We start from the raw sequence: 62878 nt of genomic DNA, 5'->3' as shown, positions 1-62878 counted from the left end.
CATGGGGTTGGTCCTCCCAGCCGCTGCCCCTGGCCAAAATAAGTTTATCTCAGGTAAGAACTATAAAATTTAACTGTATGCCACTTTCTATAGCATATAAAATTTCATAAAGGTTAATCCAACAAGAGGTCAATAAACTCACTGATAGTCAGTCTCAGTGATCTCAGGATTCACGATGCCCATGTTTCCCGGATTAATACTTTGATTTAAGAACAGAAAACTGTTTTCCCAAACTAAATTAATAAGCCAGTTCATTAACTCAAAGAGAATAATTTTCAAAGGGTTATTTATTAGAAAGGCAATCATCAAGATGATCACTATATGTACAAAAAGAAATTTAAAAAAATAAATTCCCCTAAGAATCAAAACTGAAATTTCCCCAAAATTTCCTGATAACCAAAATGAAATTTGCTTTTGTTTGTTTAGTTTGGCCTAGTGTTTGTTGTTGATGGTCATATTTTTAGAAATTGGAGAATTTTAAAAAACAAATAGTTGCTTAAATCTGGCCCATATCTCAAGATATGCTCTCCAATTAGCCAGGTCATTTCAAGTGATCAAACTGAGGAGTCATTAGAGTGATTTTGTTGTACAAGTGCATAGGAATAATTGGTTTCCACTATTTTAATATCTTATTCTTCTCTTTTATGAACAGAATTCTCCAAAATGAATTCACTAACTTTTTTTCTCCTTCTTCCTTCCTTTTCCTCTTTTCTCCCATCTTCTCTCTCTCCCCTCACCTTCATTCATCAGTTATTAAATACACAGCAGGCACTGTACTAAGTTTGAGGATTTGAAGAAAACATGTCTTGCCTTTAAAGAGGTAAGAAGCTAGAGAGGGTGACATTCACTGTGAATGAACAAGTAATTTTGTAGGGTGGTGCATGGTCTAAGAGAGAGGAACAGAATACCCTTAGAATATACAGGAAAGTTTCTTCTGTAGACAGGGAGTGGTGAGGAGTAAGCTGAATGTCACCTTTTACTGTTGACTCTTCCATCAGGAGAGAACTGCAGGGTGTTCTCTGAATAATTTGATAGATTAGAAAAGAACATGTGAGAGTTAACAAGGTGAAAGAAATGTCATGTCCAATTACATCTTTGAAAATGAGAAACTGAAGAACGGAACTAGAGGTGATGTTGAAGGCAAAGGTAAGTGAAAGATAGTGGGGGTAAAAAGGAGAGAAAAATTTAAAGGAGTTACACAGACTCCAGTGTTCTGGAGTACAAATTCCAGTGTTCTGCTGTACAACAAAGTCTGGACATGTAACAATACTATATCATACACTTGAAAATTTGTTAAGTGGAAAACTCAAGGGTTTTACTACAATATATTTGAAAAACAACAATATTCCCACAGTACAAATCCTTGTGTTGACCAGGTTGAACCTTAGTGGAGAGTGAAGCCTGGTTCTCTGTTTCAGCCAGATCCCAGAATCTACTTGACATTTCTGTTTTGTAATTTCTGTCTTGTTGCCTTCATCATTTTGAGAAAAAGGTGATTTATTTTGGAAATAAGACAATTTATGATGTTATTTTGGAAATAAGACAATTTATGATGTTTTTAAATCTTCTCTAATTAGATCAACTAGAGTTATTTTAAAGGCATTGTTTGTTGTGATGAGCTTTGGAATAAGAGAACTACCACTTACTTTACATTTGACATCCAGATACTTTTCTGCCTATTTCCTTTATATTTGTCTTTCTTTTCATTTTCCCAGGGCCTTCACTGATATGCATTCATTGAATGTTCCAATACATCTCTAACCCTCTAAAGGTTCCAGTTGTTCAAGATATGTAAGACTTTTAAGACATCTTGGGGACTTTGCGCACACCTATAAATTCCTGTCATGGCAATAGCTTGATAAGTTTAGTCCATTTCAAGCAAATATTTATTGAGCACCTGCTGCTGCTAAGTCACTTCAGTCGTGTCTGACTCTGTGCGACCCCATAGATGGCAGCCCACCAGACACCGCCTTCCCTGGGATTCTCCAGGCAAGAACACTGGAGTGGGTTGCCATTTCCTTCTCCAATGCATGAAAGTGAAAAGTGAAAATGAAGTCGCTCAGTCATGTCCGACTCTTAGTGACCCCATGGACTGCAGCCTACCAGGCTCCTCCATCCATGGGATTTTCCAGGCAAGAGTACTGGAGTGGGGTGCCATTGCCTTCTACACCTAAATGCTGAGAACAGATAGTTGAATACCACAATCATGGCCATTGAGAAATTTATAGTCCAATGGAGGAGACAAGCGTATACTACCTAACAAATTCTTTTCCATCTCTCGTGTTGTATATTATCTCTATGTAACTCCCCACCCCCACCCACCACCTCTGTGTCCCAAGTTGGCCTTGTCTCTAGTTCAAGGATGTCTGGTTCTTCTCTGCTGGCCTTTGATCCCCTTTCATGTGAATATTTTGCAGTAGCTTGTGACATTTCAAACTGCTGACTAGAAACGCTGTGTTCTCCCCAGCTTGTCTGCACTGGAGAGAAGGAATGCATAAATCTCACATCAGTTTCAGAGGATTTGAAGTTAAGCTCTCCTCACTCCCAAGGAGAGCAAAGCTGTCAAGTTTTAAAGAGGAAATTACCTTCTAAACTATCAAGGTCTATCGTGTAAGCGCCCCTGGAAAAGAAAGCAACATGAAGGGAAATAATGCTTCTGAGAAAAAAGGGAAGTAGGTGAGGAGGGATTTTCCAACAAGAGGGGATTACCAGAAAGCCCCTTGAGAGGCTGGGGGTTGATCCTGGAGAAGCAGTCTAGAAGGCTTTAGGCCACTGCTCAAGAGAAGCAGGGTGAGCACAAGGAACATTGTCTGAAGGCCCAGTAATGGTAAATCTCAGAGCCCCTGATTTCACTGGAGAAGCCACTTGTCTAAGAACAGGGACCAAACTAGGCTTTCTCTGTGTCCACACTCAGTATTGCCCAGCAGAGCGGAGCCCACTCGGGCTTGCTCCATGTATCATTGCCCAAGTGGACCCGCCTCCAGTCTTGTCAAGACCTCGAATAGCCATACTTCTGAGAGAAAAGGGCAAAAGCTCTACTCTTAGTTGGCGAGAGGCGGGAAGGGGAAATCCCCCCATATTTAATTAAGGGCAGAACCAGCAAAGTTAACAATATGATAATAACTGACCTCACTGTTACCTGTCTGCTCTCCTCTAGGTGGTCTAACCTGTGTGCACCCACCCACTCATTTGCCACCGACACTTTTTCAGTCCTCATGGCAAGCCATTACATGAAACCTATCCATGTCACTGGGGCTTCCCCAATGGCTCAACATTAAAAAATCCACCTGCCAAAGCAGGAGTCTCAGGAGACACGGGTTCGATCCCTGAGTCAGGAAGATCCCATGGAGGAGGAAATGACAACCCACTCATGGACAGGGGAGCCTGATGGGCTACAGTCCATGGAGGTCGCAAAGAGTCGGACATGACTGAAGTGACTGAGCACACACACATGCATATCCATGTCAACTAATATTCTAGAAAAAATTTCAGGAAAAAACCATTCATTTCTTTCCTATTATCCAACTCCATACTACATTTGATTCCACTTTGCTTATATTCTGCCTTTCTTTTTGAACTTGACCTTTATATTAGACCCTAGACTTGGTGCTACTAATACTTCTGGTTCTTTGGAATTTGGTTATTGTGCATGGCTTTGACTTCCTTCCAGGAGAGCTCAGTCTTCCTGCTCCTGCTTCCTGCTCCTTCCTCCTGCTCAGTCTCCTGGCTTACGTGGACCCTAGTCAACTCCTGCCCCTTGGCTGGTGCCCTGATCAGGCTATGTTCTTCCCTCATCTCACCAAACAGAAGGGGGAGAGCCAGACCCTGTCCCTGAGCCTTAGAACAAAATCCAGGCTATTGTTACCACGGCCCTGTTTCCAGCTAAACTTACCTGTAAGGTCCTCCTGTCAAGTTCCTTTGACTTACCACATGAATGTGCTTCCTGAACCATAGCAACTTTCTGGCAATTTCAGAAAAGAGCTTGTACTCTGCTCTAAAGGTGGAAAGAACTTGAAACCAGGCCCTGGATAAAGTGCTGTGTCAGGTGACTGTAAGAGCTCAGACATGTGAGCAGAAGACACATCCGTACTTGTCCTCTTTGAGCACCTGCTGCTGCTGCTAAGTCGCTTCAGTCGTGTCCAACTCTGTGAAACCCCATAGACAGCAGCCCAACAGGCACCCCTGTCCCTGGGATTCTCCAGGCAAGAACACTGGAGTGGGTTGCCATTTCCTAACAGGGCTTAAAAGGAACCCTTTGCATGTCCTGAAACGTCTTAACCAACTGATAGGAAGTAGACCCAGGGGGTTCCCATCACCCACACAAGGTTAAATTGCAGATTAACTTGTTTATAGCTAGATAGAAAATTAAGTTACCATATCTGAGCAAGATCAGAAGTTCCCGCTGGTACTGCCTGGCAGTTTCCTTCAGCTTCCTGGGTCTCTACGAAATGCAAGTCAGCAAAAGGGACATGGCACCCACTCTGTTATCTGGAAGCTAGGCTGTAATACAAACATTCTACTCATCAATTATAGAAGAGACTGGCTGACTTCACCCTAGACAAGGTTCCTCCCACAGCCTGGAAAGATAAGCTCCATCATTTAATCCCACTGTATCTAGGGATAATAATTACCATTCATTGAATGATTGCTTTGGGCTAGGTAAACCTCATAATTATTCTATAAAGAAAGGTTATTATTCCCATTTTATGTATGAAGGATGGAAGTCCTAGAGAGGTGGAACTCAAGCACACTCATGAAGTAATAGAGGTGGGATTCCAGCCACAGCTTGTTGAGCACCAAAGTGTGTTCTTTCATGTTTTAATGACTATTGAATGAGTGCACCAACTTCAGTGAACCCATTTTTTTTCCAGAAAAAAAGACTTTTATTTTTTGGCTGCACCATGCAGGATCTTAGCTCCTGGACCAGGGATTGAACCTGTGCTCCCTTCAATGGAAGCACAGAATCCTAACCACTGGACCACCAGGGAATTCCCCAAAACAACTTTTTTTATTAAAAAAAAATTGGAGAGAATAAAAAAGCTACAATAAACATCTAGCTTGAAACATTTAGTGGCACAGTGGTAAAGAATCTGCCTACCAATGCAGGAGATGCAGGAGACACAAGTTCTCCTGGGTGGGGAAGATCCCCTAGAGTAGGAAATGGCAACCCAGTATAATATTCTTGCCTGGAAAATTCCATGGACAGAGGAGCCTGGCAAGTTCACTGGATACCATACAGTCCATGAGGTCAGAAAAGAGTCAGATGCGACTGGGCACTCAGAGCTTCAACTGAAGGAATAAAGACAGGTATATAATTTATATATCCTAAAACAATAGTATATAAATTATAAAATAATGCAGTAAATTACTACACTTGGCAAGTGTAATGAAAGTTTTAAAATAGTGTAGATTCACTGGGTGCATGGAGTGTAGTGAAAGTCACTCAGTCCTGTCTGACTCTTTGTGACTCCATGGACTGTAGCCCGCCAGGCTCCTCTGTCCATGGAATTCTCCAGGCCAGAATACTGGAGTGGGTAGCTGTTCCCTTCTCCAGGGGATCTTCCCAACCCAGTGACTGAACCCAGGTCTCCTGCATTGCAGGTGGATTCTTTACCAGCTGGGCTACCATATAATGAATTAAATGTTACCATACAGCAAACTTGGGATATTTTGAGAAGTACATGTCATTTAGCAGTAGGCTTATTAGAAAATTATTAGCCTGAAATAAAGTTGATGCAAATATATAATGATACATATTAATAATGATGTATATAATTAAAAGTCACTCATCATAAACATACTTAACAATACATTTATGATAATTAAGAAGCAGACTAACAGTAACTGAAAACAAGAATCATCACAAGCCAATTGTTGATGCCTTACAGTTAAGCAAGTGGCCTTTCTGATACCGCCAAATTGCAGTGTTTTACCTGTGCAAATACAAGTAGGAGCTTTGAAACATAGTTTTGTGACCATTATTATTATTTTTTAAAATATTTATTTATTTGGCTGTGCTGGGTCTTCATTGTGGCATGTGGGATCTTTAGTTGCAGCATATCAACTCTTACTTGTGGCATGTGGGATCTTGTTCCCTAATCAGGAAATGAACCTGGGCCCCCTGCATTGGGAGCATGGAGTCTTAGCCACTGGACCACCAGGAAAGTCCCTCTGACCATTATTCTTAATGGTAGGTCTTTCTCACCTCTTATTTTCTCAGTGATGGCTGCTTACCCCATGTAAAGTCTCTCTACCTTGAATTAGTTTGAAAATAATAATTGGATTAATAGTTGAATTGATAGTTGAAGATAAAGGCTGAATTTAGCAAGTTATCAGAACCTGTCTACTTATGGGGGGACAGAAAAACAACTACAAATAGAAGCTTTCGATCGTTGCCAAGTACTGAAAACAGAGTGTTCGATAAGGGACTTACAAAATCTCAGCTGAGGTATTGTATTGCAGGTATTTCCCCAACAGAAGAAATGATTCTAGATATCAGATCAAAAAGCTCTGTTAGGGTAAAGAGCAGCCTATTAATTCATTGTGGTGGTTGAGTCGCTAAGTGGTGACAGACTCTTTGCGACCCCAGGGACTGCAGCATGCCAGGCTATTACATACTTGGTTGCTATTAACCATTCTTCTGGATTTTGTCATAGCTGGAGAAGCACCTGAAGTCCCCTAACTATTTAAAAGAGAAACCCATGTAGAAACATCTGGATGTTTGAATTCTTAAATTAAAATCTAAATATTTGAATGACATTACCTATCAAACTCAGACTTCGTAAGCCCACAGAGCTAATTAGCTATTTTAAGGAAATTTGTGGCAATAAAAACCATGTACTGAGTTCCTTATAAATCAATGAAATGATTGGAATTAATTCTAGAAAAAAATGCCATTTATCAAAGAATGCTTATGACTTATTTAGAACATTCCATTTAATTTTAATCAATACTGCTAAGACCAAGAAAGAAAAAAAATACAGTACATGTGCTTTCCCTACAATTTTTTATTATTTTATCTCCTAATTAAACATATAGAACAATTGCCAAAAAGACTTTAAAGATTTACTCTTATAGATATATCTTTTCAATTTATGTTGACTGAACATCAAACTACATTTCTCCTCTCTTTCTCTGAGGAGTTAAAAATATGTATTATGAATAGTAATAACTGATGGCTAACAGATAGTTATTATAAATAATTTTATATGCTATTAATAACACTTAAAATTCACATCATGTTAGCCAAGATGTCAAGGCAACCTAAGTGTCCATCAATAGATGAATGGATAAAGAAGATGTAGTATATCTACACAATGGAATATTACTCAGCCAAAAAAAGCATGAAATTCTGCCATTTGCAACCTGGATGGACCTAAAGGGTATTATTCTCAGTGAAATAAGTCAAACAGAGAAAGACAGATACTCTACGTTATGACTTATATGTTGAATGCAAAAAGTAAATCCAACTAAAATATATGCTGCTGCTGCTGCTAAGTCGCTTCAGTCGTGTCCGACTCTATGTGACCCCATAGACAGCAGCCCACCAGGCTCCCCCGTCCCTGGGATTCTCCAGGCAAGAACACTGGAGTGGGTTGCCATTTCCTTCTCCAGTGCATGAAAGTGAAAAGTGAAAGTGAAGTTGCTCAGTCATGTTCAACTCTTCACAACCCCATGGACTACCAAAGGCAATGGGTTGCCATTGCCTTCTCCGAATTAAAATATATAACAAACCAGAAACAAGTTCACAGATATAGAGAACAAATTAGTGGTTACCAGTTGGGAGAGGGAAGGGAAGAGGGACAAGAGAGGTTTAGGTTAGGGTAAAGAAACTCTTTACCCTAACAGAGTTTGATAGGTAATGTCATTCAAATATTGCCAAGAATACTGGCAACCCACTCCAGTATTCTTGCCTGGAGAATCCCATGGACAGAGGAGCCTGGCAGACTACAGTCTGTGAGGTCACAAGAGCTGGTCACGACTTAGCAACTAAACTACTACACAATGAAATATTACTCAGCCAAAAAAAGCATGAAATTCTGCCATTTGCAACCTGGATGGACCTAAAGGGTATTATTCTCAGTGAAATAAGTCAAACAGAGAAAGACAGATACTCTACTATGTATAAATAAATAAGCAATAAGGGTATACTGTGCTGCACAGGGAAACAGCCCATCATTTTGTAATAACTTAAAGCAGAATATAATATATAAAATACTGAATCACTATGTTGTACACCTGAAACTAATATAAATCAACTATACTACAATAAAAATAATTTTAAAAGCTCACATCATGTTATAAGTGACAATATCAGTGAAATTTTCATTACTGTGATTGCTTGCACTTTATCTCATTAAAAATGCATTCACAGAACTCTGCTCAGTGTTATGTGGCAGCGTGGATGGGAGAAGGGTTTAGGGGAGAATGGATGCATGTATATGTATGGCTGAGTCCCTTCGCTGTTCACCTGTTATGAAACTATCACAACATTGTTAATCGGCTATACCCCAATATAAAATGAGAACCTAAAAAATGCATTCAATTAATTTTTGCATGCTTTTGTAGCTTATTTCAATTGAATATGGTCCAGATGAATTGGTACTGAGGGCAGAGGTATGTTAATCTCACATTAAAAGTGCCATTTCCTTCTTTGATGCAGAAGGAAATGGCAACCCACTTCAGTATTCTTGCCTGGAGAATCCCATGGACAGAGGGGCCTGGCAGGCTACAGTCTGTGAGGTCACAAGAGTTGGTCACGACTTAGCAACTAAACTACTACTGCTGTGAACATTAATGCATAAGTATCTGTTTAAATACCTATTTTCACTTCTTTTGGGTATGTACCTAGGAACAGAATTGCTGTTTTGGGTTTTTTTTTTTTAATGCATAGCAATATTTTCCCTGCCCTTCCAGTAGTAGTAGAACAAGGAAAATTGGAAATATTTTATATTTGAAAGGGGCCTAAATGAATCTGGAGTCTTTAAACTTTGGTTTCCCTTAAACTTTCTGTAGGACTAACCTAAGTGAAATATTTTGTCATTAATCATAGTAATGTATTCATTTTGTAAGTAATGACTACTACTCAATTTAAAATTAATCTTCCTTTCAGAGTGGCCAGATTTGCAGTGCCTAGCAAGACACTGTCTAGTCAGGGCCATGTGACTTTTGGTAGGTTACTTAATCTTTTTGAGCCTCATTTTTCTCTTCTGTTGAGTGGGAGCGACCCACCACATAGGATTACTGTGCATTGCCCTCTCTTTGTTAACAAAGAAAGATGTTTTACATTGGAGCTAATCTACCATTTAACAATTTTTTCAAGGGCCATATGATATATTTTGCTTCACAAATTTGGTATCAATCTAGGAGAATAATTTGAAAAATGAATACTTTGAAAAGTCTATATAACTATAGTTATTAAATGACTTGTAAACTATGTTTATATCTATATATTGCTATATTTAATCTTCTGGTTTTTTAGCCCTCTTGGGAGGTCTCAGACTGCAATAACTAACGCTAGGGTAGCTGTTTGACATCTTTGGGTCAAGCTAATATTTTAATGAAAAGAATACCTGCATTTGTCAAATAACTGGGGCTACCACAGAAATAAATTCCGATGATCAAGTCTCCAACTTGGCTGTTTAAGGAAATATAATTTGAAACAAACAAACAAAAAGTGCAGTGGAAATAGAACATAAATGCTGATAATTATACTAATTTTTTTGGTATTACCTCTTCCCTAGAAACTTGTTTAAATTTTGGTGAGGGTGAAAAAGATTTAGTCTACAGTGACTAAGGTAATGGGTGGACACATCTACTCTTTCATTTTAATAGTTCTGAGAGAAGTACAAGATGTTAGAAAGGCAACTTTCAAGCCTATTCAACTAAACACTTGCTGAGTAACCACTCCCTTCCTGGCATGGTGCTAAGCACTGCAAAGGATACAAAATCAACAAGACACTGTCCACCCCGAAGAATTTTACAGCCTCTAAGAGGAAATGACTATAGCACAAGTTCCATATAAATTTACATAAATGTATTATTCAGAACGGTAGACCGGAGCAACTTTGCCTTCCTGAGAGTTGTTGTTATCACTGAGAAAATAAATGGCTGTAGACTTAGAAATTGGCTGATAGATTAGAAAGTGTGGAGAGGGACCAAGAAAAAGGCAAATTCTAAAGTTTCTGCTAGGTCTTCTAAGCCTCTCAAGGGTCAGAGAGGAAGGCTCCTTTTTCAGCAGAGCACATTAATGAGACTTCGGAGTTTGGACCGGAAAGCTAAACTGCTTTGCACAATAAAGAAGGTAACTGCAGGTTCTGAAGACTGAGAAGCAGGGCCTTAGGAAGCAGATGGGAAGATGTGAGGACAGAGCCTGGCAGCAGATGGGGAGGCTGCAGCTGTGAGGAGGGGGGCCGGGGAGCAACTCCGGAGGCAGGGCAGTGGGGAGACTTGTAAAGAGGATGAGCTTCCCTCATAGTTCCGTCGGTAAATCATCTGCCTTCAATGCAGGAGGCCCCGGGGTTCGATCATTGAGCCAGGAAGATCCCTTGGAGAAGGAAATGGCAACCTGCTCCACTATTCTTGCCTGAGAATCCCACAGACAGAGGAGCCGGTCGGGCTACAGTCCATGGGGTCACAAGAATTGGACACGACTTAGCAACTAAACCACCACCACCACAGACTTCTTGCTTCTTGAATATAGCTTGCCTTCATCCTTAAAACTTTGATAAAGCCTGATATTCATCACAAATTTTAGTTTCAGGAAGGAAGGGGGAAGGAGTCAGTGTGAAGGGTGGGTAGAGAAATGGAGCTTTTCCATGTCTGTTTTGGGTGGAATATCTGAAAATTGACAATATATGAGATGTACTTAGGATTGGAGAACTCAGAACCAGTGGAAAGCAGAAGATACATCCTGAGAATTGCAAAAATAAAAGGAAGAGCATTGGACTTCCTAGAGGATCAGAGTAGTAAACTTGAATTAATTTTATTAAATTTCAAAGATGATGGTGAGATTTGCATTTCATAAGATGGCATGATATTACTGTCCTGGAAGATGTCCAAAGTGCTGGAGGACTCCCAAGAGAGGGATATGACATATTGGTGACAGAGGAGAATGGAGTGAAGGAAAAGATGCAGGGCCAGGCACAGTTACTGTATCAATTCATTTCCCAAGTTTTTTTTTTGCAAAGAGGTAAGATGCTTCAAAAAGAGATGCAATTTAGTTTAATCATTACAATAACCCAGTAGGTAGGTTTTAGTATCACTAATTTTTAGGTTAGAAAATTAAGACTTGTAGAGGTTAGTACCTTTCAAAGGACATATACAGATAGGACTAGAGACACATTAGGGGCCTGGGTAGCCTCTAACCTTGTGTTGTCCTGTAGGTAACACAGGGGACTTTGTGAAAGAGCTGGCATTTGACTTCAGCCTTGAATTTCAGTAGCCAAAGATACAGCAGGAAAGAAGGACTCATCAGGCAGAGGAAAAATCTGAGCAAAGGCCAGACAGTGGGGATTTGGTGGTTTCAGGCTCTGGAGAGAAGAAGGTACAGGTTGCATGCTGAGCACACAGAAAGTGTTAACTAAACATTTACAGAATAAAACTGATTTCCTCCTCATCCCCGTACCCTGAACCAGATGCAGAAACAGGATGGAGTTCAACTTGACTGACTCATGGTTTTCACAAATGGTTTGCGGGGGAGGGGTGCTCAGGAATCTGGAAGGTAGTAGGGGCCAAGTTGTAGAAGATTTTAAAAGGCATGGCTAAAAATATATATATATATACACACACACACACACTTTTTATTTAATAACCCATGAGGAAACCCTGAAGATTTTTAGCAGGGGTGTGTGGGAAAAACAACAACAATAACAAAATCAACTAAGTTTTAAAGATCTAACTGGCTTCATCGAATGATTTATTGAGTGATTCATGAATCAGGCAGCATCCTATCTAGCAAGCAGAAAGAACCTCCGTGGAGTCATTTAAAACAGAAAGCTTTTATAGGCAGAAGGGGAAAAAGTAAGGGTTGTTTCAGGCTTAGGTAATCTACCTACAGAGATAGAAGGAGGTAGATTACCTCACTGGAGCTGACCAGAAAATTCCAGACTGACCAGTTAAGACTATATACTTGGGGGAGGTTGTAACTGCAATTAATTTAAGTATTAAGTCTTGGTTTGCTGATATGGGGCTTAGCACAGATTACTTCATTTGGGACCTATTTCTTTTTAACAGGTATGATGAGATTAAAGCTATCAGTTCAGTTCAGTTGAGTTACTCAGTCAGGTCCAACTCTTTGCGACCCCATGGACTGCAGCACGCCAGGTCTCCCCGTCCATCACCAACTCCCAGAGTTTACTCAAACTCATGTCCATTGAGTTTGAGTAAAGGGGATGTCCTCTGTCATCCCTTTCTCCTCCTGCCTTCAATCTTTCCCAGCATCAGGGTCTTTTCAAATGAGTCAGTTCTTCGCATCAGGTGGCCAAAGTATTGGAGTTTCAGCTTCAGCTTCAGTCCTTCCAATGAATATTCAGGACTGATTTCGTTTAGGATGGACTGGTTGGATTTCCTTGCAGTCCAAGGGACTCGCAAGAGTCTTCTCCAACACCACAGCTCAAAAGCATCAATTCTTCAACACTCAACTTGATTAAAGCTATACTCTCAGAAAATTAACTTGACCATTAGGTGAAGGATAGCCCAGAGCAGGGCATCTCAGACTTGAATGTAATGGCAACTCTGTTTCAACAACTCTGTGATTTTGTATTTCTAACAAGTTCCCTGCCTTAGAGATCCTGACTCAGGAATCTGAAAATTCCATATAGAGAAACCCTGGCAGGATGGACCCAAGCGAAAGTGAGAAGTTTCAAGCTGAGGGGACTTCCTTTGTTTAGAGCCTCAGGACAGGAAGAGGAATTAGAAAAGGAAGAAATGGTGATGCAAGAAGCCTGGAGGTAGCTTTTTATCCACCCCTTGATACAGGAAAGGGTCCAGGAAAGGGTGAACTATTCTGTCCTTCCCCAGCCTTTCTATGCACACACATGAGAGTTTTCTGGTCATCTTACTCCTCTCCCACAGTAGATTAAAGGAACTTGAGGCTGTCGACTCCAGTTTCTCCCAGAGTCCCCTCCCCAGGAGAGGGCGCCTGCAAAGCAGTATTCACCAACATTTCTGGTGAGAGCTTTAGGGAGTGCATGTTGAGGGGTCTGACCCCTGATTTCCTCTGCATGAGCCCTGCTTCTGGCTGTAAAATTTCCCCTCCATCCCCAGTCTTGGATCCAATGGCAAGATATGCTTTTGTTCCTGCATTAGGTCCAGAATAAAATGGGATGGGGTGAAGGTCAGTTCTGCTCTGTGTCGGGTTATTTGGTGCTTTCTGTGTTAGGCGTACAAGCTTATGTCTTCTCTCTTGGACTCGAAACTTCCAGATCAGAACTTAAACTCTAAACTGCTCTATCTGTGCTTCTTTTGAACTCAGCCTTAGAATATCACTTTTTTCCCAGGAGACTGTAGTTGACCCTGTTGTCTGAATTCCCCTGTCTTCTGTTTGCACTCTCAACTCCACTCTGAAGAGCTCACTTTTTGCTGATCTCCAGCAACCTAGAGCCACTTACTCTCCCTTACTGGGATTGGCATCAATGCCAAGTGCTATGGAGAGCTGCAGGACAATGAGAACTGGGGACAGGTAATTGTGTCTGCCAACTGAGAGTCATTAGTGACCTTAGACTCAAGAGGCACAATCAGCCAAAAGGTAAAGGCAAAAGCCATATAATTGGTACTAAAATAAATAGTTAGTGGTGAGGGCTAGATGCGGCAAATCTAAAGTGTTCTTTGAAAAAAATGTCTCCTGAAAAAGAGAAAACAGAAGTTCAAGCAAGCAGTAGGTTTGAGGGAGGCAGTTGTGAATAAAGCAGAGGATTTACCAGGACTGTAGAAAGACACAAATGCTTCAACAGAGATCTGAGAAAAATGAAATCCTCTGTTGCTACTTCTAGGGACATTTACATTTTGGGAAGGGACTTTCCATCTTGCAGACAAGTTTCATTTTGCCTGATCAGTGTGCTAAAAGCATTTAAATGAAGTGCCTTATTTCTGAAAAATGGGAACTTTATAAATTTTTAAAAATCCAGGTTTCTATCTTCTCTTAAAAAATGGTAGTAAGAGTTAGCAACATTGGGTGAATATTCTCCCAGCTGTCATTTATATTATTTATATTCTTTGTCTTTCACTAAAGACATTTGAACTTGCAGTGTCTATGTTAAAGTTGTCTATATTGATTGGAGGGCTTCCCAGGTGGAGAGCTAATGGTAAAGAACCTGTCGGCCAATGCAGGAAACGTAAGAGATGTGGGTTCGATCCCTGGGTTCAGAAGATCCCCTGGAGGAGGGCATGGCAACCCACTCCAGTATTCTTTGCCTGGAGAATTCCCTTGGACAGAGAAGCCTGGCTGGCTAGGGTCCATAGGGCTGTATAGAGTCAGAGGCAACTGACTTAGCACGCACGCACATTAAGAAGGGCACTGCTTCTTAAAGGGGCAGCAGGTGATTCTAATGTGTAGCCTGCTGCTGCTGCTAAGTCACTTCAGTCGTGTTCGACTCTGTGCGACCCCATAGACGGCAGGCCACCAGGCTTCCCGTCCCTGGGATTCTCCAGGCAAGAACACTGGAGTGGGTTGCCATGTCCTTCTCCAATGCATGAAAGTGAAAAGTGAAAGTGAAGTCGCTCAGTCGTGTCTGACCCTCAGCGACCCCATGGACTGCAGCCTTCCAGGCTCCTCCGTCCATGGGATTTTCCAGGCAAGAGTACTGGAGTGGGGTGCCATTGCCTTCTTAGATGTGTAGCCTGAGTAACTCCTTTGTCAAGCTTTGTGGCATTAACCCCTTCCACTCCAGGCCTTGTGTCACCCCTGGACAAGAGCTGGATATTTGGACTAGAAATTGTATTTCTTAGTGCCTACTTTGATACCTGACTCCTCTGTGATCATCACAGCTGCCTGCCTGGCTGTTCTTTGCATGTAGCCTTTAGCTCCCCGTGACTGAGTTCAATGATCTTGAATTTTAACTCTCAGTTGCAATGCTAACCACTTGATCCAGGCTCACTAGAGGATAACACAGCCTTCCTTTACTGGAACTGCAACAAAGACTCAGGAAAAGCAAAGTGGAAAAATTGAAAACCAAATGAAACAAATCTACAAAGGCTAAAAATGAAATATGGGTAGAGTGACTCGCTATCCTAAATTGACTGGACAGTCCCAGGTTTAATTTTTTTGGTGAATCATTTTGGGTAAGAATTTAGATTTCTTGCCAGAAAAGTAGGGGCCTAGAAACAGGTGGTTTGTAAATTTTTCAGTTTGTGAGTTGGAAGGGGAGAAATGCAAAAACTAAATAGTAGCTATTATCTTATTAAAATTCTTAATAATTTCCAGATTTTGTTGATACTTTCTTAACCTCCTCTAACAACTCTGTTCAAAAGAACTTTGTGGGAAAATAGAAATGTTCTGTGCTCTATCCAAAAGAGTAGTCATTAACCATTTGCGGCGGTTGAGCATTTGAATTGAGGCTACCTTGACTAAGGATCTGAAGTTTTAATGTTATTTCATTTCAATTAACTTAAATGTAAATGAAAATATCTGTAGAAGTTCAGTAGCTAGTTACTGTACAAGGCTTTATTTTTATTGTACTGCAGAGTTGCTATTATTTATGATAGATATATCATGAGGTGATTCATCTCCTATACTTCCTTTGTAGAGAAAGAACAACCCTATATATTGGATTTAGCAGATTTAACTGGGTTGGGGGGACGTGGGGCGGTGGGGAGAGGAGGGCCATTGGGAAGAGGATAGGGGCAAAGAAATAGCAATTGATCCAAACTGGGCCAATTAGATTTTTACTTTCAAGAGTCTGAAATTGAGATATTGAAAGTCTGTATCCATTTGGTAATGGTAAGCTGAACAACAGGGTTGGCACAGACACTGTGCCATGGAGTCTATATTCCATGTTAGGACTAACCCTAACCTAACATGTGCAATCATAAGTTATGCTTGGGTGGAGACTAGAAACTCTGTAATGCAGGTGGGGTTGAGGGAGGAAAAGAGGCGGGGTGGGGGGCGATGGAGAAAGGAAAGAGGGAAGAAATCCCTTCAAATGAGTGATGGATGGACATAATACCTGAGCTTTGTTGTACTCCATTGTTTTTAATTTGGATGTTAGAGAATGGGGGGGGGGGAATAAAGATATGGAGGAAGGGGGAATAAAAAATAACAAAAATATCTTAATGTAAGTTCTAGAAATAATGGTGACATATACTTTCTAATAAACCAGTTTATAAAAGTCCTGTTCTTCAACTGACAATGATTCTCTTTCACATGGAAGTTTGTTCTCTTTGATGACTCTTTGAGAAAGAGACATATATCTTAGCCCATAATGGTTTTCAATAAATATTTGTTTAATGAATGAATAAATGAATGAGCAATGGGAAATGCATTATCTTCCCAGTCATATCAACACTTTTGTGCAACAGTTGTTTTTTTTTTTTTTTTGCCAAAGCATCTTCATTTGTTCTCTGGTTTGTTTGTTTTTTTAATTTATTTATTTTTATTTTTTGCTGTGCTGGGTCTTCGTTGCTTTGCAAGGGTTTTTCTTTAGTTGCAGAGAGTGGGGGCTTCTCTCTAGTTGTGGTGGGCAGGCTTTCCGTCACGGTGGCGTCTCTTGTGGAGCTCAGGCTCTAGGGCACAGGCTCAGTAGCCGTGGTGCATGGGCTTAGTTGTTTCAAGGCATGTGGGATCTTCCCAGAGCAGGGATCCAACCTGTATCTCCTACACTGGCAGGCAGATTCTTAACCACTGAACCACCAGGGAAGCCCCAGTTTGTTTTTTATATTATTGTTTATTAGTCTTGTCCTTCCATTGTTTCTTTTTTAAAAAACTTGAAATATAATTCACCATAAAATTAGTCCTTTCAAAGGGTACAATTCAGTAGGTTTTGGTGTATTCAAATGATCATGTGATCTTCATTAGTATCTAATTCCAGAGTATTTTTCATTGCTAAAAAGGAAACCCATAACCATTAGCCTTATTTTCTTCTTTCCAAAATAACTTTCTTGAATTGTAATTCTTTACAGATTAACATGAGGTTTATGTTACACTTAGTATAACATATATACAAAGTATTTTTTAAAGAGTGAATCCATTTTTATAGTAACAGGGATTTTATTTGCTTAAAGTAATCTATTTCCGGAGAAGGCAATGGCACCCCACTCCAGTACACTTGCCTGGAAAATCCCATGGATGGAGGAGCCTGGTGGGCTGCAGTCCATGGGGTCGCTAGGAGTCGGACACGACTGAGCGACTTCACTTTCTCTTTTCACTTTCATGCATTGGAGAAGGAAATGGCAACCCACTCCAGTGTTCTTGCCTGGAGAATCCCAGGGATGGGGAGCCTGGTGTGCTGCCATCTTTGGGGTCACACAGAGTCGGACACGAGTGAAGTGACTTAGCATAGCATAGCGTAGCAATCTATTTCTCTTTTTTTCCCCCCATTGGCAGAGTATTATGAAACGCTGCTGCTGCTAAGTCGCTTCAGTCGGGTCCGACTCTGTGCGGACCCAGTAGACAGCAGCCCACCAGGCTTCCCCATCCCTGGGATTCTCCAGGCAAGAACACTGGAGTGGGTTGCCATTTCCTTCTCCAATGCATGAAAGTGAAAAGTGAAAGGGAAGTCGCTCAGTCGTGTCCGACTCTTAGCGACCCCATGGACTGCAGCCCACCAGGCTCCTCCATCCATGGGATTTTCCAGGCAAAAGTACTGGAGTGGGTTGCCATTGCCTTCTCTGGCTGTGAAACACTACTTACTTGTAAAGAAGTAGCACAATACAGATTGATTATTCATTTCACTGGATATTATCCAAATGAAGAACTGCCACAAACCAAAGGAGCCAGGTGCTGCCCCGAGAATTGCTAAATATGCTCTTTTCTTGAATTATACTTTTTGCATTATATAGACTGAAAAATACAAACTATGACTTCTCAGCTTGTTTTAGTAAGGAAAAAATAGTCCTCAAAAGGATTTTGGAGTCGCCTTAAACTTCACGTGACATGAGAAACCTTGATCAATCAGACCTTTGTTGAGAGTAATCTTTTGGTGGTAGGGAACAGAGACTCATTCAAAGTCACACCCGGAGTGACAGGTGTTTACTCTGATAGGGTAACTAGGACGCTCTTTAGGAAGAGGCTGGATACAGTGCAGCCACAGGGACATGGATACTCATAGTGTCCTCTGGAGCAGGTCTTTGTTGTTCTTAATATATCCCTGGCTCTCAGCTTCCCTTAGAGGCACCTCTACCACTTCCACCCATACTCACCTTCTACTTCATCCTCAGTTTTTGCTTACTCCAGTGTTCTGCTTTGTCAGGCCCATTTTCCCTATTTCTGCCTCCAGCCCTCTCAGCTTCAGCCTTCCTGTCAGATGGCTCATTCTCTGTATTCATTCTCCCTTTCCAATTTCCAAGGGAGAAACTGATTGGCTTATCTAATGATCCCGAGTTCTGGTTAGTGAGGACTGTTTGTTCCAGGTCACCTCCTAGGGTGATGGCCAGTTTATGGACTGTGTCTTTTGGGTCACATGACCACTCTTAAGCCAATCAGCTACAGTGGTTAGGGGGGAACTTTGGGGGCAATTATTTGTGCAACCTTTGTCCTAGGAATAGTTCGGGTCAGTTCTCTTGGCAGGGCTTGGTTTCCTTTTTGAAAGGATACCAGGTAGAGCAAACATCACACACACACACTCAGAGATTAAAATAACAGTTACTATAATAATGGATGTATGAAAAAAATGAATTATGCGGTTACATGTAGGAAATAATGAATAAAGAGGGGAAGAAATCTACACTGACCGAGGGCCAAGAATCATAATAGCTTTATCCAAGTAAAGTTTCTTTGCAGTAAAGCAGTTTTCAAAACTGCATTTTCTTTTGCAAATCAGACCACCCTGCTGTCATATTTGTATTTTTCTGAAAGCCCCCTGCCCTGGGCTTAAGTTCCGCGCAGTGGTAAAGAATCCGCCTGCCAATGCAGGAGCCACAGGAAACACCACTTCTATTCCTGGGTCTAGAAGATCCTCTGGAGAAGGGCATGGCAACCCACTCCAGTATTCTTGCCTGGCAAATTCCCTGGACAGAGGATCCTGGCGGGCTACAGTCCGTGAGGGCAAGGAGTCAGACCGACTAAGCACGCAGGCAAGGAGATCTCAGCATTCTGCACGTTGGGGGAGCCTTTTTTCTTGCATTAGGAGAGAGATCCTGGCAGGAAGTCAATTTCCAGGAAAAGATGCGGGGGTTGGAGCTCCTTGGCTCCGAGTGGCGCGGGGCAAAGGTGGCAGTAATTGGAGCTCTGGATGCGTTTTCCTAGAAGCCTCCAGCGCTCCGCCACCTGTGCGGAGTCTGCCCGGTTCTCGGCGTCTCCGCTCCAGTTTCCTCCTCCTAGGTTAGTCCCCGGGAGTGTGGGCGGCCCCATTCCTGAGCGCAGAAACTCTTCCCCCCTCCCCCCACTCGCCCTCCGCCTGCGGCACACCAACCAGCCTTTCTCTTTGCCTCAGTCACTTCCTTCCTCGGCTTCTTCCTCCCCGGTGCGTTGAAGAAGGCAACCAGCCTGCACCGACGCTGCCCGTTTTCTCGGAAAAGAACAGGAGGTAGAGAGGTGGGTGATCGCCCTGGGAAGTGGCGTCCAGGTAGAAAGGATGGACTAGGGTAGCAGGGGGAGGTCCAACAGCCGGAGGAGGGGATCGTGGGCTGAGGTTGGAGAGCCAGGACCGGGAAGAGACGGGGCTAAGGCGCCTGGAGGGTATAACTGGCATTGGGGTGAGCCGGGTGCTGGGGACCGCGTGGGCGCGCCCCCGCGCCCCCCACCTCTCGGGCAGACTTCCGTACTAGGCTCACGTGACATTTTGCCGGGGGCGGACCGGGCAGGGAGATAAGCAGCGTTTATAAAGATTTTCTTTTTCTTTTCTTGTTTGTTTTTTTTTTTTTTTTTTAACCGCAGAGCAACTTGCCGGCTTTGCACTTGGAGAGTCAGTTCCGCAGAACTGAGCGGGAACAGACTAGCAGTGAGGGGCCAGGCTCCACCCGAGGGATTCGGGGGCTTCAGGGCAGTGGGCTCTGCGGGCGCGGGCGGAGGGTGCGGATCTGAACGCTCCCCGTTCTGTGTACGGGGTGGGGGTTAGTGAGAAGACACTAGCGACTCGGGGAGCCCCAAGCTGGGTCCGTTTGCGTCGCTGGGTCTGGGCGCCGGCTCTCGAGGCGCGCCTGGGGTGCACTGATCGCCTGGGAGCACCGATCGCCGGGGAGCGCGGGCCTCGCGGAGACAAAGGCTTCCGGGATGCGGATGCTGCTCTTCCCCGGGAGTCCGCCCGGACTCCGCCGTGCGCCCCGGAGCCGGGGCCGAGCCTTGCGCTCTCTATCTCTGCAGTGGTGCCAGTGATGACCGTCTGATGGCCTGCGGGGGACAGGGTCTTGGGACCCCTTCCGGGCCAGCTCCCAACTTGGCTCCGGGATGACCAAATATGGAGTGTTTGCGCGCCTGCGAGAGGCGGGAAGGAACCCAGTCATTCTTTGACCTACACCAGCTGCTCGTCGGGGATTGTGAAGGAGGGCTGGGAAAGAGTGGCCAGCCCTAGTGAGGACAGGTGGCTCCCGATTCCCAGATGTCCCCACTCGAGTAGGCTTATTCCTTGACTTTAGAAAATCTCCAGGTATTGCCTCCAAACTTAAGAAAACAAACCAACCAAAATGAAAAAACCCCAAAAAACTGTTAAGAGGGTCCTTAAATATATCTTCAAGTGCCTACTGAAAGTGGAGCATTTCAGCATATGGCCCAGTCCGCCCACATTCCGTTTTCTTTGTGGTTCCCACGCACAGTGCCTAATTGGTTTCTGTCACAATGAGAGGGCTCAGCTAGCATCTGCCATCCCCTTCCCCTGAGCCTCCCATTGACCCGGCTCTTTCTTTCCCTTAGACTTGCTCTGCCCGTGGCCTCTCATTGTTCTTGATCTTGCTGCTTGCACCAGCCCCGGCTTCTGTCCTCATAAAAAAATGTCGTGGACCTTCTGACGTTTGTACAGCAGAGTATTTTATACTCCTTTGTCCTCATTAAATAATCAAAGAAACCATACCAGGTTATGTAGGCTAGCAATAGTTTTTAAGCCCATCATTTTCCTCTCAAAAGGATCAGAGCAGGGAGCCTTTTTTGCTTTTTAAGGGTTTTGTCTTAGTAAGTACTCAAATATTTCACACAAATACAACTTACCATTACATTTAGTTCTATTTGCATAATAACCAGCCCCACCCCAAAGGAGCAGAAGAGGCAGAAGGATGAGGTAAAAACAGCATTTAATTGTGGGAAACCCCTCTGAGTCAGTTTCATCATCCATAAAATAGGGATAAATAATACTTTGCAAGGTTCTTAGAATAAACACAGATAAGGAGCCTCAGGTGTAATTAATTATAAGGAAATTCTGGTAGTCTTCCCATCTTACAAAGATGAATTTGCATCTGCTTAATGTGATGCACATATTCACGCTACTTAAGAGTGGGATTTCCTCTTTGAGTCTCATTATTAAAGGAGAACTATGACTGGTGTGGATGGTGGTGGGTGGAAGGAATGGAAAATAATGTTAAAGAGATGAATATTCTGGGTGGGAGGAAATCAAAGCATCTGACAATTAGAGAAGACTGTAATCCCCTTGGACACTTCCCTTTCCCTTTTGTCCAATATGGGCTGATTTCCTCATCAATCCTCACAGATCCTACTACTGCAAACTATTCACTGTTAGACGGTTTTGATTATTAGAGAAATTTTTTCTCTTATGGCTTCCAAATCTGCCTTTCTGTTTACCTGTCTATTCTACCCAATATGGTAACGCAAACAAGACTATTCACATGAGTACATAATGGAGTTTTATTTTTTAAAAAAGTAGCAGGTCGTCTCTAGGCTAACTTTTAAAAGTCAAGATTCTTTACAGTGCAAGTGACAGAAACTCAAACCAGCATAAGCAAAACCACAGAGGATTGATTAGTTCATGTAACAGGAAAATCCAAGGTCATATACAGGCTCAATCATTGATGCATGGTTGAATTTTCCTTTGTGCTGGATTTATTCCTGGCAGGCTCTTTTCACATGGTAGCTGTTTATATACTGGCCGGCCGTAAACTTAGAGCCCAGTGGGAGAGTGTTGTTTTACTAGTAGTCTGGCAAAATTCCTGGGCCGACCCCATTGTTCAAGATGGTATCACCTATCCTATGCTCCAAACCAATTACTCTGACTTTGAACCATTCCTGGAGTCCAGAATGAGGCTCTACCCAAGATCCATGACATAAGAACAAGAAAGGAATGGCTCTATCAAAAAAAAAAAAAAAATTGGACTGCTGGTGCCAGAAGGTAGAAAGGCTGCTGAGCAGGGAAAAACGACAGCTGTTCACCACACTGACATTAACAGGTTTTTTCCCCTACCACTAATCTCATGGCATGTCTTTCAGTTGTGTCCTCTGGTTATATTTTAGCGTTTTAGTGTCTCTCTAAAACTGTATTTTGAATTGAATATAATGTTATAATTTCACCAGTAAATATAAAGTTCTCACATCTGGACACTAATTTTTGATACTGGGTTTTATGTAGCTGCATTAACCTAAGATGTTGTATCTTGTTGCAGTGTTGTTGTTTAGTCGCTAAGTCCCGTCCAACTCTTTTGGGACCCCGTGGACTGTAGCCCTTCAGGCTCCTCTGTCCATAGAATTTCCCAGGCAAGAACGCTGGAATGGGTTTTTGCCATTTCCTACTTCAGGTATCTTCCCCACCCAGGGATCAAACCAGTGTCTCTTGCATCTCCTGCATTGGCAGGCAGATTCTTTACCACTGAGCCACTAGGGAAGCGCATCTTGTTGCAATATAAGCTTCTTAAATTAAAAGATTTACACAGAAGTGTAGCAGATGGTAGTGGTACTTTTAATTATTAGCTATGAGAAATCTGGGGTCCTGATCAATATCATTTATACATAGATGTCATTCTTGTTTTTTAAAAGCTACCAAGAATTAGTTATGATCTGTCTGAATAAAATTATTTCTTCCAAATCATCACCTCAAAGTAAACCATTCAGGTCATCCTACTCTTTTCATCCCTTATTTCATTTGGAAAACTTAAAACAGACTGTGCTGATGCTTTTTCTGCCCATGCTTTTCACCCTCATATTGCTGTTTCCAGTGTAAAATTATTTCCTGCTTATGGAACTCATTCTTCCTCCTTTCCTGCTTTATTTCTTTGCTCCAACAGAGTTGGGTTTCTCTCCTTCAGCTCTACCTGCGGCTTCCCTGTTTCTTGCTGGTATCTGTCTCCTCCCTCTTTCTGTAGCTGTTTGCCACGCCCCCTTTAGGCTTCCTTTTCGGTCTCTGAGTCCACTTCCTCCCCTTAGAGCTCCTCTCTGTGCCTCACTGAAATCAGCAACTCCCTGTCAATAACTCTCACAGATGTGTTTTCATCCCCTGTCATGCCTCTGCTCATTTTACTGTTTGCCAGCCAATTATTTGTTGAAGTCCTACTCTTGGTGCCAGACGGGGTCCCACAGTAGCAGAACGATCAGATCCCAGCAGAGAGGAGCTCACTGTCTAGTGATAAAAGACAAGAAGCTGGTCATTCCAGTCAAGTGAAATGAAGTGGATGCACAATACTATGGGAACACACACGGGGGAGCACTCCTACTCCAGGGTTTCAGGGAGGGCTTCCTGGAGGAAGTTGTATCTCAGTTGGGACCGGACAAGTGGAAGTTAACTCCAAGAAAGAGGAATAGTCAGAGTTGGGTTGAAGAAGAAGCAGTACCTGTGAAGGCCGGACGTAAGAGAGTGAGGGGACATTTGAGGAATGAAAAGAAACGCTGTGTAGCTGCAACCTGGCATTCATAGGGCATAGAGGTGAGGTGGCTGGAATGATGGGCACAAACCCAGCCAATGGAGGACCTCATGAGCCAAGGGAACTCGCCCAGCTGCTATGCTAACCCTGAACTCCTTCCTCATTTGAAGATGAATGGTGTTCACCACAGGCTCTCCATTGCAGTCAGATTGCATTACGAACTGTTGGGGGAAGAGCATGAGTATATGTGACCTGGAAAATTGCATTTGTAGGGTTGCACCTGGACCGCCTTTTTCACCTCAGGGCTCCTAGAGGGGAGGGATTGTGTTGGTTTATCCAGTTAATCCTGGAACCAGCTCCTAGTTTCGGGCTTGCCCCAGGTGTGCTTCTGTTTCTCCTTGTTTCTATGCTTTTACATATTCTCTTCCCGATGCTTTCCCCAACTACTTATTGGTCCACTCCTCCCCCCAGGAACCTCCCTGAAACCTGTGGCTTTCTCCTTCAAGCTCCCTTAATGCCTTGGACCCTCCGCTCAAAGATAGCTTGTCCCATTGCTAGTCATTCCAGGCCTTTCTCTGCTTCTGGAGGATGAATTCCCTGAGGGCGGGTCTTGTGTCATTCACCTTTGTGTTTCTGGTGCCAGGCAGAGCTTGGGTTTGGAGTTAATGGTGGGTGCAAGGAGAATGGCTTGATTCTCCCCAGTAGACTGCATGGAGTAAGAGTGGGACTGCCCACAAGGGCAGTTATAAAGATGGGGGAAATGGAGGTACTCTACCTGGGGGAGATACATCACACAAGTGTTTTTAGGAAGAGGGACATGGTAAATTAATAGTGACAAATGCTACATGAAAAAAACCAAGGGCCCTTGGATTTGGCAAGATATGTATAATGTAATCTAGAAACTAATAATACAGATTTTTTTTTTCCTCCTTCAGGCAGCAATGAATGTGGATCATGAAGTTAAACTCTTAGTGGAGGAAATTCATCGTCTTGGTTCAAAAAGTAAGTTTTATATGATAGATACGGTGTTTCTTCTGAGTTTGCTTTAGAGCAAGAAGGACTAACTCTTTGGGTGCTGTGCTGTGCTGTGCTAAGTCGCTTTGGTTGTGTCCCAGTCTTTGGGACTCCATGGATTGTAGCCCACCAGGCTCTTCTTTTCATGGGATTCTCCAGGCAAGAATACTGGAGTGGGTTGCTATTTCCTTCTCCAAACTCTTGGTGGAAGTCTAAAAGTTTTGGTAGCTGTCAGCTAACTGCTCTCAGCCCTGAAGTAATTTCTGGAGACACAGAGCTATTGGGGTATTGTGATTCTTATACAAAGAATGGTTGAGTTATTTCATTATCCTTTGAATGGAAAGAAAATCACTGTACATCTGTAACCTAGCTGCATTGAAATCTTGTAATTGAATCTTGTTCGAATTTTGTCATACTATTAACATTCATTTTTTTTTCTGCTTTACCGTGCCACCATTTTGCAAATTGCCAAATGACTAGGGACTCATTGAAATCGCAATACATTGTCTTTAGTTTCTTCAAACCTTTGAATTTTGTATAATCAGGTATTTATGTAGGTATAACTGAAAGAACCCATCCTTTGGATAGTTTTTTAAAAAAAGTCAGCTTTTCCCTCAGCAGCATATGAGCACCTACCATGAAGTTTGAGACATATAAAATTGGTAGTATTAGTGCCCTTTTCCTAAATTGTAATGAAAGCAACTCTTATGCTTGTAACTGTAAGTATTAAGCAACTCGTATGCTTGTAAGTATTAATATTTTATACCAGACCAGACATGTAATAGTTTGGGGAGCATTTTAAAAATTGTAAGAGCAATAGATGTATTCAGCAACAACTGGGATAATGGACCCCAAAGTTTTAAAATTATATCATGTAAGTGAAAAACAACTTTAAAAAGTACCTTATAAGAGTTGTCCTGTCATCGTAGCTTTTTTTTTCCACATTGGAGGATAATTGCATTACAATGTTGTGTCATCATTATAGTTTGATTTTCTTACATATAGCTGTGATTACTTATGAATCACAAATCATTTGAAATAACAAGAGGTACTTTGAAAATTCCATTGTCATTGTTATCAAACATCCCCTGTAGTTTTCTTTTGCTGATGTAACATTACTACAAACTTTGTGACATGAAACAACAAATGTAATATTTTTCATTAAAGATATATTGAACTATAGTTCATTTAAAACATTGTATTAATTTCTGCTACATTGTAAAATGATTCAGTTATACATATATATGTATTCTTTTCCGTTATAGTTCATCACAGGATGTTGAGTATAGTTCTCTGTGCTCTACAGTTGGACCTTTCTGTTTATCCATTCTATGTATAATAGTTTGCATCTGCCAACCACAAACTCAAACCCTCACACCACCTCCTTCTTGGCAACCACAAGTCTGTTCTCTTTGTGAGTCTGTTTCTGTTTCATAAATAAGTTCACCTGTGTCATATTTTAGATTCCACGTTAGTGATAGCATATGGTATTTGTCTCTTTCTGACTTACTTCACTTGGTATGATCATCTCTAGGTCCAGCCATGTTGCTGCAAATGGTATTTTTTCATTCCTCTTTGCGGCTGAGTAGTATTCCATTGTGGAGAAGGCAATGGCAATCCACTCCAGTACACTTGCCTGGAAAATCCCATGAACGGAGGAGCCTGGTAGGCTGCAGTCCATGGGGTCCCGAAGAGTTGGACAGGACTGAGTGACCTCACTTTCACTTTTCACTTTCATGCATTGGAGAAGGAAATGGCAACCCACTCCAGTGTTCTTGCCTGGAGAATCCCAGGGACAGGGGAGCCTGGTGGGCCGCCGTCTATGGGGTCGCACAGAGTTGGACACGACTGAAGTGACTTAGCAGCAGCAGCAGCAGTATTCCATTGTATGTATGTACCGCATTTTCCTGTAAATAGTGTTATTGTGATCATAGGGGTACATATATGTTTTTGAATTATAGTTTTGTCCACATTTACTATCTTAATGGTTATGTAGGTTGGGAGTCTGTCTCAATCTGTTTGGGCTGCTGTAACAAAACACTCCAGACTATGTGGCTTATAAACAGCAGAAATTTTATTGCTTATAGTTCTGAAGGCTGGAGACCCGAGATCAGTGTGCCAGTATGGTCAACTTGGAGTCTTCTAGGTCTCAGACTTCTTGTATCTTTTCATGGTGAAAGGGACTAAGAATATCTTTGTAGCCTTTTTATCTATCATCAGTCTCTCTATTTATTATTGTGATAACACTGATTTATAAGATCTTGTAAGTTTCATATCGGAGAAGGCAATGGCACACCACTCCGATACTCTTGCCTGGAAAATCCTGTGGACGGCAGAGCCTGGTAGGCTGCAGTCCATGGGGTTGCTAAGAGTCGGACACGACTGAGTGACTTCCCTTTCACTTTTCACTTACACGCATTGGAGAAGGAAATGGCAAACCACTCCAGTACTCCTGCCTGGAGAATCCCAGGGACAGGGCAGCCTGGTGGGGTCGCACAGAGTCGGACACGACTGAAGCGACTTAGCAGCAGCAGCAAGTTTCATATAGAATAATATTGGGTTGACAAAAAAGATCATTCAGGTTTTTCCATTACATCATATGGAAAAACTCAAATGAACTTACTGGCCACCCCAATACTTAGCAGACTGAACCTGCACTTCAAAATAAGCAGGTTTACAAACTAGATGACTGTAAGGTAATTATCATAACTTGTATAAGGATGAAAATATTTTGAACATTGCAGCTTCACCAGGCCTCCTTGACTTACCTATTCCTCGTAATAGATATATTATTGAGTTGGAAAACATCTATGGAGATATGTTACCTACTGACAGATTAAGGTTAATTATTTATATTATGTCTGGAATAATGTTGACTAATCTAAACTATGAATTTGACGAATAAATTGATTAATTTAGTTTTATCTGTTTATTTTAAAATAGAGTTCTTTAAAGCCTTTCATTTTTCATCCCATCACTTCAGTTCAGTTCAGTCACTCAGTTGTGTCCGACTCTGCAACCCCATGGACTGCAGCACACCACGTTTCCCTGTCCATCACCAATTCCCAGAGCTTGCTCAAACTCATGTCCACTGAGTCGGTGATGCCATCCAACCATCTCATCTTCTGTTATCCCCTTTTCCTCCCACCTTCAATCTTTCCCAGCATCAGGGTCTTTTCCAGTGAGTCAACTCTTTGCATCAGGTGGCCAAAGTATTGGAGTCTCAGCTTCAGCATCAGTCCTTCCAATGAATATTCAGGACTGATTTCCTTTAGGATGGACTGCTTGGATCTCCTTGCAGTCCAAGGGACTCTTAAGAGTCTCCTCCAACACCACAGTTCAAAAGCATCAATTCTTCGATGCTCAACTTCTTTATAGTTCAACTCTCACATCCACACTTGACTACTGGAAAAACCATAGCTTTGACTAGATGGACCTTTGTTGGCAAAGTAATGTCTCTGCTTTTGGATATGCTGTCTAGGTTGGTCATAACTTTCCTTCCAAGGAGTAAGCGTCTTTTAATTTCATGGCTGCAGTCACCACCTGCAGTGATTTTGGAGCCCCCAAAAATAAAGTCTTTCACTGTTTCCATTGTTTCCCCATCTATTTGCCATGAAGTGATGGGACCAGATGCCATGATCTTAGTTTTCTGAATGTTCAGCTTTAAGCCAACTTTTTCACTCTCCTTTCACTTTCATCAAGAGGCTCTTTAGTTCTTCTTTGCTTTCTACCATAAGGGTGGTATCATCTGCATATCTGAGGTTATTAATATTTCTCCCGGCAATCTTGATTCCAGCTTGTGCTTTATCCAGTCCAACATTTCTCATGATGTACTCTGCATATACATTAAATAAGCAGGGTGACAATATACAGCCTTGATGTACTCCTTTCCCTATTTGGAACCAGTCTGTTGTTCCATGTCCAGTTCTAACTGTTGCTTATTGACTTGCATACAGATTTCTCAGGAGGAAGATCAGGTGGTCTGGTATTCCCATCTCTTTCAGAATTTTCCACAGTTTATTGTGATCCACACAGTCAAAGGCTTTGGCATAGTCAATAAAGCAGAAATAGATGTTTTTCTGGAACTCTCTTGCTTTTTCAATGATCCAGTGGATGTTGGCAATCTCTGGTTCCTCTGCCTTTCTAAATTCAGCTTGAACATCTGGAAGTTAATGGTTCATGTACTGTTGAAGCCTGGCTTGGAGAATTTTGAGCATTACTTTGCTAGTGTGTGAGATAAGTGCAATTGTGTAGTAGTTTTTGCATTCTTTGGCATTGCCTTTCTTTGGGATTGGAATGAAAACTGACCTTTTCCAGTCCTGTGGCCATGCTGAGTTTTCCAAATTTGCTGGCATATTGAGTGCAGCACTTTCACAGCATCATTTTTCAGGATTTGAAATAGCTCAACTGGAATTCCATCACCTCCACTAGCTTTGTTCATAGTGATGCTTCCTAAGGCCCACTTGACTTGGCATTCTAGGATGTCTAGTTCTAGGTGAGTGATCACACCATTGTCATTATATGGGTCATGAAGATCTTTTTTGTATAGTTCTGGGTATTCTTGCTACATCTTCTTAATATATATCTTCTGCTTCTGTTAGGTCCATACCAGTTCTGTCCTTTATTGTGCCCATCTTTGCATGGAATGTTCCCTTGGTATCTCTGATTTTCTTGATTTCTAATTTTTATCCTATAGAAAAGAATTAAGTAGATGAAGATTATTTGGAGATATAAATTCTTTAAAAAATGTACCTTGAGTGCTGCCTTTGTGCTCAAGTGCTGGAGATGGGAAAATAAATAAAAGTCCATCTCAGCCCTATGGGCCTCTTTAGGTAATGAGAACACAGATAAATTGGAAGGATGTTTTGGGACGTGATTAAGAGCATGTGCTCTGGAGTCAGACTCTGGGAAGGAATTCCAGCTCTTCCACATTCCTGCTGTGTGACCTTGGGCACATTTCTAAACTTTTCTGTGCCTTGGTTTCCTTATTTGTATAATGATACTACTTTATTTCAGTGAGTGTTGGAGACACATTTTTCACACTTTAAAATCTCTAAAATAAGGATTATTTTATGATACATGGTATGCTATCGTTAAATTGGCAGTTTAATTGGAACATGAAATAATGGTGCTTCTTAAAATCAATGGTGTCTTATCTTTGACAAAATGGTTAAGTGAGTTTTAATGACTATAAAATGCATCGAACAGTTCTAGGAACGTACTGAGTACTCAATAAATGGTAGCTTTCATTACTGTAATTGATGGTGCATGCTTTGATTGATATACATTCCATTTTTTAAGAAGTGCTATTAACTCGACTAAAGGAATCATAGAGGACTTCTCAGAGAAGGTGACATTTGAGTCCGTTTTTGAAGAAAAAAGAATTTAGCTAGAAAAGAGGATCTGGGATGCTAGGTAGATGGCTTGACATGGACAAAGTTACCAGGGGAGGTGATTCTTAACACCCTCGATTACAGCAGGTTGCTCATTTTGACTGAATCACAAGATGCATGGAATGAGAGGGCAGGAGGCCTGGTGAGAGGTGAGGCAAGGTCTAGAGGATGAAGAATCTTATTCACTCTATCTTAAAGGTGCTAGGGAGCTATTGAAAGATTAAAGTAAAAGAATATCAATTAAGCTTGTATCATACAAAATTTCTTCCACATTTTAAATTCTGTATGAATGTGGAGGATATAGTGAGGGTAAAAATGGAGACTTGTAAGGAGTCTGGCAGTTAGCCACATGAGAATCAACTGGGGCCTGGAATTAATTGTCCATGGAGAGGGAAGGCTAAAGGAACAGAAGATACAAAGAAGGTGGCATTGCTCAGACATTTGTCAGATTGAGGGGTTAGCAGGCAGCAGAACTCCAAGATTACAGCAGGGTTTCTGCCTTTGGTGGCTTTAAAAAATTTACCTAAATTGAGAATTTACCATAGACTGGGTATGCTATAAAAGACTTTACCTACATTCTATGTTTTAATCCTTGTAACAACTCCGAGAGGGATATTTTTACCCTTGTTTGATGGATGAAGTAACTGCAGCTCAGAGAGCTTGAAGGACCAACCAGGTTACCCAGCAGCTGCACTGATTCCTATAATCAGTGAAAGGTTTTCATTGCCAACAAAGGGTCATGCTGCTGGAAGTGAAAGAATCAAACAAGTACCTCTTGACTTTCCAGGCCAAGCATGGTCAGACTCCCTATTTTCCATTACCAACTTATTTCCTCCTTCTCTTAGATGGTTTACTTGAGCTGAGTAAATTAGTCACTGTTCCCCTAGATACTTAACTTCTTTCACCTGTGCCTATGGCTTGGCATAATCTCCCATTTCTTGCACTCATAATTGAACCAGTGATCACCGATCTAGTGCTTAGCATGGGCTGGACACTGTGCTCTGTGCTTCAGAACTCTGTCCCCAACCATACAGTGTGGGAGGTATTAAGATCTCCATTATACAGTTGAGGAAACAGGCTTAGGGAATTTATGCAGGTTTCCCAGGCTAAGCAACTAGCAGATGGCCAAAATTTCAGCTGAGGACTGTCAGGGTGTTTGTTTGTTTGTTTTGTTTTTAAAGCTCTGTATTATACGCCCCTTAAAGTCTGGTGGCTCAGAGGGTAAAGTGTCTGCATGGAATGCAGGAGACCCGGGTTCGACCCCTGGGTCCGGACCTCCCCTGGAGAAGTAAATGGCAACCCACGCCAGTACTCTTGCCTGGAGAATCCCATGGACGAAGGATCCTGGTAGGCCACAGTCCACGGGGTCGCAAAGAGTCGGACACTACTGACTGACTTCACTTTCTTTACTTTCTTTCTTTAAAGTCCAGAACAGGTACCACCAGTCATGAAATCTTCCCTTCCTGGTCTAGCCCGGAGTCATCTTGGTCTTGAAAAACAATCATGTACCTCTTTGCCTGTTGCCCTACCTACTGTCTGTATGGTTATTTCCTCGTGGGAGGGGAAATCATTTCTTTGATAGCTAGAAAGTGATTCTATACTTCCTTCTCCCTTCCTCTAGTGCCCAGCACTTGCTACACCCACAGTAGGAGTTTATTAAGCCACATGCTGTAAGCTCTAGCAGAGCAGCACGGGAACCCAAGAACCCTTCTTGCTGTGATGACCATCTCCTTCAGAGAGGGTACAGCTTTGGGAGAGAAGAACTTGGAGCATTGCATAGGATGGGTGAAATGTTCAGCCAGGTAGATCGAAGGATTCAGCTAGCATTGGGGAAGTATCCTTGATTACCCTTATCTTTGAGACTTCCTCTTATTGACTTTTAACCAAAGATCCACCTTTTGTTTTTCCTTAATTAAAAAAAGACTTTATTTTTTAAGGGCAGTTTTAGATTTGCAATAAAATTGAGTGGAAGGTACTGAGATTTCCCATATGCCCTCCCACACATGCATAGTCTTCCTTATTTTTAACATCTTCCACCAGAGGGGTACCTTCATTACAGTTGATGCCCCTGCATCGTTTTTGTTGTTCAGTTGCTAAGTCGTGTCCGACTCTTTGTGCCCCCATGAATTGCAGCACGCCAGGCTTCCCTGTTCTTCACTGTCTCCTGGAGTTCATTCAAACTCCTGTCCATTGAGTCAGAATGCCATCCATCCATCTCATCCTCTGTCAACCCCTTCTCCTCTTGCCCTCAATATTTCCCCAAATCAGGGTCTTTTCCAATAAGTCTACCCCTAATAGCTCAGTTGATAAAGAATATGCCTGCAATGCAGGAGACCCCGGTTTGATTCCTGGGTCAGGAAGATCCCCTGGAGAAGGGCTAGACTACCCACTCCAGTATTCTTGGACTTCTCTTGTGGCTCAGCTAGTAAAGAATCCACCTGCAATGTGGGAGACCTGGGTTCCATCCCTGGATTGAGAAGATCCCCTGGAGAAGGGAAAGGCTACCCATTCCAGTATTCTGGCCTGGTGAATTCCATGGACTGTGTAGTCCATGGGGTTGCAAAGACTGAGCGACTTTCACTTTCACTTTCTTTCCCATTAGGTGGCCAAAGTATTGGAGCTTCAGCTTCAGCGTCAGTCCTTACAGTTAATATTTAGGGTTGATTTCCTTTGGGTTTGACTGGTTTGATCTCTAGGATTGATCCTGCATTGACATATAATTATCACCCAGAGTCCATAGTTGACATTACATTTCACTCTTGATTTTGTACATTCTGTGGGTTTGAAATGATGTGTAATGATGTCTCCATCATTATAATATCATGGAGTGTCTTCATTGCTTTAAAAATTCTTTGTGCTCTGCCTGTTCACCCCTCCCCTACCCTAACCATTGAAAACCACTAATGTTTTTACTTTGTTTTCTCTTTTTCCATAGTTTTGCCTTTTCCAGAATATTCCATAGTTGGAGTCATATAGCACATAGCTTTTTTTCAGATTGCTTTCTTTCGTTTATTAATATGTATTTAAGGTTCCTCCAGGTTTTTCATGACTTGATAGCTCATCTCTTTTTAGTGTTTATTTTAATTTTTAGCATCTATGTTAAAAACTGGCCTTCAAACTAGATAATGTAGGGATTCTGGTAAATGAAGATTTCTTCATTTTTGAGGTCACCACTCCTTTCCTGGGGTTTCTGAGCATGTTCAGAACACACTTAGAGAAGTACTGTTCCTGATCTGGGGTTTCCCTTATATTTGTTATTTTTACTGATTCAACAACTAACAATTAGGAAATTGAGATTTAGAGCCTTCCCTGGCGGTCCAGTGGTTAAGACTGCCTTCCAGTGCAGGGCATGCAGGTTGGATCCCTCATCAGGGAGCTAAGCATCTACGTGCCTTGTGGCCAAAAAACAAAATCATAAAACAGAAGCAATATTGTAACAAATTCAATAAAGATTTTAAAAATGGTCCACACCAAAAAAACCTTTAAAAAAATCAAAATTTAGACAGAGAGGAGTGGTCCACCATATGAGCACTGTAACACATTCACTTTTTGTTAATATTTCTTAGTTCTTACTCCACTCTGTACAGATGGTACTAAGGCTAGAAGATATACTACACATTGCATTTACTCCATTCCTTTTTGAATCTGGCAAGAAGTTACACTGAATTTTTGACTGTTGACTGTTACATTGTGATGTTGGTTAACCTCCAGTTGTTTATGAAAGATGGTGTGTATTTGCCATACATGGTGGCAATAAACAGACTTTGCATTGGCTAACGTTGTGTTCTCTCAATTAGATGCTGATGGAAAATTAAGTGTGAAATTTGGGGTCCTCTTCCAAGATGACAAATGTGCCAACCTCTTTGAAGCACTGGTAGGGACTCTCAAAGCGGCAAAACGAAGGAAGATTATTACATACTCAGGAGAGCTACTTTTGCAAGGTGTTCATGATGATGTTGACATTATATTGCTTCAAGATTAATGTGGTTTGCATAGCTCTGTTTATTGTTTTTTGTTTGTTTCTGGTAAACTGGAATATTAAGTCAAAGGACAAACATACGAACCTACTTAATGTATTTTTATAGAACTTTGTAAACAAAAGGAGACTCATTTTAGAAGTCTGTCCTTTTTTCTATCTTAAAAACAAGTTTGTGTATTACACTGTAAAATGAACAAAACCTATTATTTTTATCAGGAATCTGGTTGGAAAATGTAAACAATGGGGCTTTTTTGGTGGGGGTACCAGGAATGTTTGTTTCATAAATTATTCATAGACAATTTCTACAGATATTGGACATTCTGTGAAATCAAGAAACAAACTTGTAAGACTAGCTTCCACAAGGAATATAATGTTTATGTAATAAAAACATATAACTCCCTTAAAATTATCTTATTGTCTTATTTTGTCATTTGAAATTTATGTACTTCACAGACTTGAGTTTTTGCATCAACATTAGGTAACTGCAGTAAAAGTTTTCTTAATTTGGAGAAATATTTTCTTAAAACTACAGAATTTAAAAAGTAGGGATGATTAGTGTTACGACTGGGCCCTGTTAAATATAACGATTTTGATGCCTATAACGTGCTTAACACTGGTAGGGGACATGCCCAAAAAGTGTAACCCCAAAACTTCACTTTCTAACTGGATTAGTCAGACCCACCTGAAACAATACAGGAGTATTTATGATTGCATGTTGCAGCTTGTAGTACAGAACTGAAAATGATACAGAATCTCAAGGAGGACAAGATCAGTGAAAGGCCTTGTGGTTGGAAGAGGTATAGAGGAGGCAAAATTTGTAGGATTAGAGCTGATTATATTCAGAGGGGGAAAGATGGGATGGGTGAGGGTGATGACCTAAGGGAAGGCAGAGGGACATGGATTATTAGCAAGGCATGATTTTGTGAGAGGATATCAGAATTCACTGGCACTTCATAGTCACTGTGAACATTTATTGAGCCTTTATTATGCTAATCCTCTTATAACCCTGTGAAGTCAGTATTAATGTTACCTCCCATTTCATGGATGAGGTAAGAAAGACACAGAAAGGTTAAGAGCTTGTTTAAGTTCACCTAGCCAGAAAGTGAGTAAGTCAGGATTTTGAAATTTGACTCATCTAATTGGCAAGGCCAGGGATGGGATGGACTTCAGGCATGGCTGGCTCCAGGGACTCAACCACTGTTGTTTAAACATTACCTTGCCATATTGGCTCTGATGTGTTTTTTGGTTCTTTCGCATTCTCTTTCTACTGTAAATAGATTTCCTGCATATATTAATAGATGGCTGCAGATAGTACTCTTGCCTGGAAAATCCCATGGACGGAGGAGCCTGGTGGGCTGCAGTCCATGGGGTTGCAAAGAGTCAGACACGACTGAAGTGACTTCACTTTCACTTTTCACCTTCATGCATTGGAGAAGGAAATGGCAACCCACTCTAGTGTTCTTGCCTGGAGAATCCCAGGGATGGGGGAGCCTGGTGGGCTGCTGTCTATGGGGTTGCCCAGAGTCGGACACGACTGAAGCGACTTAGCAGCAGCAGCAGCAGCAGATAGTTGCAATGCATCTACTCTTGGATTAGCAACACTAGTAGAAAGAGAATTATATATTATTAATCATATATAATTATATACCATTAATTATATATAATTGATTATAAATGTTAATTATGAACTTTAAGACAGGAACTCTTATTGGCTCCACTTGCAGCATAAGTTGACCCTTCTGATCAATAGCATTTGCCAGAGGGATAAGATATCTTGAATGTCCTGGGTCATATGCTTGTTTCTGAGTGAGGATTGGGTAGGACCTGTGCTTCACAGCCTCACCTCAAATAGGAAGGGGATAGTTCCCTAAGGGAAGGATGCTGAGCACATGGGAACAACACAGGTTGACCATAGATAAGGAACACCTTTGAGGGCTGCATCCACAAAACCATGCATATGAGAGAAAACAAAAGATAAATGAGAAATGGTCAAAAGATAACTATCGTATGGCCTCAGTAACTGGGAGAAAAATGTGTTTGCCGAGACGGGGAAATTGAGTGGAGCAGGAAGGCTGGTTTTAGGCAAAGTACATTTGGACATGGTGGACTTGGAATGTTTGGACTGGAAACGTGTAATAAGCAGGCGAGGATTAGGTTCTGCAACTTAGGTGAAGGTTCAGGAATATTGATAGAGACCTGAGAGTTATTTTGATTTTGATATGTATCAGTTCAGTTCAGTTTAGTCACTCAGTCGTGTCTGACTCTTTGCGACACCATGAATCGATGATCATAATTCTGCCTCTATTATTATCTAAGTTGAGATTTTAATTATTAGGCATTTAGAAAACAGAGAAGATATATAATCTACAGACTTTGTAAAAGCCTAGTGTGAAAAATTGAAGCAATTTTAAAAGGAAAACAATCTGGGTAACTCACATGTCTGATGGAACGTTTTTGAGAGGAGGTTGATCATAGTCAAAGGCCTCCTTAAAACTTCAGAAGGTGAAAAGAGTTACTCAATTTGTTACTTTCTTTAGTGTCTTCTTGGTGAGTATCAAATGCAATTTGAAACCCATAATGGTTTTAGAATTTGAGAAATATCTTCCAGAAAAATATCCATGGGGTTATCTAGTTATTTTGAGAAAATTAGCAGAGCAGCATTCCTATCTACCACTCACGTCTGCAATAATACAGTTTTATATATATTTCTAAATATATATATATTTATACATATATTTAGATTCAAGATGGTCATATCCTTTGAAAACTCTTGAAAGTCCCTTGGACTACAAGGAGATCCAACCAGTCCATTCTAAAGGAGATCAGCCCTGGGATTTCTTTGGAAGGAATGATGCTAAAGCTGAAACTCCAGTACTTTGGCCACCTCATGCGAAGAGTTGACTCATTGGAAAAGACTCTGATGCTGGGAGAGATATGGGGCAAGAGGAGAAGGGGACGCCAGAGGATGACATGGCTGGATGGCATCACTGACTCGATGGACGTGAGTCTCAGTGAACTCCAGGAGTTGGTGATGGACAGGGAGGCCTGGCGTGCTGCGATTCATGGGATCGCAAAGAGTCGGACACGACTGAGCGACTGATCTGATCTGATCGTGGTCTTAAAATTCAAAATGATAAATTTGATTTGATCCAAATTCACAGTTAAAATAATTTCTCTTGGCCATAAACTGCATTTCAGTTAATCATCTCAGTAATGAGTGTCACTGACTATAGGCAGATGGAAATTAGAAATTATAAACAATTGTACACAAACATTTCTTCTGTTATGCAATAGAAACATATAGTATCTACTCAAGTCACTGTGCTAGGCATTAGGGGTTATTATTCTCAAAGAGAAGCAAGTAACTTGCACAATGTATATTAAATATAGAACCTTTGGATAAATGACAGGGATACAGGTGCAAAAATGATGAACTGTTTTGGGGTGAACTGAATGAAGATTTCCTTAAAGTCAGGAGAACGATCCAGAAGGACTTTACTGGTGCAGTTCTTTATGCCTGCAAAGGTCGAGAAAGGCAAGTAACTTAAGAAAGAAAGAGGAGTATTGGGACCCGAGGCTAGAAAGGGTTGGGACATTACTTTGAACCTTAAAGACTGAAGAAACATTTCTAAGTGTATGTCTTACTGCTAAGTCACTTCAGTCGTGTCCGACTCTGTGCGATCCCATAGACGGCAGCCCACCAGGCTCCCCCGTCCCTGGGATTCTCCAGGCAAGAACACTGGAGTGGGTTGCCATTTCCTTCTCCAATGCAGGAAAGTGAAAATCGAAAGTGAAGTCGCTCAGCCTTGTCTGACTCTTAGTGACCCCATTAACTACAGCCTACCATGCTCCTCCGTCCAATGGGATTTTCCAGGCAAGAGTACTGGAGTGGGGTGCCATCGCCTTAATAATATTGAATTACAAAGAACTGTGAAAAACCTATATGAAATAATTTGATAAGTCCCACTCATTATGAAGTAACTTTAATTTGTAAGATCCACAGCAGTGCTATTTTGTAAACTGAGATTACACCAAACAGTCTATAATTACAGCTTATTATCTTCAGAGTGGATGACTGTTAATTGTAAAATTGATTAGTGTCACCACCTGTGCAAACTCAAATTTCCATAAGTTCCCATCATAGAACACCCAAGCACACATTCCTTTGTTTGCTGGAGGAACAATTTAAAAATAAGTTACAGAAATGTTGATTTGAGGAATTTGTCATAATCGAACACTCGCATCCCCAGAAGTCCCTGGTATCTGAGCTGCTTCCTATGGTTTCAGACAATGAGGGGAAAAAGGCCTGTGTATTGACACACAAAATACAAACAATGTGATGGCAAAGGAACAAGCCTGCTTTTCTGTGTGGCATGCGTGTTGACCTCACTAATTTATAGCCTCGTGTATCTAAAAAAGTCAAGAGAATGGCACGTACCTTTAATTTATTTATTGTCAGATAATCTTGGAGTTTCCTTTTCCTTAACAAAAGCTATAAATAACTCATCAAAGAAAACCACTCTTTGGGAGCCTTGTATGATTAGAAATCAAAAACGACCACATGTTTTTTGGAAGATGTTTTCGTATGGAAACCCCTCTCTTGTAGCTTTTGTTTAGCTGACTCAACCAAAGGCTTAATTTTTTTGACCTCTGCACTTCCCCTTTCAGTAGGGAAGTGAGAGGCTTTGTAGTGAGAGACTTCTGGTTGGAAGGAATGGAGACTCTGCTGGGTAAGGGGGGTTAACTATGAGCATGTGAACCAGGCGATTAGGAAGATAAAGTAACTCCCTGAAATTGGCGACCCGGACATCACCAAAGCAGGACTTCTGGGGAACTCCTAACCAGAGGGCATCAGAGTGACTTTTGTAGCTTTTTCAACATCTCAATGTTCTGCAGACTGAATGAATACATCGGGATGGGGCCCCAAGCATTTCCACTGACGTATCATCTCCCAGGTTGATTCTGATGGGCAGCTGTGGGAAAGAATTACTCCTCACTGCCTTAGAACAGAGGCCCCCAACCTCAGGGAGCTAATGACTGATGATCTAAGGTGGCACTGATGTAATAATAATGGGGGAAAAGTGCATAATGTGCTTGAATCATCCCCAAACCATCCCCACCGCTGGCCCTGGTCTATGAAAAAAATGCCTTCCATGAAACCAGTCTCTGGTGCCAAAATGGTTGCAGACCCCTGCCTTACAGACTCTCTGTCAACAGCACTCAGCTGTGTTCCTGGATCCACTTCTTTCTATTTGCTTCCCCTCCTGCTTCCAATTAGTTAACTCATCCTTTATTTCTCTCTATTCATAGCTTCTCCTTAAGCGTCAGTTCGCTCCCTATTCCTCTGATTTATTAGTGCCAGTTCTTGCCGCTGGCTGTGTCATATGCTGAATGTCTGTATGTCTAAATTAAAATGCTTAATATAAAAGAGTTTGAGTAGCACAATTTGTCCTTACCGTGCCAGACCACCCCATAGGTCATTGGCCAGTTTAAGCACTGATTGGGTCAGCTATGCACCCTCATCCAATCAGTTATGGCTGCCAGCGGGGGCAGGAAAGACTTATAACCTGGAGCACCTGTCACAGGGTTTGAGAGCTGAGCTGCCTCTAAAGTGATTGTGGGTCTGGCAGGCAGTGGCACTGCATCCTAACCATTTTCTCAGAGATCCTCTGTGACTTACAGTAGAATATGAAAACAGTAAAGTTCAATCTGGAAGCTATGACCATCCATTTTAAGCATAAAGAATATTTCCTCCACGTGTTAATTGTACTTTCAATATCGATGATTAAGAAAATACATAACACAAAAGCTATAAAATAAAAAAAAGTACAACTGAAACAAAGATTTTTTTAAAGTGCATTTTATTACTCGTTACAGTAGTACTTACGCTTTAATGATAGTAGCACAGTTATTTATGTATACAAGACCCATCATTTATCCACAGAAAATGTTTGATGCACATATGGTTTCTTAGACCCTTTGAAGTAACTCTTGACTCCTTAGGAGTGCTTCTTCTACAGGTTATAAATGAATTTGTGGCGCACTAAACACAGGTCCTATATCAAGAACGGCTGCACTGGGGCCTCCAGGGTTTCAGTTCAGTCAGTTCAGTTCAGTTGCTCAGTCGTGTCCGACTCTTTTCGACCCCATGAATCGCAGCACGCCAGGCCTCCCTGTCCATCACCAACTTCCAGAGTTCACTCAGACTCACATCCATCGAGTCAGTAATGCCATCTAGCCATCTCATCCTCTGTCGTCCCCTTCTCCTCTTGCCCCCAATCCCTCCCAGCATCAGGGTCTTTTCCAATGAGTCAACTCTTTGCATGAGGTGGCCAAAGTACTGGAGTTTTCAGCTTTAGCATCATTCCTTCCAAAGGAATTCCAGGGCTGATCTCCTTCAGAATGGACTGGTTGGATCTCCTTGCAGTCCAAGGGACTCTCAAGAGTCTTCTCCAACACCACAGTTCAAAAGCATCAATTCTTTGGCGCTCAGCCTTCTTCACAGTCCAACTCTCACATCCATAGATGACCACAGGAAAAACCATAGCCTTGACTAGACGGACCTTTGTTGGCAAAGTAATGTGTCTGCTTTTCAATATGCTATCTAGGTTGGTCATAACTTTCCTTCCAAGGAGTAAGCATCTTTTAATTTCATGGCTGCAGTCACCATCTGCAGTGATTTTGGAGCCCCCCAAAATAAAGTCTGACACTGTTTCCACTGTTTCCCCATCTATTTCCCATGAAGTGATGGGACCAGATGCTATGATCTTCGTTTTCTGAATGTTGAGTTTTAAGCCAACTTTTTCACTCTCCTCTTTCACCTTCATCAAGAGGTGTTTTAGTTCCTCTTCACTTTCTGCCATAAGGGTGGTATCATCTGCATATCTGAGGTTATTGATATTTCTCCCGGCCATCTTGATTCCAGCTTGTGCTTCTTCTAGCCCAGCATTTCTCATGATGTACTCTGCATATAAGTTAAATAAGCAGGGTGACAATATACAGCCTTGACATACTCCTTTTCCTATTGGAACCAGTCTGTTGTTTACTACTCGCTAACTTCAGTTCTTAGAGTTAGTGGTAGTTCCGTTTGCCTTCTCTGGAATCTAGGCAGGCTTGTGACTGCTTCAGCAAATGGAATACAGTGGAAATGATACTAATGGTTTCTGAGGGTATGTCATAAATGGCCATAGAGCAGCTACCAGGCAAGTGTAATGAAGTATTGAGAGGGAAGCAGGGCTTCAGGGATAGTTTGATCAAGCAATTCAGTGATGTCATCAGATCCTGGGTTGTTTTTCACTCTGCCTTCTGTGATGTAAGTTTCATAGTTTTCATCCTAAGTATGACTTTCTTCTGGATCAAAATAGAGCTGCCAACAACTTCAGTCTCCTGAGAAGAATACAGCTTTTTTTTTTTTTTTTTTTTTGGTCTGGGTGGGTTTCATGACTGCTGTCACTTGGAAACAGGGTAGTGGGAAGAGGCTGGTGGGTCCTACTCCTTAACCAGCTAGCTAGACTCCTGTTTTTGCTCTTCCCATCACCCTTCCTCTCTACCATAACTGGGGTTCTCTGGTACGGAGTTACTTCCTTTCTGTTTTCCTGTTTGTCTCTGTGTAGTGGGGAGGAGGAGGGTTGTCTGGTTTTATGGGAGGGGAGATGGAACCAGGGAAAATTCTACCAGCTCAGGGAATAGAGGTCAGCCAGTTCTCTACACTAATCTCATTGCTGCCTTAAGGGTTCCCTGGAAGTGCCAAGTTCTGAGCCGCTCTCTCTGGGGCCCTGAGTGGGTGAGAAGGCTCAGTTCCTATCATACATGCTCAGGTAGCACCTTTCTCAAGTCTGTTATCATGCTTCCATCTGCTTTCCAACCTCCAATAGATTGATGTTGTCCATCAGCTTTGTCTCCTCTTACATCCTCTTTATCCTTATGAATCTGTGACTTTCTTCTTTTGTCTGCTGCAGTTTAGAACAGATTCAAGAGTAAAAGAACATTTAAAAGGTGATTGATTCAGCATTGTTGTTATTATTGTTTAATCAGTAAGTCGTGTCCAACTCTTTTGTGACTCCATGGACTGTAGCCCACAAGGTTCATCTATCTAAGGGATTTCCCAGGCAAGAATATTGGAGCAGGTTGCCATTTCCTTCTCCAGGGACTGAACCTGCATCTCCTGCATTGGCAGGCGGATTCTTTACCACCAAGCCACCAGGGAAGCCCTGATTCACATTATTTGGGTGGAAAACTCTCTCCCTTTCTTTCATTCTTAAATTACTTTCTCTAATATTTTTTGCTCTAAGACCCCCAGATTACAAATGAAAGAAATCAAGAGTTCATTTTTAGCTCTACTTTGTCATCAGCTGTGTTGGAGGTCACTGCTGTGTTGATTTGCCAGTGCTGATTCTGTAACCTTCTCAAGGCAAACTTTGCCTGATTCTTGACTCCTTCAGCCTCTAGGTCATCCAGAGAGAAGACCAGGAAAGTAGACGTGGTGTCCTAGGAGAAGCACAGAAAGATCTTATTTCAGGGGAACGTGGGGTTTAGGCCACTGGGAAACACAATCCAGGTTCATTGTATTTATTTCACATGAGTGTGTTTGGAAGAGATAGAAAAGAAGGAAGTGGGAAAAGAAATAGGACATCATTTCAGGAAATGGTAGATCCTGCAAAGTTAAAAAACGAGAGTAGAAAATATAGGATAATTATTTGGGGGCAGATTACAGAATTTATTGGGACTGCTTTATGTAATTGCCATACAATTCAATAACAATTATGTGTCTGATTCAATAGGTGTCAAATTAACTTTGTGGAGTGCAATATTTGATTAGAATAGTATTCAGTATTTATTGTGTTGATGTAATCATCAGAGAAAGAGCTTGCTGACAACTGGCTGTTGGGAGAGGCAAAGGGCATTAGCACCTACGGCACATGATAAAAGAAAGGTGTTTTTGGATCTGAGTCTACCACTGAGTTCAGGACTCTCCCATTGCAGCTAAGAGAGGTTTGGCAAATCTAGGAACTAGACTCTTAGCTTCTGTTGGTGGGAAAGTGTAATAACCTTTAATTCCCGGTCTTTCCTCGTCTGTAAAATGGGCATGCATGCATGCTTAGTTGCTACGTCATATCCAACTCTTTGCAACCCCGTGGTCTGTATCCCACCAGGTTCCTCTGTCCTTGGAATTTCCCACGCAAGAATGCTCGGGTGGGTTGCCATTTCCTTCTCCACTGGATCTTCTCGACCCAGGAATTGAACCTGCGCTTCCTGTTTGGCACTTACCACTGAAACACCAAGGAAGCCCGTAAAATGGGAGGAAAAACAATAAATATCTATCTACTAGGATTGCTGTGAGGACTAAGTGTCTGAAGTATAGTACAGATCTTTCTTATCTTATAGGTTACATCCAATAAGCCCACCATAAATTGAAAATACCCTCAGTTGAAATGCATTTAATACACCTAACTGACAACACCGTAGCTTAGCCCTGGTCTGGTCTGGTCTGGTGAGTGTGTGCTCAGTTGTGTCCAACTCTTTGCGGCTCTACAACTGTAGTCCTCCAGGATCCTCTGTCCATGGGATTTTCCTGGCAATAATATGGGGGGAGGGGATGAGGCTGGGGTACACATTTGCCTCCTCCAGGGTATCTTCCCAACCCAGGGATCGAACTTGCATCTCCTGCATTGCAGGCTGATTCTTTACTGATGAGCTACCGGGGAAACCCAGCCTACCTGAAATGTGCACAGAATATTTACATTATCCTACAGATGAGCAAAATCATCTAACACAAAGCCTATTTTGTAATCAAGTGTTGAAAATCTCATGTAACTTATTAACTTCTGTATTGAAAAAGAAAAACAGAATGGTTCTAAATGTATCAGTTGTTAATCCTCATGGTCATGGACCTGACTGGGAGCCAGGGGTCCCTGTCACTGCCTAGTGTCATGAGAGAGGATCCACATATTGCAATGTATCCATAATACATATAGCAATACCACATATTGCTAGCCTGGGAGGAGTTCAAAATTCAAAGGATGGCTTCCACTGAATGTGTATCACTTTTACACTGTTGCAAAGCCAAATAGTCGAAAATAAAACCATCATAATTGGAGATCATTTGGAATTGCTTAATAGCCTATCTGTTTTCCAGCAGATCTTCCCCACCCAGGAATCAAACTGGGGTCTCCTGCGTTGCAGGCATACTCTTTACCAACTGAGCTATGAGGGAACTTCTAATAAATGTTATTTGTAGCTATTGTTATTTTGGCAGGGACTTTATTGTGGGGGTTATAATTGTTATCATCATTTGTTTTATGCAGTATTGAAAATGATCTGAAGATCAAGGGTGACTCTGGCAAGCAGGAAATGGTCATGGATCAAGGTTTCACTGCATCAGAAATCGAGCAGAGGAAAAAAGGCTTACTGAGAAACAGACTAAATCCAGAGACTGATTTACAATTGATGTTTTTCTTTTGCTGAGTTGTTGTTTGAAGGCCAAATCTCCAGCTCTCATCATTCACTATACCTTCATCCATCCTATGGGAGACTGTCTTTTTGTTCACTGGTGAATCTGTAGTACTAGAGCATTGCTAGCACATAATAGGTTCTTAATAAATAATTGCTAAATGAATGGGTAAATGAAAAAATTATGGATGGATGGATGAATAAATTTAGCAGATGAGCTTGGTTTTTGTTCTGAGCATCAGAAGCATGCTCATGTATCATAGTCACTTACAGCTTAAAATAATAAGAAAGAATATGAGTTGGCAGTTACAGTTCTTTGATTTGGTGGTATGCTATAGCTTTTTTAAGTCAGTGTTTTGGCAGTTTTTATTATAGAGTGTTTGGATGATAAATGAGTACTTTCTTACAGAAAGGTAACACATGGCTCCTGTATTTTATGAAATAAGAAAATCTTCATTTCATTGCCAGATTTTTAGAATATGTTTCATAATTAGAGAAATTAAAATGAGCCTTTGCAAGGCTGTGCCAAAACTGAAAAGTTTTGGGATGGATCCAGAACAATGCAGCCTTAGGATTGTGCATATTTGGGAACTAAAATCTTACATGCACAAGAGCTCATAAGGGAGGGGCAGAGAGGGTGGCAGCTGTTTTCCCAGAAAGCTGTGGCCGACAGAAGCTTCCACTATAAATAGGCCTGGTTGATGAGGCTGTTGTTTCAGATAACATTCCAAAGGTAATCAAAGAGCAGGAGTAAGATATGGTAGGTTTGAATAAAGGTTTGGTGAGGCTTTATTTTCGAATGACAATAGGTTTGAAAGTTTGGAGAGGCCTCAAACTCTGGGTTGAGAGAGAGGGAATGACAAAGTTCAGAGAACACAGTAAAATGAGAGAGAAGAGCTTCAGTAGCAGAGATGGGGCATAGACATCCATAGAGGAGGAATAGGGCAGCAAATGGCCTAAAGAAGCAGTTGTTTGCATATTCTGCAGCGCCCAGGTGTCGTTAGTGGTAAAGATCCCTGATGCAAAAGACTTAAAGATGTGATTTCCATCTCTGGTGGGGAAGATTTCCCTGGAGGAGGGCATGGCAACGTACTCCAGTATTCTTGCCGGGTGAATCCGATGAACAGAGGAGTCTGGAAGAGCCATAGGGTCATAAAAGAATCAGACACAACTGAAGTGACTTAGCACACACACATGTTTGCATATTCTAGATTAGCATCATGATTTTCAAAGTGGGGTCCATTGCAGGGTCCACTTGGGAGCCCCAGACTGATTTAAATATGCCAAGTATTTCTTTGGTGCTCAGACGGTAAAGCATCTGTCCACAATGCGGGAGACCTGGGTTCAATCCCTGGGTTGGGAAGATCCCCTGGAGAAGGAAATGGCAATCTACTCCAGTACTATTGCCTGGAAAATCCCATGGACAGAGGAACCTGGTAGGCTACAGTCCATGGGGTCGAAAAGAGTCGGACACGACTGAGTGACTTCACTAGGGACAAATGACTTTCATTTTACAGAGGGCTAAGAGAAGCTTCCCTGGTGGCTCAAATGGTAAAAAAAATATCTGTCTGCAATGCAGGAGACCTGGGTTCAATCCCTGGGTCAGGAAAATGCCCTGGAGAAGGGAATGGCTACCACTCCAGTATTCTTGCCTGGAGAATTCCATGGACAGGGGTGCCTGGTGGGCTACAGTCCACGAGGTCACAAAGAGTTAGGCACGAATGGAGTGACTAACACTTTCACTTTCAAGAGATGCTTACTAGTAACTTATGAAGAAAACTAAAGGTTGCCAAATTTAGTTATTTGGAAGTTAAAATTAGTGTCCTAGTAGAGCTCACACATCACCTGACTGTAGACTACTGATCAGTCTTGTTGGAACTCAGTAGCACCCAGTACTGTTGCAAAGCTTGTGTTGTATATACATATGATGGCAGCTGGAATTCCCATACTTTTTTGAAGAGATTGCTTTGTTTGATGTTTATCATCAATGTTTTATTGAGTTAATCATGATTTTCAGTTGCTACCATGCTAGCAAATTTATGACTATGAATTTAGCATTATTATTATAAATTTGTTGGTTGTTTGAGTAGTATATTTGCATGTGGTAACACGTTTGAGGCAATGGCATTTTTGGCCTTAATTTTCCCCGAAATTAAACTTTGAGATATAAATAACCCATACTCAGTTGCTAGGATATTACATAAAATATATGCTTGTGGAGCAAGAGTTTATTTTTATCAGTTCTTTCTCCTACTAGAAAATGAGACTATTTGGTGATACTTGGGCTCATTTTTCTTACTTAAAAGGACTATGATCCAAAAACTTTGAGCTACAGTATTCAGACAAATAGATTAATAAAACTTTAACAAAGCACAGCTACTTATTGAATGTTGGTGACATTGAAGAAAATAAAATTCCCATTTATTAGGTTATGGTAAAAGTGAAACTGAGGGCAGTCACCAGTTAGGTCCCTTAAACCATAACTTGCTTAATAAATAATATCCTGTAACCTGCCTTCACTAACCAAGCTTGCTTTAACTGTTCTTGCAAATTGCATAGCTTCTAAGCTTCATGTGGTTTGGGCAATATATTATATTATATTATAAGATTCCTTTAACCATTTCCTCCATGAATTCTCCAAGTAAGAATACTGGAGAGGGTAGCCATTCCCTTCACTATGGGATCTTCCCAATCCAGGGATCCAACCTGGATCTCTCTCATTGCAGGCAGATTCTTTACCCTCTGAGCCAGCAGGGAAGTCTGATACATAGATATCACTGCTGACCTATCATAGGTCTCTATAGTAACAGTTGCTTAAGTTGTTTTTAAGGAACATGGAGCTAGACTTGCCCAGTTTAAACTGGCCAAGGCCACCAACAATTCAATTGGACCTGTGGGGAGTATCTAATGGACGACCTTTTGACCTCAACAGAATAAGAACTCTACCCTCAGATCATGCGAATGCTGCCATTTCCTGTAAAGAAGCATATAACTCGAATACCCCTGCACAGCGCAGTGGTTACTTCACCTTTTCCGGCCTCTAATCACCTTCTCCTGCACCTTTGACCACCATATACTCTTCACCCATAAACACTCCAAGACCTGGCCTTCAGGGAAGTGGATCTAAGATTTGTTCTCCCACCTCCTCATCTGGCTGCTCTGTGATTAAATTTTCAGCCGTAAACCTCAGCGTCTCAGCATTTGGCTTGTTTGATATTGGGCCACTGAACTGAGTTCGGTAACGAGTTTTAACTTCACTTTTACTAACATATACTTGGAATTCTAGGTGTCATGATTCAGCAAGATTTGATTGCAAAGGAATACTTACTGGAAAAGTCCCTGATGCTGGCAAAGGTTGAGGGCATGAGGAGAAGGGGATGACAGAGGATAAGATGGTTGGATGGTATCATCGACTCAATGGACATGAGTTTGAGCAAGCTCTGGGAGACAGTGAGGGACAGGGAAGCCTGGCCTGGAGTCACAGAGTTGGACACAACTGAGTGACTGAACCGCAACAAAACAACAAAGAAGTAGATACCTCTGTAGCACTGGGTTTCTAAGAAATGGTGCCCGTAGCAGGGTATGTGAGAAGCTCCAGGTTGACCCAGTTAGGTTGAAGGTACCAGTATCTGTAACTCTGAGATGCTGTCTACTGGGTTTCTTGAATCCAGAATTCTAGTCCAGAATCCTAAATCTTCAACTAGGCAAAACCATCAGTTCAGTTCAGTTCAGTTCATTTCAGTCGCTCAGTCGTGTCTGACTCTTTCTGACCCCATGAATTGCAGCACACCAGGCCTCCCTGTCCATCACCAACTTCCGGAGTTCACCCAAACTCATGTCCATCGAGTCAGTGATGCCATCCAGCCATCTCCTCCCCTGTCGTCCCCTTTTCCTCCTGCCCCCAATCCCTCCCAGCATCAGAGTCTTTTCCAATGAGTCAATTCTTCGCATGAGGTGGCCAAAGTATTGGAGTTTCGGCTTTAGCATCATTCCTTCCAAAGAAATCCCAGGGCTGATCTCCTTCAGAATGGACTGGTTGGATCTCCTTGCAGTCTAAGGGACTCTCAAGAGTCTTCTCCAACACCACAGTTCAAAAGCATCAATTCTTTGGCGCTCAGCCTTCTTCACAGTCCAACTCTCACATCCATAGATGACCATAGGAAAAACCATAGCCTTGACTAGACTGACCTTTATTGGCAAAGTAATGTCTCTGCTTTTGAATATGCTGTCTAGGTTGGTCATAACTTTCCTTCCAAGGAGTAAGCATCTTTTAATTTCATGGCTGCAGTCACCATCTGCAGTGATTTTGGAGCCCCCCAAAATAAAGTCTGACACTGTTTCCACTGTTTCCCCATCTATTTCCCATGAAGTGATGGGACCGGATGCCATGATCTTAGTTTTCTGAATGTTGAGCTTTAAGCCAACTTTTTCACTCTCCACTTTCACTCTCATCAAGAGGCTTTTAGTTCCTCTTCACTTTCTGCCATAAGGGTGGTGTCATCTGCATATCTGAGGTTATTGATATTTCTCCCGGCAATCTTGATTCCAGCTTGTGTTTCTTCCAGTCCAGCGTTTCTCATGATGTACTCTGCATATAAGTTAAATAAGCAGGGTGACAATATACAGCCTTGATGTACTCCTTTTCCTATTTGGAACCAGTCTGCTGTTCCACGTCCAGTTCTAACTGTTGTTTCCTGACCTGCATACAGATTTCTCAAGAGGTAGGTCAGGTGGTCTGGTATTCCCATCTCTTTCAGAATTTTCCACAGTTTATTGTGATCCACACAGTCAAAGGCTTTGGCAGAGTCATAGATGCCTCTTAATTTCAATTGATCCTTTAACAACATGGGAGTTGAGGATGCCAGTGCTCCCTATGGTGGAAAATCCCCGTGTAATTTGTCCATGTCAACCCTCTATATTCACTGTTCCTCCATATCTGAGGTTCACCATCTGCCTATTCCACCAATCATGGATTGTATACAACACTGTAGTATTTCTATTAAAGATATTTGTATGTAAGTGGACTTGTGCAGTTCAAACCCCTGTTGTTCAAGGGTCAACTGTAATTATATTTCAGGCATGCCTACTCTCTGCTCTGTTAGAATGTCTTACAAGACTCGACTCAACCCAACTCTAAATCAGACATGAGAAAGGAGGGACAAGAAGGCTGAGAATGAAGATCTGAGGCCCAGAACAATTTGCTGAATGGGTTCAGGTGTTTTCAGGGGCTTTTTAGGCAGTGACTCATGAAGCAGAAGAGGGGGAGAAAGGGAAAGAATAAAAATAGGCTCCCCAAAGAAACTTACTAATCTCTCTTTTAGGATCTGCCAAAGTCCAAGACAACTCTCCATTTTGGGCTAAATTATGGGTTTCTTTTGGAGAAGGAAATGGCAACCCACTCCAGTATTCTTGCCTGGAGAATCCCATGGACAGAGGAGCCTGGCAGGTCTACGGTCCATGGGGTCACAAGAGTTGGTCACGACTTAGCGACTAAATCACCACCACCATGGGTTTCTTTTAAGTACAGTAAGACAAAAACTGAAGAACATCAAGAGGCAAAGAACCATAAAGGGGTTTCTCTTCTTTGTATTCACCATCAAATCAAATATTAACTGTTCAGGCATCACCTATACCTGAGGGCTTTCATCCCTCAGCCCAAAGTGCAATGATGAAGTTGATAGTAATAGCTACCATTTATTACATTTTTAGTCTATATTTAGCAATGTCCTAAGCACTTCACATGCATTATTTAATCTTTACAACATCCATGAAGTAAGTATTAATAAAAGTATTATTCTTCTTCACACTTTATATTCTGAGGCTAAGGGAATCTAGTAACTTCCTCAAGTTACTCAGCCAGGAAGTAACATAACTGGGAGTCTGAGCTCTCTGTCCACTATTCTACATTGTTTTCAAGAAGTTTACAATCTAGTTAGGAAGATAAAATAAATGCACATGAAATAGTCTAGTGGTTGTCTCTATGTTCCATTCAAGGCATATGAATCACCTGGAGACCCTAGAAAAATGCACACGGTGTTTCAGTACGTGTGGAGCCAGGCACAAGAGACTGCAGACCAGGTAAGCTCCTAGGTGACATCAGTACTGCTGGCCCCTGGCTAGGCACTGAGAAACAGGGGTCATCTGTGGAACACTGCAGTGAGTGTGAATGAGTGTTAAATTTGCTCAGTAGTGTCTGATTCTTTTCAACCCCATGGACTGTAGTCCACCAGGCTCCTCTGCCCATGGGACTCTCCTGGCAAGAATACTGGGGTAGGTTGCCATTTCCTCCTCCAGGGGATCTTCCTGATTCAGGGATTGCATTGAAAGCAGATTCTTTACCATCTGAGCCACCAGGGAAGCCCTGTGGAATTCTGGAACGACCCTTAATTCAGGATTTTTGATTAAATAGATTCACTTTAAAAAAATGGAAATACATTGTTTTAAATTTTATTGATTTTTTTTCTAGAATAAGTGATAAAGTGCACAGATCTTATCTGTACAGTGCCATGGATCACACATACATGCAGATAATTACCACCCATATTAAGATACATAGCTTTTGCAGCCCTAGAAGGCTCCCTCTTGCCCTTTCTCAGTGAATATCGCTCCCTCAGGTAACCACTGTTTTGACATCTATCCCCATAAATCAGTTTCGACTATTTTTGAATTCATACAAGTGGAATTGTATAGCATGCATTCTTTTTTGTCTGCCATCTTTGCTGATCACAGCATCTGGGAGATTCATCCATGTTATTGTATGTAGGCGTAGTTTGTTCTTTTTTTATTAGTGTACACTGTTGTTCAGTTGCTAAGTCATGTCTGACTCTTTGTGAGCCCATGGACTGCAGTTTGCCAGGCTTCCCTGTCCTTCACTATCTGCCAGAATTTGCTCAGATTCATGTCCATTGAGTCAGTGATGCTGTCTAATCATCTTATCCTCTGCCACCCCCTTCTCCTTTAGTGTATAGCATTCCATTATACTAATATTCCCGGAGAAGGCAATGGCATCCCACTCCAGTACTCTTGCCTGGAAAAATCCCATGGATGGAGGAGCCTGGAAGGCTGCAGTCCATGGGGTCGCTGAGGGTTGGACACGACTGAGCGACTTCCCTTTCACTTTTCACTTTCATGCATTGAAGAAGGAAATGGCAACCCACTCCAGTGTTCTTGCCTGGAGAATCCCAGGGATGGGGGAGCCTGGTGGGCTGCTGTCTATGGGGTCACACAGAGTCGGACACGACTGAAGTGACTTAGCAGCAGCAGCATACTAATATTCCATAGTTTATTTATCCATTTTACTGTTGATAGAAATTTAGGCTGTTTATATTTTGAGTATTAAAAATAAAACGTACTTATCTTTTGGTGGGTATATGTATAGTATTATTGGATCATAGAGTTGACAGAAATTTGCTTTTGAACTATATTTATAAAAGGGAACTTTTATTATGGGCTTGAGGTGCTAGCTATTTTTTCTAAATGCACAGTAAATATTTACATTAATAATATTAATAACACAATAAAATACTAATAACTGTTAACAATAACATTACCTATGTACCACTGAAATTTTCACATAAATTTTCCACATATGCTATTTTGGAAAACACTGATAAAGCAGAAAAAAAAGCATGGGCTTTGGAATGAGACAGTCCTGAGCTAGACTCCTGGCTCTACTGCTTTCTATAGCTGTGTGCTTTTGGTCAAATAATTTGCATTATTTAAGCGATAGTTTATAATCTCTGAGTCTCACATTAATGAACTGTAACATTATGTTAATAGATAAATCTTACCTAGATAAAGGTTGAGGAAATGAGCCCAAAGCTGGAGCCCAAAGAGTACACATTTGTATGATTCCATTTATATAGAATATAGTAATAAGCAAAATGAATCTTTGCTTTTAGAAGTCAGGATAGTGGTTACTTTTGAAAGGAAGTAGTGATTGGAAGAAAGCCAAAGGGAACTTTCTGAGGTACTGGAAATTATTTATATCTTGATCTGGATAGTAGTTACACATATTCATCCATATATATTCAAACATATTTATATAAACATATACAACATAATGGGGGGACCTCACTGGTGGCTCAGATGGTAAAGAATCTGCTTTCAATGCAATCCCTGAATCAGGAAGGTCCCCTAGAGGAGGAAATGGCAACCTACCCCAGTAGTCTTGCTTGGACAATTCCAAGGACACAGGAGTCTCACAGGCTACAGTCCATGGGGTCACAAAGAGTCAGATGTGACTGAGGGACTAACACTTTCACTTTCACACAATATAATACTTGGGGTGCTTTTGGGGCACTGGTCAAGTTGCTTCTTGATCTAGGTGCTGGATAAATAGGTGTGCTCAGATTGTGAAAATGCATTAGGCTAAAATTCATATGATGTGCTCTAGAGGTGGTTTCCTTCTCTGTAAAAATGGGGATAATAATAAAAATAGTCTACTTCAGAAATTTGTTGAACAAAGTCTAATAAATGTCTGCTCAGTAAATATTAGTTCCTTTGCTCATATTTCCTATTGATTCTGTTTTTCTGGAGTACCCTGACCGATAAGATCCCCATCAATGAATCTGGAAATTGCACTTCTTCCAGTCAATCCCTGTTCGTCATTTCTACCCTAAACCATTTTTTAAGTAAAATGTGAATATGATGAAGTGGATGTTTTGAGAGGTGCAGCCAAAAGAAGAATTAGAACTCATGATGCTCCATGAAAAAACATCCACTTCATCATATTCACATTTTACTTAAAAAATGGTTTAGGGTAGAAATGACGAACAGGGATTGACTGGAAGAAGTGCAATTTTCAGATTCATTGATGGGGATCTTATCGGTCAGGGTGCTCCAGAAAAACAGAATCAATAGGAGATACATCCATGCATATTGATGCCTTCGAACTGTGGTGCTAGAGAAGACTCTTGAGATTCCCTTGGACAACAAGAAAATCAAACCAGGCAGTCTTAAGGGAAATCAACCCTGAACACTTGTTGGAAGAATGATGCTGAAGCTGAAACTCCAGTATTTTGGTCACCTGATGCAAACAGCTGACTCATTGGAAAAGTCCCTGATGCTGGGAAAGATTGAGGGAAGAAGGAGAAGAGGACATCAGAGGATGAGATGGCTGGCTGAATGGCATCACCAATGCAATGGACATGAACTTGGGCAAACTTCAGGAGATGGTGAAGGATAGAGAGGCCTGGCGTGCCGCAGTCCACAACAACAATATCCATGCATATAGAGAGAGACTTATTTTGAGTCAGCTTATGTGATTGTGGGTGCTGTTAAGTCTGAAATTTGTAGGGCAGGCCAGTAGGCTGGAAACTCAGGCAGGACTTCTAGGTTAAAGTCTTGAGACAGAGTTCCTTCTTCTGTGGATAATCAGTCTTTGCTTCAACTTACTGTACAAGGCCCACCCACATCATGGAGGGTAATCTCTTTTACTTAAAACCAACTGTTTATAAATATTTATCACCTCTAAAAAAATATCTTCACAGCAACAACTACACTCATATTTGGGTATCATAGGTCAGCCAGTTTGACACATAAAATTAACCATCGCAGAGTCTATAAATTTAAGTTTAAAGTTTAAGACAGTCAGTGACGGGCTCTGCCTGAATAGCCCTGATTAAATATTTAGTCAGAGCACATTAATCTTCTTGTAGATATTTATATCCATTCCAAGAGATACATGATCTTATGCTTTAATGTTGCATGGGCCACAGACGATGACACTAATCTTGACAGAGGAATCTTCATTATGAAGGAGACTAGATATCTTCCTCACAGCAAGAATATCAGATAGCTAACTAAGTCTTCAGGAATTCTCCAAAATCTTTTCAGATTATACCTCACAGAAAACTATCTCCTACTAAAATACTGGATACAATGGTATCCTTCCGCCAATGAAAGGGTTGAGTTCCACAAGTGTACTGCTTTTTGTTGTTGTAAATTGAAAAATATTTCCCCCAAACAGTCTTATAAATGATAGTTATTATGTTCCCTTCACCAGGGGATCTTTCTGACCCGGGTCTCCTGCACTGCCGGCAGATTCTTCACTGTATGAGCCACCAGGAAAGTCAATTATGTTCCCAGGCTCACAGAAAAACCTAGATAGATAGAGCTATAGATCTATTTTCTATCTATCTATAGGAAAAACTAGTTAGATCTCAGAAAAACCTAGATAGATAGAGCTATAGATCTATTTTCTATCTATCTATAGGAAAAACTAGTTAGATCTCCATTTGTATAATTTTAACCATTCTTTTAGGTAATTAGCTTCACAATTCATTGGCAGATTGCCCAGTCCCCTTTCTCAGACCTCTTGAAGGTGTTGGAAATGAGTGACCAGGTGCTCCTGCCACAAAGGTCCAAGGAGAAGTTCAATGAACAGAAAAAATTGTTTAACTGACACATGGATTTTGAGATTATGTCTGCCCCACAGAATTATTTCATTTTGATTAATTGCTTAAAAACAAAAGCAGTTATTGACATTTAAGGGCTTCCCTGACGGTTCATACAGTAAAGGATCTGCCTGCAATGTGGGAGACGGGTTTGATCCCTGGGTTGGGAAGATCCCCTGGAGAAGGGAATGGCAACCCACTCCAGTATTCTTGCCTGGGAAATCTCATGGACAGAGGGGCCTGGGGGGCTACAGTCCATAGGGTTGCAAAGAGTTGTCACGACCGAGCGACTGAGCACACACTGACATTTAAAAATCAAGAGATTTCTCAGAAAAACACAGATTCCTGGATTCTCTTGAAAATAAAGCAAAACAGAGATCTGGTGAAACTAGACTGAGATTATGACATGGAAGATATTGGCGGAAACAAAGTAACAGAAGCCCCTGAGTCATGCTCCCCAGCTCAGCAGAGCACTCCCTGGCTGACTTCACTGCTAATGACCAGAGTGGTCCGGCAGGCAGCTGAGTTGTGTGACCTCTGTCCTAGAGACACTCTGACACCTTGCTGAGGGCTCTGTCGTGGATCCAGTGACTGGCTGTCAGTGGGGCTTTATGGTCTCTATTTTTCTCCTCCTGTCTGCCAAGTAGATACACAGCACTTAGGGTCCCTGCCCCAAGGGACACTTGCTGCCCAAATCTTTCTCCATGACTGGAGGAAGAGGCTTAAATTCTTACACCCTTGGGGCTGTGGAGAGGAGGGTCTCTATCCTTCCTTCCCTTTCTTACTAGTCTGCTGGCTTTTCTCTCTTGTCTCCATTTCTTCTTTCTGCCTTTCTTCTCCCCCTTCTTCATCCTCCCTTGTCTTCTTTCTGTCTTCTCTCATCTCTCTCTCTCTCTCCTTACTGTCATCCTAGCAGGTAATTCTTCCCCCAACTCTGCAAGCAGTTCCCCTCCTCCATTTCCTGGGGAGAGCCTCCGTGGCTGCAACCAGGGTGAGGAGTGGGTAGTGGAGCAAGGCTGGGGCCAGGGCTGTGGGTCTGCATTTAGAGCAGGGGTCCTAGGGTGCAGGCTGAGGGCTGAGGGTGGAAGAGTTGAGCCAGGACCATTTCCCCTTCTTTTTCAGCCCTTCTTTTTGGGAGTTCCTTCTCTTAAAGGCTCCCCAATTGGCTCAGACAGTAAAGAATCTGCAGGGAATGCAGGTGACCCAGTTTGATCCCTGGGTTGATCCCTGGGTGGGGAAGATCCCCTGGAGAAGGGAACGGCTACCCACCCAGTGTTCTTGCCCGAAGAATTCCATGGACAGAGGAGCCTGGTGGCCTGCAGTCCATGGAGTCAGAGTCGGACATGACTGAGCAGCTAACATTTTCACTTTAATCTTCTTAAAGGTGAATGGGGAGGAGGCTTTAGCCAGAGAAGGTTCTATTTTGCCTCCTTCCTGATGCCTCCTTCTTATCTAGCCATTCTTCTAGCCTATTCTTCTGTCCCTGCTCTGTCCCTCCCACTTACAAACAGTCCTGTGCACCTTGGCCCCTCACCCCAGCCCTCAACACAGGGGACTTGGCATGTGCACCGGAAGATAAATAGGGTACTCATGTACCTGTGTCCATCTCTGGAAGGAAGAGGGATGTTCTGAGAAACCCTGGAAGGGAGACCCCTTCCTGAAGCAACTTCATGAGGTACAGTATCCCACTGTGTGCTGAGGGGTAAAGGAAGACACCTTTACTTGACATATTTACCCCACATTCCTGGAGCTTTGTGTCCCGTCACCTTATGCAGATGTGTTTCAATTAAGTAAATTATATGATCATTAAAAAATGCCTAACAAAGCTAAGGAAATAGGTCCTCAAGTCCAGTCTTCTTTTCTTCTGTGCCTATCATGCCAGAGTTCCTAGCACCATAGAAAGGGCCTTTAAAAATAGTTACTAATCATTGCATAGTATAGGGAAACAAAGACTGGCCAGATGTTTCAAACGCAGTGTTTATTTTAATTTAGTCAAAATAAATCTGGGCACCATTATCTTTTCTCAACTCCAAGTACATAATCAACACATGTGGCAAGATAGTGCCTGTATTACAATGATCAAATGGACAATTTACACTGTTAGTTTTCAATTAACATCCCCAAATGTTTATTAAATGCTGACATATTGATGGAGCTATGATTAGACTCTACATAAAACAAATTAATCAGACAGGTAACCACTCAGGCACCATTTACTATTCAAAGTAAATAACACAGCTAATAAGACACACGAAACAATGACATTAGTCTGATAAGCATGGCATTTTCAGAAAAGACTGGGCTCATTCCATTTTACCACCAGCTTCTGTGGAAATAGTAACTTCATCAAAGCTATGTTGGCTATAACTGGATTGGATTTTTAACAATATTTGTATAAAATACACATATAAATAAGTATTTTTCTATATTTGCATAGAGACTGTAGCATTTTTAATTCCCATTTTTCAGAAAAGAATAAAATAATTGTTAAATCAAGTTTTATGAATCCTCTAATTCTCTTTGTTTCTGGTTTTTGTTTTTTTTTTTTTCAGTAAGAGAGGGGTGGAACCAGGAAAGCCTTTGAGAAGGATATAAGTTGAATGTTAAAAGAAGAGTATATGCTTGCTATGATGACATGAAGTATGAAGGTTTTTTTTAAAAAAGTTTTTTTGCATATAGGAATGAAGTTTATTTCAGAGGAAAGAGGAGAGAGAGAAAAGGTCTAAAAACAGCGGACAACTTAGTGTAGCTCAGTTTTCTGGAGTGCAGGATGGGAGAAGCATGTCAGGGATGAGTCTAGCAAGGCAAGCAAGCATCAGATCACATTCTAGGACCTAATGTTTCATTTGAAGATATTGGTGCTTCATTCTACAGCCAACAGAGTCCACTTAAAGCTCCAGTGTCAAGATGAGACTCTAATAAGTAAACATTGCTTTCAGAGAAGTGGACAAACCAAAAGGCAAGGGCTCAAACTAAGGCAGTGGCTGTCAGGACAAAGAAACCAGAAATGACAGAAATGTTAGGGAGATAAAATGATTAGGGATTGGGGTGCTTCCTTGGTGGTCTAATGGTTAAGAATCTGCCTGCCAGCTCAGGGGACACAGGCTTGATCCCTGGTCCAGGAAGATCCCACATGCTGCAGAGCAACTAAGCTCCTGAGCCACAACTACTGAGCCCATGTGCCACAGACGTAGGCTGAAACCTGCATGCCTAGAGCCTGTGCTCTGCAACAAGAGAAACTACCTCAAATGAGAAGCCCATGCACAGCAATGAAGAGAACCCCTGCTTGCTGCAACTAGAGAAAGCAGCAACAAAGACTCAGCACAGCCAAAATAAATAAATCAATCTTAAAAAAAAAACGATTAGGGTTGGACACCAGGTGGATGTGGGGAGTGAGAGAAAAGGAGACTTACAGAACAATCCAAGTTTCTGGGTTGGTTAAGAAGTCAGGATTGTGCTTGGCTAGGAAAGCTGGCAGCACAGTCCATCTACAGATTGTGATGTGGGCAGGGCTGTAGCCTCCTCCTAGCTTTCTGTCCAACTTTCTTTAGTGTGGGCCTTCATCCACATGTTGTCATCTTGTTACTATGAGAAGCGTATGCTATCACATCTGTGGTCCAGGCTCGATGCAGAAGAGGGGCCAAGAAGAAAAGGCTGAGTCTGCCCCATTTAATGATATCCCCAGGAATCCTTGAAGAAATGACTGATTCTGGGGCTGGTATGTGTGTATGCTAAGTAACTTCAGTCGTCTCTGACTTGTTGCGACTCTGTGGACTGTAGCCTGCCAGGCTCCTCTGTCCATGGGATTTTCCAGGCAAGAATACTGGAGTGGGTTTGGGATCTTACCCACCCAGGGATCAAATCTGTGTCTTCCGCAATTCCTGCATTTCAGGCTGATTCTTTACTGCTGAGCTACCTGGGAAGCCCCATTTAAAGGAACTTTCCTGGATGTCCCATCCCTGTTACTATAATATGCACTAGTCAGAACTAGTCTGACTGTTAGCCACCCTTAGTTGCAAGGGAGTTTTTATTGCCTCTCTGAACTAAGTAGTGGTTTTATTAGTGAAGAATGGATTTTGGGTGAGCAACAGATGCATTTTCTACAGGTGATGAGGTAGACATTGGTTTCATACTCTGAGGCAGGAAATATAGAATGAATAGCAGACCTGAATAGAAAGACACTGAGTTCAGCTATGGATGTGCTGTTTCAGGTGACTGTGAGTCCTCAGTTGTGATATACAGCTGGCATCTGAGAATCATGAAGAAACATGACTGATGATAACTTTAGGAATCCTTAGCCTGTAAATGGCAATTGGCCTTTCTCAGCATAACAATCATTATTATTGATTTTATGCCTGGTTCCTTTAGGTGTCAAAGCAGATTGATTCCTAATAGCAATAGTCTTCAAACAGGGGAACTCCTGAACATAGGAGAATTTCCAAAGGGCATCTGAGGATAGTTTTGAGGGCATCAACTTCCAGGTTCTCAATTCCCGTACATATTCTGACTTGAAATTGATCAACTTGAGAAGTGGCAGCTCTGTTTATGAAGGTTCTTCATTACGAATATTCCTTTTCCCAAAAGTTCTCTTCCCCCTTGAAAGGGAAAAATACACTTCCACTCAGCTGGAATTTCATACTAGGTCACTTAATTACAGATTTGTTATAAGAAATAGCATTATTTTCTTGTTTCATGACTTATTGTTAAAAATGAAAAAAATTAATTCTATTACCAACACGACTGAGTGACTTCACTTTCACTTTTCCCTTTCATGCATTGGAGAAGGAAATGGCAACCCACTCCTGTGTTCTTGCCTGGAGAATCCCAGGGATGGGGGAGCCTGGTGAGCTGCCGTCTATGGGGTCGCACACAGTTGGACACAACTGAGGTGACTTAGCAGCTACATAATTTAGATTTCATCTTTACTACTCTAGCAACCTGTTTTATAAGATGTTCTTCATAATTTATTTATCAATAGTTTCTGTAATATTTCTTAGATGTATATATTAGTTGATTTGTTTGAACAGAAACTGAAGTCAGAGTTATTCTGAAGAGAGTAATTCTGAAGTGACTATTTTTGCCGAGTTGATTTTCCACAAATTCAGTGACCTAAATCTGCTGTTTTAGCTCATCAAAGTTTTGACAAAAATATCGTGGCTCAGTGGTAAAGAATCCACCTGCCACTGCAGGAGACATAAGAGACATGGGTTAGATCCCTGGGTCAGGAAGATCCCCTGGAGTAGTAAATGTGTACCCAATCCAGTATTCTTGTCTGGAAAATTCCATGAACAGAGGAGCTTGGCGGGCTACAGTCCATGGGGTCGCAAAGAGTCAGACACGACCAAGCCTCTGAGCAGGCACACACACATACACGCAAAATACTTAAAACGTGATGAGATAAAAATAATTTTATTAAAAACTATGCCTGTGCAAAGTTATGTTAAAAATGAAAGATTTTTATTTTATCAACCCGTTTTGAATATATCTTATGTTAGAAAGTACCTCTAAGTAGAAACTAGCATGTATAATTAATAGCCTTTTGATAAGTCTTGGCAAAGCTTTCCTCGTGAAAGACCTAATAACTGGATAAAAATTCTGTTGCAAGCCATGTGGTTTCCAATTCTTTTCGTCCAACAAAATTGAAGGCAAGTCTAATCAAGTCGTCATTTGATAGAACATGAAACAGAATTTTATAACAAATCACTAGGTGCTCTTGACATAGAATGAGTTCAAAGAATTGAGTGACTGTGTTTCAGCAAAATCTTTTCTATCTGCATATATTTATCTCAACAAGATTTCTCAGTCCCCACATTTATAAAATTGAAAAATAGAAATAAAACAATGCCAAATCTTTATCATATTGGTAATAATAATATTCATCAGTGAATATATGAACTAACTTTAGAAACATGCCCTTATTCACCTCATTAAGAGAAGCATTTCCAAAGAAAACTTTCTTCTGGTTTAATGATTATCTAAAGTGTCAGCATTTTGATTTTTTTGATCAACTGTGTACTAGTAATTATAATGACAGAAAATTTTAACATTTAAGGGATTGTGGGCACAGAAAGTAAAAAAAATTTCCATTTATATACACATTTCCCTTGCAGATAGTATAATATGGTGATCTAGAAAAGACCTGAGCATAGAGTGATATTCCATTTGGATAAATTCATGTGGAAGAGGTTGAATGGATTTAGCAAGGGATAAAGTAAAATTTCTGACTGCTAAATGGAATTACTTGCTCAGATCTTAAAAACAGACACGTGTGGGTATCAAATCACTAGTATATTTAGATTTCATTGGCTGCTTTTAAAAGACTGAGGTAACAATTGTAAGAATGTATCAATATTTAATGCACAGTGGAAATTATATTCTTTGCAACTATTAAACCTTATCATAGCAAGTACTCCTAGAATCAGGTTGCCAAGAGACTAAGGACAAATTAGGGCTTTTTGGACCTACTCTGGTGGTGGAAGAGCATCAGGATCAGGACTGATGCTGAAACTCCAATACTTTGGCCGCCTGATGTGAAGAACTGACTCATTGGAAAAGACCCTGATGCTGGGAAAGATCGAAGGTGGGAGGAGAAGGGGATGACAAAGGATGAGATAGTTGGATCGCATCACTGACATGATAGACATGAGCTTGATTAGGCTCTGGGAGTTGGTGATGGACAGGAAGGCCTGGTGTGCTGCAATCCATGAGGTCGCCAAGAGTCTGACACGACTGAGTGACTGAACTGAATTGAACTGGTGTGGAACAGGAGTTATTCGAATCTTTCCAGATAAATGGCAGGATGAAAAGATAGGTTTGCCACGTTCTGGTTTTGTAGCCTTAATAACAGCCTTAATAATTTCCATGTAATAAATATAGTATCAAGATTGCTATTGCTGCTTACCACTGCTAGGATGACTCACTCTTAATGCTATTATTAACATTACAACCCTCTCTACAATGAAATCTGGGTAAAGTGGCTGCCTGTTTGTCACTCTAAAGTGGCAATACACCAAATGGTAATTTTGTAGGCTGCAAGGTGGAAAAACTGAATTCAACTTTCTGGGTGCCTTATCATGAACATGTGATTTGGACTTAAAGGATCATCTGAAAAAAAAAAAAAAAAAGATTATCTAGCTCATTTGCTGTTTTGTTTCTCATGGAACACATTTATTTTTTAAAATGTATTTATTTTTTAAAATGCATTTATTTATTTATTTATTTATTGGAGGATAATTGCTTTACAATATTGTATTGGCCTCTGTCACACATCAACACGAATCAGCCACAGGTACATACATACATATGCACACTCCCTCTTGAATCCCCCTCCCATCTCCCACCCCATCCCACCCTTCTGCCGGGGACCAGCCCCGGCTGATCCAGGGTATTCGAAGGAGAGACGGCTAGGCGAGGGTCAGGGAATAACTGCTTAATTACACTTTAATTAAGGATACAAAGAGTAATAGAATAAGGATAGCTCAGTGAGGAAATTCAGTGGAGAAAAGCGGCTGAAATAAGGATAGCTCAGTAGGAAAATTCAGTGGAGAAAAGAAGCTGAGTGGCTTGGTTTACGCGGAAAATCAATATAACCCGTGACACCAGGTTAGCTCTGACCACGGAGGCCGCAGGCGCCCTCTCGAATAACGGAAGGTGCCCCACCTTAGACACCTTCTCTAGTGGGTCTTAGAAGCCCAGGCAAATAAATGGTCGCAGAGGACATCCGCGCTCCAGATGGACACTCAGCTGGAATTTGGGAGAGA

The 62878-nt window shown here is 41.6% G+C and overlaps 1 protein-coding gene across 1 annotated transcript; it reads left to right on the top strand.

The window, feature by feature from the left end:
• The first annotated feature begins 19517 nt into the window (after positions 1 to 19517).
• ABRACL (ABRA C-terminal like) lies at positions 19518 to 34678 on the top strand. The gene is made up of 3 exons (XM_006074658.4): positions 19518 to 19687; positions 24822 to 24888; positions 34091 to 34678. The coding sequence occupies exons 2-3, from the start codon at positions 24828 to 24830 to the stop codon at positions 34273 to 34275; spliced, it is 246 nt and encodes an 81-aa protein (XP_006074720.1). The 5' UTR covers positions 19518 to 19687; positions 24822 to 24827; the 3' UTR covers positions 34276 to 34678.
• The last annotated feature ends 28200 nt before the right edge of the window (positions 34679 to 62878 follow it).

This window comes from Bubalus bubalis, chromosome 10, assembly GCF_019923935.1.
Source record: "Bubalus bubalis isolate 160015118507 breed Murrah chromosome 10, NDDB_SH_1, whole genome shotgun sequence".
Taxonomy (NCBI): domain Eukaryota; kingdom Metazoa; phylum Chordata; class Mammalia; order Artiodactyla; family Bovidae; genus Bubalus; species Bubalus bubalis.
This window is presented reverse-complemented; position numbering and strand designations above follow the sequence as displayed.

Excerpts from the sequence above, each read along its gene's own strand:
- ABRACL (XM_006074658.4), top strand. The coding sequence starts at position 24,828 with ATGAATGTGGATCATGAAGTTAAACTCTTAGTGGAGGAAATTCATCGT. Across the intron at positions 24,889-34,090 it reads TCATCGTCTTGGTTCAAAAA|ATGCTGATGGAAAATTAAGT; the intron begins GTAAGTTTTATA and ends TCTCTCAATTAG.